Raw genomic sequence first — 72,089 nt, 5'->3', positions numbered from 1 at the left:
ATTCTCACACGTATATCAGTCCCGCGTTATTTTGAATCTCTACAAGCAGTTCTTTTCCTTCTTCAATCTCGTGTCAAATCTCAACCCTTTTATCATCATCATCATCATGTCAGTCTCTTTTCCTCTAACATCCAAAAGGAGAAGATTAACCCAGCTTTATTCCAGGGTATTATATGTTTCTTTCATGGTTTTTTTTTTTATGTTTATTTGATTTTATTTGTGAATCAATCAACATCAATGTGTTAAACTTAAAGGGTGATTGTTGAAGAATCCAACCTTTTTGTTGATGTGATTGAACATTGGTTTTGAAGAATTATTCCCTTTCAAGTTTCAGCACTTGATTTTCTTTGATAAATTAATTCTTTAGGTTCCTTTTTTCTGATATCTTAAAATTCTTTCACAAGAAATATGTATACCATAGATTATTCATTGTGTTTCTTGCCCTATAACCTTTACTGCATTTAACGTTTTCTTTTCACTATCGTGCTTCACGGCAACAGGCAACAATTGCAGAGATGAATGCAAGATTTGGACGAGAGATTCGTGTTTTTGAAACATCATCACTTTCTCCATCACCAAATGCTACAGCAAACAAAGGTAATAGCCATTTTGCTTTGACGATTTTTAAGTCCTGCGATAAACGGGCATTTAAAATTTCAATCTTGTAGATATAATCTTTCTAATGTATCTTTCCTGATTAACTTTATATGTGTTGTTGGTATTTATTTCGAAAGAAGACCAGACCGATGAGTTCTATGACTTGACTGATAATGATTATTACAAACTCTTGGCTACTAAAAAGGAAGGTAAAATTGATCCTCATCCTTGTATTTGATGAATAAATAACTCAATAGTTGTCAAGGGTTGTGTCCTTTAAATATCCCCTTCATGACATTGTTATTTAAATGCATTATAGTATAGATAAATTTTTGAAGACTCGAAATCTTAGAGATGCAGAAGTGGCAGCTTGCAGGCCAAGGATGACCAAGGTAATTAGATTTTTCTGACCATTATATATATTGACAATTTTTAAAAATAAACAAAATCAACAAGGGGTAATCTTATCTTATCATTTGGTTTGATCTTGTTTTTTAGGCTGTAATTAGAGTTCGTTTTCCTGATAATCACACGTTGGAAGCTACATTTAATCCATCAGAAACTATCCAAAGTTTAGTTGATCTACTCAATAAAGTGATTGTACAACCAGAGAAGCCATTTGATTTATGTAAGCATGTTATATCCTGTAATTTGAACTTATCTCACAAGTGTTGAAAGTTGATTTTATTTCGCGCTGAAATTAAACAAATCACATGTGGTTTTTATTACGCAGATACTACTACGCCCAAGAAGAAGCTGATCAAAGATGTTTCCCAGGATTTCTATACTGCTGGATTTTGTCCAGGTGCCATTGTGTACTTCTCATATGATGTTTCAAAAGGTGAGTTCCTTGTGTGAGAAGGATTATTTTCCAAAACACGTCTCGCTTTGTGATTTTACAGTTTGATTTATGATACACGTTCAGTTGTTCATGTCTATCTAGTGGGAAAATACTTTATTATTGATGTTCATTCCTTTGTCAATACTTCTGTTAGAACTATTGTTCTGTACAATGATATGAAGTAAAAACACTTCTATTAAGTACATAGAATTTGACTAGAATGCGACTGTTCGAAGCAAAGTAGCTTAAATAGGATTTCAGAATTCTATTAAGCACTTCTGACAAAACATTTAACTCAGGATCTCTGTACTTCCTTGATAATGCATCTGCCACCATTCGAAGCCCGACCTTATAGATGATATCAAACTCATGCCCTAGCAATTTAACTAACCAATTATTCTCTGTTCTAGCAAGTATCTTAAACTCTTCTTGTTAATGTACACTTGAAATTCCTTTCAAGTAGATAATGCCTCTATATCTATTGTTGTTAATTTAACTTTAGGCCTATATATTTTGAGTCAGTCCTGATTTCTGTGTACATTCCAAGAAATTTCTGCATGTTACTATACAACAATCAAGTTAAAACTGAATCCCATTATTCTATTTCAGCTTTGTAACTTCCATATTTTATTATATTATCGGCAAATGTTAATATATTAGTTATGTTAGTATTTTCTCTTACACAATGTTTGAACTCTAATTCTTTAAGCTCTATGATATATTAACTTGGTATTAATGGGATATACTTAGGTGATAGCAGCCATGATGGCCCTTACCTATTAGAAGGGGTGATGTCCTTGAAGGGTTGCTAATGATCAAGGTGGTGCCTCTTGAGCCTGCAACACAACAATCACTTGCTTCCGAAGAACGAAAACCTGCCAAGAAAAAGCTGGTTAAACCAATGTGGTTAAAAATGTGATATCACTTTGGCTCAATTGTAGTTCAGAGGTTGGTTGATGTAGGCATATATCCCTTGTTCTGTGCTTTCAAGGGTGACTTTTTCTTGTGGCTAATTTTAACTGACATATGGTTCTTAATTTAGTGACTTAATCATGCTAATTAAATTTAGTGACATATGGTTCTTAATTTTAATTGCACAATACTTTAGTTCCATTCTCTTCTAATGTTTCTTAAATATACTTCTCTTTTCTTCTTCTTCAAATAAAACAGAAAAAAATGGTGAATTTGATGAAGCCACCAACTAACTAACATGGAGGTTGTTCATCATAAAATTGCACTCTTTTACTACAACTCTCTTCTTTATCTTAAAAAAGTGAACTAAAACAGTTAAGGTGAATGAAACATTACCTTTGCCAACAGTTTTCATTTCATTCAGACAAAAGGTAAAACAACTTTCATTTTCAAGAGGGAAAGTGTAAAGGACAATTTGATAGTGACTCTATCTTGAAAAATCATGCCACGTTAAGTTAAGCATCTGTCAAAATAAGAGGCTAGTTGATTTAGAAATCACAAAATACAAACAATTTGATACAATGAACTTATTCGACATAGGATAACAAAATGTTTAGTACAATATCTGTTATTGATGAATCCAATGTTTAGTACAATATCTGTTATTGATGAATCCAACTATGTTAATAATAGTTTGTTAAGAATGAAGTCCTTACATCGAGTTTTGAACTTATGTCCTTGTACCAACTGAACGCCCTTGTGATGTATTTATCAACTTCTTACAAACTGAACCAACACGTGTTGGCAGATGTTATTTAACATCAAGGATATCATGGTTCAAATTTGTCTGAGTGTTTACTTGTGGTCACAATGTTTTGGATGTGTACATTTAGATTCTAACCGGATGAAGAAACTAAATTAGCCCCCCAAATTGACACAGAGAGAATCGAACTGGGATCTTGAAGAGGAGTACACTCCGAGATTCCAAGCCCAATACCACTAGATTCAAAACCCATGTGGGCTACATTCAGTATATTAGAATTTTCTGCCAACATTCAATATATCCGTTGTAGCTACAACTTTCTTCTTTTAATTAGTAGAGTGAATAATGAATTAAGAATAAAAAAGTTGCAGCTACAAAGGATATTAAGAAATAATTAAAAGAATAAAGGGGAGGGTGCCGTGAGAATAGAAGTAAAACTTTTTAGTTATAAGTTTTTCCTCTTTTTAAAGGTCGTTGTAGCTACAATTACTATTTGATTACTGCTCTCCCCCAGCACAAAACACTCACGCCCTGCAGCTTTGCCCAAGAAGCCTCTGCGCTACGTAAGTAACGCCGCGCTACTTAACTCACGCCGCGTGAGTTAAGTCACGCAGGTTTTATTTTTGCATAGTCACGCAGCTATAGCTTCTTCCCTTGATTTTCCCTGTATTTCATAAACCATCTTTCAATATTCATTTTTTGTTGAATCAAATTCACATACACTGCATGCTGCATATTGTTGTTTCATCCTTAGAAACAAAGTCTTCAATAATATTATTACAACTATTTTGATAATCACTTGATTTTCTCTTCTTCCTCTTATCCTTGCTTGCAATCATCTTCAATCACAGATTCTTGTTTAGGACTATCACTATCAAGTGCCCTTTCTCTCTCTTGCTCTTCCTCATCAACATCATCTTCATCTCCCACCCCATTATTTTCCCTCCTCACAACACCACCATTTTTTGCATTCCTCTCTGCTCTCACCTTCAATATCTCCAACAATTCATCCACAGCTTTCTCTTTCTTCCTCCGATTCTTAATCAAAATGATAAAATGAAGAAGAAGAAGAAGGACAAGAAAAAGAAGAGGTGAAACAATTGATGATGAATGAGTTGGTTCAGATGGACAATATTGATGAATTGTATTGACTTGAATAAAATGAAGTGAAGTGGAGTGGAATGAATAGTATTTTGCTGTTAGCTAATAATAACAAATTCAATTAAAGGCAATAAAACATAAGTGAAGTGGGTTGTTGTTCATGCTTCATATTTCAAGTTTTCTCAAGTTTGCAACTGGCGTGAGTTAACTCACGCGGGCCAAATAGCCTGCGTGAGTTAACTCAAGCGGCGTGAGTTAAGTCAAGCGGCGTGAGTTAACTCACGCCGGATATAACACTTGCGTGAGTTACTTAACTTGCGCAAGGGTACTCTGGGCAATCTTTGCAGGCGCGAGCGAAAAGTGCGGAGGGAGAGCGGTAATCTTACTATTTTATTGTGAGGATTGTTCATGAGACTACGAGACCTCTAATGTAGAAGGGCGTTGTTCTTCAAATAAGAGTTACATTAGAGAAGTTTTATTTATTTATGTATTCTTTTAGTGTAAGCATTAGAATATATTTGATTAAATTCTAATGTCGGCGTCTAATTATGTATTCTTTTAGTACTAATTGTATTAAAATGTTCGAATTTCATTGTTTATTCTTTATTATGCTTGGGTGTAATACTAATCTATTGGTGTGACTGCTATAAATCAATGTGATGATCCATCGGCTGTTTTAGGACTCATTCGTTATCCTATGGTAATACATGCCGATCATTTGATTAGAGGCGACCGATATCTTGTATTGAAATATTTTTTTTTAATAATGGTGGTCGGACGATATGTCTCGTTGATGTGTGTTGCCAATGGTAGTACAAGTGTATACATACCAAATAAACTCTCACTTGATGTGGAGTATAAGTGAGATGGACGGCTCGTACACTTAATGTATTCGGTTTTGAGCAATATGTGATGTTTGATATCTTGGTATAATTGATCTTAGCCTAATATAATGATTCAACGGCGTTTTAGAACTCCCTTATGACCCAACAATTTATAAGATACATTATTTATTATAAGCAAAAACTACATTTTAGATTCATTCATTGAATGATGTATGTGGTTCATAATAAAGCACCACATACATCATTTAATGAATGAATCTAAAATGTAGTTTTTTGCTTATAATAGTGACCGGGAGGGTGTACGTGTTTTCTTTTGGTAGATATCTATACCATAAACTTAACGTTGTGATTTATGAAGGATAATACTATCACTTAAATTTGTTTTAGTAATTTGACTTCGCTATGTCGTTACATCACAATATTAATTAATATACCATGCTTTCAAAGTTCAGTTTTTGGCAATGTTAAGTCAAGAGTCAAGAGTAATAGAGTAACAACAATAATTGGTCCTTATTTAAAGTTTTGGGATTCGTTAAATCTTTGAGATTTACTATATCTTGTCTTGAATTGAAAGAAAAATCACAATTCACGCGGTTTGTGGGGATTAAAAAAGCACCACCACCAAACCTGCATAAACTTCTTTTTCACTATAGGAACTTTATTATTAAATTTAAAAAAAAAAACATCAACCAAGAAATTTAAAAAGTATACAAGTTTTTGTATACTCTTCATTATCTCCTTATGTTATTCTAATATCTAGTTCCTTGCTCCCTTCCTCGTCCTCTTCCTCTTCTTCCTTATCCTTCATCTCTTGTTTGCAATATTAATATTTTTGGCCAAACCATGGTTCTTGCTACACTTTTGCTAGTGGTTCTTTTCATTGCAGGCCTCATAAATATAATCTTTTACATACCTACCAACAAAATTCGTGCTTTTCTTCAAATCATTTTTCCCACTAACAATAGTAATATTTGTAAAACCAACGTGGCTACAACGACCAAGTTGGAAAGGGATGCTAATTATGGAAAGGAAGAACTCAAGAAAGTGTTTTCGACTTTCGACAAGAATGGTGATGGATTCATAACAAAGCAAGAGTTGAAGGAATCATTAAGGAACATAAGGATCTTCATGGACGAGAAAGAGATTGATGATATTGTTGGCAAGTTTGATTCTAATGGAGATGAGTTGATTGACTTTGATGAGTTTTGTTTGTTGACTAATGAGTTTATGGGAGGGGGTGAAGGTGAGAAAGTAGGTGGTGTTGGTAGTAAGGAAGATGAATTGGAAGAATTAGAGGCTAATTTAAAGGAGGCTTTTGATGTGTTTGACAAAGATAATGATGGGTTAATTTCAGTGGAGGAGCTAGCTTTGGTTCTTTGTTCGTTGGGATTAAGTGAAGGGAATAAGATTGAAGAGTGTAAAGAGATGATTAGGAAAGTTGATATGGATGGAGATGGTAATGTAAATTTTAATGAGTTCAAGAGAATGATGAAGAATGGGGGAGCAAAACTCTTTGCCACATAATCCATTTCAGCCTCTACCATTCTTACCTCACTATCTATGATAACAACTTATCCGACCCTAGCACGATATAACATGTATTTACACTCAATCAATTATTTTCGTAAATTATTAGTGATATCTAGTCTCATTATAAGTCTACGTTCAGTGTGTGTAACCGTGCTTCATAGATGACAACAAAAACATCATTCATGTATATATTGCATAACACATGAAATAGTCCTTTGATGCAGTATTTGTAAATTGTTGATTAGTTTCCAAGTTTTTCGATTTGTAACCTTTGACTCACTGTTCTTCTATCTTGGCTGATGCCTTTAGTGTTCAACACCTAAGAGTCTAGTTTTTCTTTTATTGTTTGTTCATTCTTTTTCCATTGATAAAAATACACACACCACTAGCTTTTTTTTTTTTTTGAATGGCAAAATATATATATATATATATATGAGACGGGATCCGTTGACAGCAGGGTGTCGACGGATTCGTTGACACCAAATTTTAACCATTGATTTCTTTTGATCCGAAGGCTTATATTTGTTCATTAAGAATATTATGTGAACCACTTAAGAGTATCGTGTAGCGTATCTTTTTACGATTTTCATTTCCTAATTTGATCCGAAGGCCTATAATTGCAATTTACATTCCATTAAAAGCTTTGTTCTCTGTGTGCGGCATGCAAAAGTAAAGTTTTGTCTTAAAAAAAAGGGTTAATTTCTCGGAAAACTCGATGTTCATTTTGTTCCAATCTCAAGAGCCAACCTTTTATATCTGCAGAGATAGCAACTCGTTTTCTATAAGCCTCGTTTTTTCTTCTTCTTAATCTTATGTCAACCTTTTTCCTTTAAGCCTCGTTTCTACATCTTGTTCTTAATCTTATGCTTATTTTTTTTCGTTACAATCATATGCTTTTAAAATGGCCTTCTTGTATTTCTACTATTTGAAAATTTAAAGGAAAAAAATTGAACAAAAGCAATTGAAAAATTAATTTGGCACAAATCATGGCAAGTCAATGCAAATTGAGGACATAGAATTCATAAAAACAATGTATCTACTCCCTCCGTTTCAAAATGAGTGTCGTTTTAGCCAAAAAAATTTGTTTCAAAATGAGTGTCGCTTTCTTTTCAATGCAATAATAACTTTTTCTTTTCAATTGTACCCTCCAATTAATACTCGCACACTAATTCCAAAGTATTACTTTTAAAACTAACCAATAGTTAATAAGGATAATTTGGTAAAATAACCATTCTCTTTCTTTTAATCATTGCATTCCTTAATATGTGTGTAAATACCTAAAACGACACTCATTTTGAAACGGAGGGAGTACTAATTATGAGAAGAGAGAGAATCCAAATACGGAACAAATTAAGAAATGAAATCACAATAAATATGGTACATGATACTTTTAAGTGTTCAAATATAAGCCTTCGGATCAAAAGAAATCAACGATTAAGATTTGGTGTCAACGAATTCGTTGACACACAGTGTCAACGGATCACGACTCTATATATATATATATATATATATATATATATATATATATATATATATATATATATATATATATATATATATATATAGGGTTATGATAGAAGACACCTTTTATGAAGGTGTCTTTTATCAAGTTACTCTATGAGTATTTGTTAAAAGACACCAACTACTTTTTATGAAGGTGTCTTTTATCAAAGTTATAGCTAAAAAGTGAAAATCACACCTTGAGGTGTGACTTGATAAAAGACACCACCAAAGGGTGGCTTGTAACATAACCTATATATATATATATATATATATATATATATATATATATATATATATATAACAAAAAGCAAACGGAATAGAGTAACAATACAAATACACCAAACGGTAAACCGGAGACACCCGCAAGAAAAAGAAAAACCCCAAGGGCAACTCCAAGGCCCCAAAAAGAGAGCAAGGAGAAGACCGAAAGGGCACACCGAAAAAGAAGGCTAGAAACCCGGCCCCACACCCACCAAACACCAACAAACACCAAGGAGAACAAGGGAGAACCGAAGAGGCCCGACCAGAAAGGGAGGAGACAGAGAACCCCACCCTCACCCCCGGCGACCCCGGGGAAAACCCCCACCACCCCCTACCGAAGCCAACACGGAACGGGCTGCACCTCCCACTCATGGAAGGAGCAGGAACTAGCAGGGCATTTAGCCGGGAACCATCTCCAAGCTAAGAGTTTTGCTCTATCCACCACGGGCTCCTCTCTAAGGGCGCCACCGGAGAAAATAAGGTCGTTCCGAGAAGTCCAAATGGTCCAAATAACGGCATGCCAAACTAGACGCGGACCTAACCTAATTTTCCCCCCACCCCCTAAGCCCGTAAAAGACGAGGCTGCGGGCAAGACCTAGAGGAATCACAAGCGCCCAACCCAACCACCTAGTAACCCGATACCAAACCGGGAGAATAGCGGGGCACCGGAGGAACAGGTGCACCGAAGCCTCGGATGGCGCCTCACGTAAAACACACCCCAAGCCTCCATCGGGAAGAGGGACGCCACGCCTCACAAGATTGCCCCTGGAGGGAATCCTATCGAGGATAAGCTGCCACGAGAACACTACCACTTTCACGGTGCTCGCGACTTCCACACCTTAGCCACCGCCTCGAGGATAACACCACGAAGAGCATCCGAAGACGGCAGCCGACGAAGGAGAAGGTAATAAGCCGACTTGACCGAATACCTCCCATCCGAGCTATGAGCCCGGGACCACTCATCCCTCCCCACGACCACCCCGTTCGCCTAGACACCACCCCAAATAACTCACCAAGGAGATCGGTCTCCCAAACAAACAAAGGTCTCCTCCACCTAAGGTCCCAAACCCACTCACTCCCCACCCAAGCCCCCCAGCATCCCCAACCGGACCACCTGTTGGAGCGATAAACGAAAGAGACGACCGAACCTAACTCTAAGAAGAGCCTCCCCGTGTAACACCCTATTTCTATTAAGCGGTAAAACGCGCGAATACATCGAAATATTCTAGAAATAGATGTTACGTCTCCAAATAACCACAATTCATACATGCATAAGGATCATGTTATACCACATAGCAGCGGAATAATATATAATTCATAAACAATCTCTGGATCTCCAAACTAACTACAAATGTATCATGCAAATCTCAAATAACAGAATATCTCAACAACTCCGAAATACAAAGTCAAATAAACAACATGCAAAGACTATCCTAGATCAGAGCCCTAATCTAGACACTTGCATGAAAAAGAGGAACTCCACTCCTCGGCATCAACAAGCAACAACTAAGCATCCCGCACTCCATCTACCCGTCCATACGGAAAGGTAGGTGGTAAACCACCGAGGGTTAGCATTACATCATCATAATCCACTTAAAATTAATCAAGAAACTTTAAGAATGAAAGATACATTTAAGAACGATGGATAACAAACCATACACGTATTCACAAGTATTCTTAACATTCACATCATTCAATATCAACATCTCAAATTCATACCCACAAGTGTAACATACACACATCACAAAATCAACCATCTTAATCAACAATTAACAAATTCAATCATCAACTCAAATGCATTTCAATTCACCAACAAGTATGCAATGGCTCTAGACTCATCTAGATGCATGTGGTACCAATTCTCCTCAAGGTCGTCACCCATGATGCAACAAAAACATCATTATCAACGGCTATAGTCAACGGCAATATGGATATAACATCCGACACGACATATGATGCATGAACATATGACTCAATTCACTATGCATATGTTCACAACAATTCAACGGCTATAATCAACGGCTATAAGTCAACGGCTATAATCATCATTCAACTATATCATATAGTTCATATCTCCACATAGTTCCTTACATTCCAAATAAAAGAACAATTACAACATATGATCACAAACATCATATTAATCACCTAACAACCATTCATACATCATCTCATAATCATATCAATCTAATCATAGAGGGTTCATAAGCATTTCATCGGCCAAATGCGACGAATTCACGAAGAACTCAAAGTTCGTCTCATTTTATCACTTTTCACCAAAATTTTCCATTTTCAAAGCAAAACAAGTTAGACCCAACACATCATAGTTTGAAAACCATAATTGAACTTATAGAATCCAAGTTTGAAAGTTGGAAGCAATCCATAAGGTTTGGGTTGACTTAAAAGTGGTTATGCGGAGTTTTCGTAAAATTTCTCTAAGACATCCTTAGAGTGTTTTCCTCATAACTTAAAATTCATGAATCATTTTCAAGTCAAACCAAAGTCATTGGAAAGCTAACAAAATTATCTAAAACTTTCATGTTTACACCAAATGCCAATTCAAAGCGAGAAATGGGTGAAAAAGTACAAAAAACGCGTAAAACCGAAGTTCGTCAACACGCACGGCCCGTGCCATGCACGGGCACGGCCGTGCCAAAAGGTACTGAAAGTTAGCACGGACCGTGCCATGCACGGCACGGCCGTGCTCGATTGACAGCACAGCTTTTCTTCGTTTTTCCGTTTTCACCATTTCGCTCATAAAATTCAAACCGTTAATCGGATTTCGATGTCGTTTTCGCCTACATGCTCCCGACACTTAGCTCTATCATAATCTACAGAAAAATTCAAGTTTCAACCATCCCAAAATCATTTCTCCCAAACCTCGCATAATCAACTTATTTGCAAAAACACTTAAACACGGCATCTCACACGAAAAACCCGTTTTCTCCCAAACGACTCGACTAACACAACCACAACATGAAAACAGAAATTATACCAAGTCAAATTCATCCAACAACATCAAAAACTCAGTCAACAACTTCATATTTCAAAAGTTCATTTTGGTCCTTCACATGAACATCTTGGCACAACTTCACCAATTCAAACAACAACTTCACAAAATGGAATACCCATGGTATAAATTAACAACAACAACATATCTAATTCATCAACAACCTCATTCAAACATGAATCCATCACTAATCAACCACAACAACACTAATTTATATCATTTTGAGCAAAATCAACAAAGTATACATATAAACATATATTGAGCATGTAATTTCATCAACAACAACTTGATTATCAACAAATCATGTCCTCAAACATAACAACAACAATCATGCACGAATTTACACCAATTAAAATCAATTCATCAATTTCACAAAATGGGTAGAAATGAAAAGTTAGGGATTATGGTTGAAATCTAACCCTCTTACCTCTAGCACCAAGATTCTCTAACCCAAGCTTCAATTTAGCTCCTAGATGATGAATCCCTCTTGCCTCTAACCCTTGCACTTGTTCTTCTCTCTAGCCTCTATCTCTTATCTTCTCAAATGAAAAATGAAATGAAAATGTTGTAACCCTATCTCTTCTCACTAACATTAGTTTATAAAGGCTCACTTAATGGGCTTATCTCACAAACCTTAATGGGCCTAACCCATTTCTAATTCAACCTCAAAAATGTTACTACTCACTTACGGTAAAATATAACACTAACGGTCACTTAACGGTAATTAAAATAATTACTACACCCTCTCTAGTAACTTGGTAAAATAATAACTTCCACTAAACACTAAAAAAAATAACTTTCTGCAAAATTACAAAATTGCCACTTCCCTCAAAATGACCAAAATGCCCCTAAGTCCAAAATGACTAAAATACCCTTCTAACACCGAATTCTACGATTCCCAACCAAAAATACACACAGAGGCAAATAATCACATAAGAGCACATATAACACACATAAATAAATAATAAAATAAAACTAGCGAAAATCGGCCGTTATACCCCGCACCAAGGATCATGCCGTAACCGGGTCGAAAGGCCGTCACCAACCACCCTAGACACCCCGGCCAGAGAACCGGTCCCCGAAGCCTCCCTCGCGTCCCCCGGAGAGAAACGTTGGACCACCAGGGGGACACACCATGCGGACCGGACGGCCTACCACCAAGATGGGGGGAAGGAGAGCAATCCCCATAACGGGCACGAATAATATCTTTCCAAATACCCCCGTCACCAACTAGATACCTCCACCTCCACTTGGCTAGCAGAGCAAGGTTGACTGGCGGAGATCCCTAACACCCAAACCCATTTCACGCTTCGGCTTGCAAACAACCGACCACGCCACCCACGGAATGCTCCTACTCCGCTTAGCTCCACCCCACAGAACTCCTACTGCGGGCGAACAATACGCTTCCACACCTTCACGGGCATTTTCATGACCGACAAATAGAAAATAGGGATCGCATTGAGGACCGAATTGAGGAGAACCACCCTACCACCTATGCTAACATACCTATTACCCCGGGAACCCAACCTACTTTCCATAAGTGAAGGAGAGGTTGCCAAGTTTTCTCCGGCGAGGATTTGCACCCACCGAGAGGCCAAGATAAGTGAACGGAACACTACCCACCCCGCAATAGAGGAAGCGCTCCGCCATGCCGAGAAACTCGCCACTCACATTCACCCCCATCACATAGATTTTAGCAAAGTTAACCTTAAGCCCCGAAGCCGGCTCAAAACAACGCAAGATGATTTTTAAAGACCACAAGTTTGCCATAGTAGCTTCCCCCATGAATAAGGTATCATCCGCATATTGAAGGTGGGTGATCGAAAGATTAGAGTTCCCCACCTTGAAACCATGAAACAATCCCTTGGCTTCGGCGGAACGAACCAAGCCACTCGGACCCTCCACAACAAGCGGGAAAAGGAACGGAGCTAACGGGTCCCCTTGCTTAAGCCCTCTACGAATATTGACCTCTTCGGTGGGACAACCATTCACCGGCACAGAGAGACTACCACAACGGACACAGTACGTATCCACCTACACCACCTATCACAATCCTAACCCGTGCATCATGTACTCAAGGAAGCTCCGGCTCACCGAATCATACGCCTTCTCAAAATCGACCTTAAAGATGAGGCACTCCTTCTTGACCTTCCTCGCCACATCAATCACTTCGTTCACGGCAATTACACCGTCTACCGGTTGGCGGCCTTTGATAAAGGCGAGGCGGTTGGAGGAGATCGGCGATCCATGACCGGGGCAAGTCTACCCGCCAACACCTTTGCCACCGGCTTGTAAAGGGAACCAAGGAGAGAGATAGGACGGAAGTCGCTAATACGAGTAGGGGAAGGCACCTTAGTGGATCAACCACTAGCTTGATTAGGGGAATGTGATTCGGTTCTTAAATTTCAGTTTATTATTATAAAATTGTTACCCTTACGTGATATCGTTATGTGTTTTTCTTTTTTGTAAATGATTAAACTTTGATGGGCAAATGTCATGCTCGTGAAGAAAGGAAAGATAGATAAATGAAATTATGTTCAATTTATTTAATTAAGAGTTGTTACTTTTCACTAACCCCAAATTGCAATCTTTTAAAATCGAACATAATCAATCAGTTGAACCATGAACTGTTATATCTACGGTTCGGTTATTTGAACATTACGATTGTAGTTTCATTTAGATTTGAGCGAGTTTAAAGTAATATAACCATGATTTGTTGATCTTATCAGATTTGTTGATCTTATCGGTTTAAAGTTAGATTCGATTTTTAAAACAATGCAAAATAGGGTCTAATTAAGAAAATAAAACATGTTTAAAGCCCATAAGATCAGTATCTTACCTATAGAAGATGAGTAAAAATTTGACGCGTGGGCTTAATTATCTTTATTCCTTGAGTGATAGTGTTGCATGTATCTTTCTCCAGTTCCTCAAAGTGCATCATCTAGAAAAGCAAAAGTGCATATAATGTGTAACACAATTTTTTGGTTTGGTACGGTTTTTTGAAGAGAAAAAAAGTTGAACCACTGAAAAGGTAATTGTTTTTGTTTTAATTCAGTTTTTTTAATTTCTTTTTTCACGAAATTTGAAACGAACGAATGAAAACATGTTTAAAAAATTTAATTTAAAAAATCTTAAAAAAAAATCAACTTTTTTCATTAGATTTCTTATACGATTAAAACAAGCAATCAAATTCCACTGAAAAAAATTATATATAATCATAGTTTTTTTAAGGAATTATATATAATCATTAAAAAACACATTAACACAACGTATTTATTTTCAGATAACATTACTAACATAGTTTCCTTAAAAAAAAATTGCTAACATAGTATGAAATAAAATAAATAATAATAATTAATTAATTGTTAGGTTTGGGTCTCAGATGATCGATTTTGAGTGACATGAAACTAGTATTCAAGCAACATAGATTGAGTTTGATAGGTTTATTTTGGTTTGAACTCGATCATTGACAAAAATTTAACCAATTTTATTGGTTTGAATTGGTTTTTCGGATTCTTACACTGACATCAAATCAAGACAACCACATGTTAATTTATTTGATTTAATAGGCTTTGGTTGCTTATTAAACAACTTTCAAGTAGACTTATTTATTTTATGGGACTTCTACACTAATACTCCGTCAGTTCGAATATCTTACCCATTTACTAAAAAAAGTATCCCAAAATAATCTGATCCATTTCAATTTTCAATAATTCATCATTCCAAATACAATATAACTCTAATTAATACTACTTTCATCATTCCCAATACAATATATTCCACTTTCCCCTTTATTTATACATTTTTCTTAATCATGTGAAAAACCCAAATCGAGATATTCTCGGGGACGGAGGGAGTATTAAAATTATGTATGAAACCTTGACGCATGAGTGTGTTTTAAAGTGGATCCTTTAACAATGGGTTATTCGTAGACATTTGACTTTATGTAATGCTAAGGCTTTGGTTGTATTTGGATGATTCTATTATTCATATGTCAAAGTTGTTGTAGTGCTTCGATTCTCTAATATATATTTTTTAAAACAGTTTTTGTGTGTTTTTGTTTTAGAGCTTCAGATGAGTAAAATAACATTTATTTGGGATATAATTGATTTGCACTCACTAAATTAACATATCATGTCTTGACCTGTGAACAAAAAACAAGGTAAGTTACTGTGTTTTAAAATGGGTGCTTTTTTTATTAAAAAAATCGGATGCTCTAACAAAGGATTAATTGAAGACTCTAACCACCGCTAAGCCTAGATGTATATTTTACTGTTTTTTTTTTTTTTTAATTTCGACTACAAATTATCAGAAAATATTGGATCTTTTTACATTCGTTACTTATAGGCTTTAACCACTGCTAATTCCTAGATGTATATTTTACTGATTAGAAATTATCAGAAAAACAACATCAACATTCAAACGAAACCCATGTTGTGTGCAAGTGTGAGTAATTATATCACAAATCGGATAGAAAAGTGAAAGTTGAACACTTTATAAGTGAGATGATGACCCATAAGCACATTACCTTAAAGTTTTGGGTCGAGTGTGGTTGCTCTCTCACTTGTTTGAATGCTTTGTGACCCAACAACCCCTTGTGACCCAACAACCCAAACTCATTTAATAATATTCAAGGTTGAGATAGTAAGTTTGCAAAGAAAATTTTCCTTATAAAAAAATTAAAAAAACACATTTTATGTCATAAAATTCACAAATTCATGAAAGTTCTTTTTCTTCGAATGACAAATGGTAATATATTAAATGATAGTATGTTAACTCATTTCAGTTAAAATCATTTGAACTACAACCCCAAACAAAAAACGCACACATAAATTTGTGAAGTTACTTTCTTAAATCTTGATCTATCTAAAAGTTTACTTATCAAACAACTTGAAACATGGATTGAGATGTATGAATTTAAAATTCAACATTAATCTTTGTTATGATACATATATGACACCTTCTAGGGTAAGGATGCCACCCACAATATTTTAGAGAATTTTTAGGCTTATGAGTTGGTTTTTCAGTTTGATTACATATTGTCATAACTTCCCCCCTTGAATTATTATACTTCATCTATGTATCCTTGGCTGTTGAATTTGACGAGGTGGGGGTGGAATCTAATAGTACTAGGACTTTTGGGCACTGGATAATTCCCCCAAAAGTTGTAGAGTTAGCACTCGATTCAACTCAAAAGGTGAGGAAAATTTATTATGCGCAACATCATATGTGTTGTCTAACATGTACATGTAATATGATTTTGCATCATGCATAAGTGTTTTTTTACCATTAAATCAACAAATCATATCATATCTCACATAATTATAAAGTATGATTTATTGATCCAACGGTAAAAACTAATTTATACACGAGCAATACTTATTTAACTTGTGCACCAAAAAATTGGGTAGCACTTGGGTGACATAGAGTTAGGTGACATTGGCCAATCACAATGTTGCAATGTTTGTGAAAGAGAGAGAAACACAAGCATTGTGACATTGTGATTGACCAATGTCACCAATGTCACCCAACTCTATGTCACCCAAGTGCTATCCCAAAAAATTGGCTTGCTAGTTGCGAACTTTATCGAATTTTTTTTCTTCTCGCCCTCGTCACTAAAAAAATTGATATGTCTGCCCTTAGTTGAAAATTATTGATACAATTGCCCCTGTTCTTCTTTTTAGTTGGCGAACATGACCTTTTTTCAATAATTCTCCGCCAACTTGCGAGTTCTATCTGAATTAAATTGGCTAGCGAGGTTTTTTTTTTTTATGTTTTTCTTCTGTTCCTTATTTGAATTGGCGAGCAATCCATTTTTTACTTTTTTTTGTTTGTGTTCTATTTACAAAATGGCGAGCATGACCTTATATATTTTTTGAAACATGCCATTTCTAATTTAAAATGGCGAACATGCCATGTTTGATGTTTCCAATTTTTTTTTCAATTTTTTTTTTTGGTCTAACTTTTGTTTTTTTTTTTTACAATTTATTAAAAAAACCACTTTTCTTGAATTTAAAAAAACAACCTAAAATATTTTTTTTTATTAAGCATTTAAGAAAAATACATTAAAATGAAATATTGTTAATGTTATGGACCACTCACACCGCTACATGTGTACAATATTACGCCGCCTCAAGGCTTCGCATTCAAAGGAGCACGCCAACTCGCACAACGTCGTGCCACACCGGAGCACGACCGCCCGCATGCACCTTTCGTTCCACCGCAAAAGACGCTTTGTCGCCGCACCGGAAGCCGTTACCAATCATCGAAGCATTCTCCACAATTGTTGCGACTCAACCGTTATATCATTCGTGTTTACAAATGAGAGTGTATACGCAATCTACAACACGACAAGAGTTATTGGCCCTCGCATGAAGGTCCAAGATCCAACCATGCGAAGATTAAAGAAAGGTCGTCCAAACGGTACTCGCATCTTATTTGAAATGGATGTTGTGGAAAATGTAACGCCCGTCGTAAATTATTTAATTATTTAGAAATATATTTATATATATTTATATGATTTATGAATTTAAGTGATTTATGAGGTTTACGTGATTTTATGAGAGATATATGATTTATCCGAAAATTATGTGATATATGCGATGTTATGATTTTTAGAGATGTTATGAGGTATTGAGACTTATTTTATTATTTAATAAAATAAGATATGAAAATAAAAAAATATTAAAAATGGGGCTGTTTGGTGAGAAGAGTAAGTTTAGAGGTGAGTAGAGTAATAAGGAGAAATAAATATAACAACATAAGTTAGAAAACGTTTTTACGTAACGCTTTTGGAGAGAAGGGAGAAAAGTCGAAAGAGGAGAACAAGGGAGAGAGAGGTTTGTCGATTTTACGCAATAACGTATTTTATTTTCCATTTACCTTAATATAATTATTATTATTATCATTTCAGTTGTCAATTTATTAATAATTTTATTTTTTAATTAAAAATATTTACGGTAGGATAAACGATGAGATTGCAATTTCATTAAAAAATAATAATACAACGTTTACATTTAAACCTAAAAACATAGAAACAAAAAAAGTAAAAAAAATAAAAACCTAAAATTGTAGAACAATGGCATGCTCGTCATCGTAAACATAGAACACAAAAAAAATATAAACAAAAATAAAAAATAAAATGGCTTGCTCGCCATTTCAAACCATGAACGGGATAAAAAAATTAAAAGAAATTTGCTTGCCATTCCATATCGACAAAGCCTGCAAGTATGCAAAGATTGTTGAAAAAATGGGTTATGCTCGCCAACTTAAATGTAAAACGGGGGCATTTGTATTATTAATTTTGAACTAGGGGCAGACATATCAATTTTTTTGATGATAGGGGAGAAAAATAAATTCTCAACTTTATCCCTCCAACAATAGGAAGGAATTCTTGTCAGCCCATATGATGTCTTTGAGTGTCTTACACTGCTCACTTCCAAAACCTCCCTCCTTTCCTCATTTTGTGGGTGCGTTTATTCTTTGAGTTAGTGTTGGGGGGTCATTGATTAGGACCCACAAACTTAGTGGGGGCAATTGGTATCATTCCTTTCCAACAAAGTTTGTCAAGTTGCTACGACAATGTAGAACAAAAATTTTAATTTTTAGCACTCCAAAATTTGTTGAATAGCATTGATATTAATTTAAAAATTTAAATTCACTTCAGAATAAATAATATAAAAAATAACAAAACAATAAATAATTATATGTTAAGTAATATACTCATCAAAATTGTAGCGTATTGAAATGTTAAAACAAATAATAGCACCATCTCAAATTAGCATTATAGAATACAATTTTGTTTATAATTGGTTGATGAAATGACCTCTCACCAAGTACCCTCCCCACTCACTCTTTCCTTTCTCCCCTTAAAATACCATTTGAAGAGAAACCCACATGTTACAGGTCCATTTGGTAACCCATATAGGAATCTATATCTCACCTCAATGCCTAGAGAGAGAACGAGTGATGGGATTGCAAATGTAATCAAATATGTTCTTGACCATCTTTCTACTAGTTTTGACCGAACAATGATATATGATATGACCCTAAACCTAAATTGTCTAATTAGTGTAACTTAATTGACGCTTAATTACAAGCATCTTCGAGATAGCTTACATATTGCAAATTCACCTTTGTGGATATCTTGTGCAAATGTGTCATTTGCAACTAACATGTGAAGAAGAGGAAAGTGAAAGCAATGTATGGAAATCCCTTATGTTTATTCAGTACCCAATAAGGATTTGTATTTTTTTTTTTGGAGGGATTTGTATGTTGTATTGCACGCCTTATAGTAAAATTCTTATCTTTTCTCCTTTATGAAATCACGATTTTATTGAGCTTTAATTGATCATTGAACTTTTGACATCGATAGCGTATTTAAGATAAATTATTTATTTGACACGGTTTAGAAAATCGTGGCACGGTTTAGAAAATCGTTGCACAATTTTGAATCAACATTTTGGAGGTTCGTCACAACAAAAATCGTGGCTTGATTTTGGATAACGTTTAGTATTGTCTTGTGTATTAACGTGAAATTGTGACACTATTTGACAGGATGCGAAATACTATTTATTTGTGTAAGCAAATGAGTGTAACACGTGAGGAATCTCATGGAAACCAAATGAGCAAACTTTTAGTGTACTTGGATACTAAAGGTTGAGGGTCTTTGAGTGAGGTTCAAAACTTGAAGATGTGAATCTTGGAGAACCAAAAGAGGGTCTCTTGGAAAAGGGTTGGTGCCTTTTGGGGAGAGGTTCATGGGGTTGGGAAACACATGAGTGGATAGTCATTTGAAAGTAACATGGGTGAGTCTTGGGGGACCAAAAGAGAAGATCCTTACGAAATTGAAGGCTAAGGGTTGGTTCTATTTTGGGTTAGATTCTAGAGTTGGGAAACACATTGGGTGAGGGAAATCATCGGGTCTCTTGTTCTTGGGAAGAGATTGAGAAATAGGTATAAATTAGGTTTGTTCTTGGATAGCTTGTTGAAGCTAATTTCTTGTAATACATTTGTATCTCTTTGTAAAGAACTCATTGACAGTGGATTGGAGAAATCAATCTCTCCCCATAGTAGGTCATTGTTGGGCCAAACTGGGTAACCAACTATGCTATGTTGTTCTCATTTTTTCTCTACTCTTTTGATCAATTGTGATTTTGCTATACACTTGGTTTTTAGATTATACCTAGATTGTTGTTGTTGCTTGTGGTTATTTTGGTTATCATTGATACTTTTCCCACGAATATAAATTTCATTGATGTAAGTTTTGGAGTTACCGAATTCACAACATTATTGGATTTTAAAATATGTGTTGTTTATAAATTAACATTGCCCGATTATGTGCCATCAATGTGATTGGGACTTTCAAGAATGCTCTTAACGACCATGTCATCAACTACGAGAGAAATTACTACAAAATATAAATTTGGAAGGTTGTAATGTTTAAATAACATTAAGGTCAATATATTATGAAATGAAGAAGATAGAAAAGCTGAATTGTTATTATTGATTAATGATGAGATATAATGTCTATTTATATACAAAATGAAGGAGCACTATAAGCTACGTAGAATTTGAATAGCACCAAACTAAACTAATGCTAAGTGACTTGAGTAGCAAGTAATTGAGTTCTCTTTGTATCTTTGGATTCATTCTCTTTATCTTGTAATAGCCCCCACAAGATGGAGGTTGATAGATGTCTATCAAACCCATCTTGGACAAAAGAATGGAGAAAGGGCGAGGCAAGAGGGGTTTGGTGAAAAAATCGGCCAGGCGATCCCGAGAAGATATGGGAAGAAGCTTCGTAACGCTGCTTGAACCTTTTCTCTCACAATGTGGCGATCAATTTCTAAATGTTTGGTCCGTTCATGAAAAACGGGGTTAGCGGCTATGTGAAGAGCGCTTTGATTGTCACAATAGAGGACGGGAAGCTTGGAACAAGTAATGTGAAGATCATGAAGGAGATATAAAATCCATTGAAGCTCACAAGTTGCCGAAGCCAATGCCCTATACTCGCTTCAGAGGATGATGCGGAAACAGTTACTCGCTTCTTAGTTCTCCATGAAATAAGATAATGTCCTAGGAAGAAACATTGACCGGTGATGGATCTTCTTGTATCTAAGCATCCTGCCCGGTCGGCATCGAAGAAAAGCCCCGAAGAGTAAGAGATGAAGTTCGGGAAAGAACAATCCTTTGCCGGGACAACCCTTCAAGTATTTGAGAGTTCTTAAAGGCTGATTGATGATGAGTGACAGTAGGATGAGAAAGAAATTGACTCAATTGTTGTGTAATAAAGGTTATATTTGGTCTAGTGGTATTAAGATATAACAATCTACCAACTAAACGCCTATAAGCAGGAACATCATTAAAGGGTTATTTGGAATCATGATGTAACTTGGAAGAAGAATCGAAGGAGTGGAGACGAGGTTTAGAACCATCATGACCTGAATCGATAAGAGATCAAGGCAATACTTCCTTTGACATAGAGAGATGCCAAGCTTGGAGTGTGCAACTTCAATACCAAGGAAATATTTAAGCAACCCTAAGTCTTTAATTTTGAATGCGAGTATCCAAAATTGACTTGATATGTTGAAATTCATGAAGAGAGTCACCGGCCAAAATGATGTCATCAACATACACCAAGTAGGACGGTGAAAGAAGAAGCCGATCTTCTTGATAAACAAAGAGTGATCGAGAAGATGCTTGAGTGTAGTGATGTTGAATGAGAACAGATGTGAGCTTCTCATACCATTTTCCGCCGGCTGCTTTAAACCATAAAGAGATTTCTTCAATTTACAAACCTGATTGGTTTTAGCAGTTTTAATGCCTGGAGGAATTAACATATACACATCTTCTTGTAATTCCCCATGGAGAAAAGCATTATTTACATCAAGTGATGTAAATACCGCTTATTGATTGAGGCTAAGGCAATCACCAATCTTACGGTAGTAAGTTTTGCAATAGGTGAGAATGTGTCAAAATAATCAAGCCCCTCAATCTGTGTATCCCTTGGCAACCAAGCGTGCTTTATACCTCTCTATAGAACCATCTGCATTATGTTTAACCTTGTAAATCCATCTCTGCGGCCAATGGGTTTAACATGTGGTGGTAGATCCACAATATCCCATGTACCGCCTTCTCAAGAGCTAATAACTCAACTTGCATGGCTTGATTCCAACAAGCATGTTTACTTGCCTCGGCATAGGTGGTAGGTTCGGTTTGTGTATGCAATGCAACAATAAAGGAAAAATGAGAAGATGAAATATTATTATATGAAAGATAATGATGTAAAGTGGTAGGTGGATGCGAAATATTACTACAAACAAAGTCTTTAAGGTGTGTAGGAAGGTTTCGACTACTGGTGGAATGTCTAGGAGCAGATATGATGGGTGAAGAAGAATCGGAAAGTGATGAATCATTGGTGGGAATGTCATCAAAAGTGATGGGTTGACGATTATTGGTGGGAGGAGTAGAAGGTTGGGAATGCGAGGAAACCGGAATGGGGAAAAGTATTCCCAACTCAAAGTGGTGGAAGTAGAATCAATATGATAAGGGAGGATGTTTTCATGAAAAGAAACATGTCTAGAGACAAAAATATCTCTAGAGACCAAATCAAGAAGGACAAAACCCTTGTATCCTGGCCTATACCCTAAAAAGAGAGATTTGCGAGCTCTAGGGTTTAGTTTCGTTCTGTGATTGGTGAGAGTAGAGGCATAACATAAACGGCCAAAAACCTTGAACAAATGAACATCAGGAAGTTGATTATGAAGGATAAAGTAGGGGGATTGATTGTGAAGTAATGGGGTGGTAACTCTATTGATAAGAAAAAGCTGCATGTAAAATAGCATAGGACCAATAGGAAGGAGGCAATTTTGATTTGGAAAAGCAAGGCTCTACCAACATTAAGAATATGCTGGTGTTTACGTTCAACTCTCCCATTTTGTTGGGGAGTTTCAACACAAGATCTTTGATGAATGATGCCATGAGAGGCATAAAAATCGGTGAGCAAAAATTCGGGCCATTATCGGTTCGACATATTTGGGAGTGATGTGAAATTGGTTTTGAATCAAGGCAATGAAATTTTTAACATGAGTAGATACTTCGATTTAGATTTTAAAAGAATGATCCATAGAAATCTGCTATGATCATCCACAATGGTAAGGAAGTATCTATGACCATGAACAGACAAAGTTGATAAAGGACCCCAAATATCAAAATGGAGAAGTTCAAAGTTGCTAGAAGCATGAGAAACACTATGAGTAAAAGGCGAGATGCTTATGTTTAGCATAATAACAAAGATCACAAACATCATTTTTATTAGCTTTGATAGAAGGATACAATGAAATCATATGAGATAATCTTGAATGAGACAAATGACCTAGTCCGAAATGCCACAAGGCATCGGAACTAATAATATTGCTAGAAATACAAAGAACTTGAACAGCACTATTACAAGTTTTATTCATAGAACTAGAGAAAACGAGGAGATGACTCGAATTGGGTGGAAGGTACTTGTACAATCCATCCATTTGTTTAGCAAAACCAATCATCCTCGAAGTATTTGTTGTCTGTATAAGACATTTATCAAGTGAAAAATGGAAACTACATGATAATGAATCACATACTTTAGCAACGAAATAAGGTTCAAAAGGAAATTTGGACAATATAGAACTCTAGTGAGGTAAAATTGAGAAGTAAAAGAAACAGTACCAGCTTGAGAAATGACGGTAAATTGACCATTAGGTAAAGAAACTCTAACTGGGGAAATAATATATAGAGAAGTAAAACAAGATAAATGGCAACATATATGTTCATTGGCTCTGAGTCAATGAGCCAATGTGTAAGATGAGAAGTGTTAGAAGTTATACCATTGGTGGAGGTTTGGGTGGAGGCAATTGAAGAAGAGATCAAAGGTGAAGGCGTGATATGATTGGAAGTAGGGTTAGAGGAGGATGATCTTGAGGTAACCAAATTTGCTTGTTGAAGCAAGGTAACAAGTTGAGAGTATTGCTCTGAAGAGAGACCAGTTGATGAACTGAAGTAGCAACACTTGGTTCGAAGTAACAACTTCGAATCGGTATGAGAAACGGCATTAGAACGTGCTTGTTGTTGCTTGATAACATTGGGATACCCATGCTTTTGATAGCAGAAATCCACCGTATGATTCGTTCTATTGCGAAGGTGCAAAACCTTGGAGGTTTGTTTGAATTAGAGGAAAACCGACCTTTACCACGAGACTGAAACTTTCTAGCATCGGTGGCATTCAATTGCACGAAGGATCCTCGGAACACTAACAGTATCAAAGAAGAGGTATTGCTCTCTTCTTGTACAACAAGAGAGTAAACTTTATTGAGAGTAGGAAGAGGATCAAGTAAGAGAATTTGAGTTTTAACAACGAAAAATTCTCATTTAAACCGATTAAGAACTGCATGATCCGGTCTTCATTTCTATGAGTTTTAGCAACACGTGATGCTTCACAACGACAAGGATGAACACATATGCAACTAGGTATAGGTACGTGTGAAGATAATTCTTCCCGAGAGAGACTTCAATTCGGTAAAGTATTCAAGAACGGACTTTGCACCTTGTTTGAGATTGTGAATAGAAGCACGCAAATTAGAGATACGAATACGATCAACCTTGGAAAATCTTTCCTGAGATCAATCCAAACCTCAAAAGCGGTATCACAAAATACAATAGTTTGAGCAATCGAATCGAAAACGAGTTAATAAGCCGGGAATCGAACGAGATGATTGCATCGCTCCCAAGCGGCACGATTCAAATCATCCGGATCCGGTATAGGTATGGAACCATTGATAAACACCAATTTGTTCTTCGTTCCCAATGCGCGTTCAACAAAGGCTGCTGACACCAAGAAATGTAATTGGAACCATTGAGTTTGGGAGTAATGGATAAAGAAGTAGGACTTTCACTCGGATGAACATAGTAAACCGATTCGGTATCGGGTGAAGAAGAACGTGGAGCCATGATCAAGATGAAAAAGTTGCGGAAAAACAGAGTAATGATGCAACAAAGAAGATGAAGCAAGAAGAACGATTGAATCGAAAAATCAACCGAACAAAAGATGAAAATTGAATCAACAAACAAGAATCACGGTGCGAAAGAAGAATCAAGCACCAAAAAACGAAGAAAATCGATCAAAGAATGAAGATCGATTGCAGAGACGCAACGGAAGAGAAGAAGAAAAACGGTTACAAACCGTTTTGGATCGTAACAACCTTTCCCGCGAGGGAGAAGGCGCGTGATACCATATTATGAAATGAAGAAGATAGAAAACCGAATTGTTATTATTGATTAATGATGAGATATAATGTCTATTTATATACAAAATGAAGGAGCACTATAAGCTCTGTAGCTAAGTGACTTGAGTAGCAAGTAATTGAGTTCTCTTTGTATCTTTGGATTCATTCTCTTTATCTTGTAATACAATATGTTGACATATTGTGTCACTTGGATGCACACACAAGTTCAACGGATACGGACTATGTGCGGTCATTGTAGCATGTAGTTTCATCTCAAAACCATTTGATCAAGATCATATGATTTAGATCGCTCATTGACTAGTGATTGCATGTACTCATTGACTAGTGATTGTACATAAACTTGATCCAAGTTCAACACCCTTAACTTGATCCAAGTTCAACACCCTTATCTTGCATGCAATTTGATTTATATGTCTATCTAATTTAAATGGAATTTAAAATATATGTCTATCTAATTTATAATTTAAATGGAATTTAAAATAAAAGGTTGTGTTTATGGGACTCGAATCGGGTGCATGGCATTGAAATGGCGCAATGCTTAACCACCAAACAAAGCAATACAACCATTTTGTCGATATTTAAACGTTGATGTTATATATTGTTTTCGAGTGACCTATGTTATTAACATGTGATATGAGTTTCTCTATAAACAGAAAATTTTCAAGTTGAAAGAGAATACAAAAATTATAATTTCATGAATCAAAATTCTATCAAAAAAAAATTATAATTTCATTCTATCAAAATTCTATCACATAAACTACGACAACATTAGCTCATATTCATAGAAGAATTATATTGTATATTGTTTTACCCAATTTGAAATTAAGCATGTGTTTGATTTTAATTCTAGAAGGTCAAAAGTGATTTTAAAGGTTATAGAATTGATTTTATGATGTTCAGATGATTTAAAGTAGAATTGATTTTTCTTGTAGAATTGATTCTAATTTGTAACTTTTGACTTCTACAATGGATTATAGCCTTAAATTTATTGTTAAATCCACTTTTATATAAAAACATCCAAACATAAATCACTTTACATTGTAACAAAAAAAAATCACTTTACATTAAACTCAAATTTATCTAAAATCAATTTTACAGAATCAATTTACTCAAAATCAATTATTGTAAAAGTTGAACCCAACACACTTTTAAATATTCTCAAAAATGATTATAGAGAGCACCTAAAGATATTTCGGTGGTTAACTCTTTCAAAATGTGTGATAGGAATGAATAATTGTGGTGAAAGACATGAGTGGCATCTAGTAACAAATGCAAAAACTTTATTAGACAAACATGAGCTTTATTATCATGTTTTTTTGGTAAATTGGAGCAAACAAAGAGGTTAGAAAAAAGAGAGAGAAAGTGTTGAATTCCCATCCCCACAGCACAAAAAGGTGGTAGCAAAAAAGTTCTTTTTGTACACACTGCGATGATGGTGATCATGATGCCTCCTCCCTGCTGCAATCTCATTCTCATACACCATCACCACTCTCTCTTCTCCCTTTTCACTCACGCTTACTCTCTCTTCTGCAAATCCAACAACAACATGACAACAAACTTCTGAAACATCTCAACAAACCAACCAAAACCCAACAACAACATGGAGATGGATAACAATAAGTGTGGATGTTGGTCTGTCCTTAAACGTGGTGTTTGTAAACCCTCTGCTTCTAGACACTCTCCTAATACCATCCCTCGTACTAGTGTCGTTCATGATGCAGGTTTTTTTCTTTCTTCCATGCTGTTTTTGTTCTTGTTGAATATAATATTATGGATGAGTATAATGTCAAAAATGTTTTACTTGTCTCTTTACATTTACTCCTCGGATTAGGCGTGTTCGGTGTTGGATACCGATCGTGGCTGATACCGACACATATGATTACATTCAATTATGTCATTTTATCAAATTATTATTGACGTGACTCTTCTGGTGTCCGTATCTGAGTCTATGCTTGATAACTCTTTATCTGTTTCATGCATCAGATTTTGATTCTGGGTTTGCTTAAATTCATAGAATTTTTAGGGGAAGGAAGCTTTCTTTTATGTATTGTATATGTGTGTGGCAAGCATGTTTTTTTGGAGTTCAATTATGATGTGGGTTGTCAAAAAGATGATATTTTTATGCTTTCTAGTCATGCTTTCCCAGAACCTTTTTTCACATGCTCACCAAAAGCATACCTAACTGCATAATCCTTTTGAAGGAACATAGGTCATACAGAGTAAAAATATTCCCTCTCATAAAATTTAGAAGGATTTTAATTTAACATTCTAACAGGGACTAGGGAGTGATAAAAAATCTGGTTTTTTTTTTTTTTTTTTTTAAATTTGAGGGATTTTTCAAGATTTCCGTGATTATCATCTTTCTTTTACTTGAAGTTATTGAAATTGTTCTTTCAAAAAGTTATCTTAAAGTTATTGAAATTGTGTTTTTTTTTCTTTTAAAAAGTTATCAGATCTAAAACTAAAGCTAAACATTAGATATGTAGTTGGTTAAGAGTTTGTTAATCTGATTTCTATTACAGAGTTAATTAGATTAGTTATCCTTGTTATCTTCTTCATTTTCGTATGGACTCGTGTATAAATAGAGTCTCATGTACCACCAGGGTTTAGTGCAACAGTGTGTGGGAGTTGTTAACTCTAGGGTACTAAGTTCGATTCCTACTCGATAAAAAAATAGTTTTTTGTATTCATTATTGATCAAGTTATCAATAACTGAGATGTTTCAGCAATACTAAATGCAAATATAATATGTTTGTATTTTGTTGTACAAAAAGTTGAACATTTTAAGATGGAAGCATTCACAATCTTAACATTTATTGATGCAGCAACGGAGACACGATACCTGAATGCTAGCAATCGAGAACTGTGTCCTCCAAATGAAGCTAGAATCTCTTCTGATAATCCCGATCCTCCACCTCAGGAAAATAAGGCTCCATGTCAGCTTCTTCAATTCACATTTCAAGAGCTAAAATCTGCAACTGGAAATTTCAGACCTGATAGCATTCTTGGGGAGGGTGGCTTTGGATACGTTTTCAAAGGATGGATTGAGGAAGGTGGAACTGCTCCGGCAAAACCTGGTTCAGGAGTTACAGTAGCTGTCAAAAGCTTGAAGCCAGATGGTCTTCAGGGCCATAGAGAATGGGTGGTTAGTAAAATATATGGCTTTGGGTTAGTAGATTGATGTCATATAGAAATTGTGTAGGACATGGTGGAGATTTGCATGTAACGTTGCACTTTGTTTATTGCAGGCTGAAGTCGATTTTCTTGGACAGCTTCACCATCCTAACCTTGTGAAACTTATTGGTTACTGCATTGAAGATGATCAGCGGCTTCTTGTTTACGAGTTTATGACTCGTGGAAGTCTAGAAAATCATCTTTTCAGAAGTGAGTTTTCTCTTTAACTTGTGATATAAGAATTATATGGAATGTCTGTCTTATGTTATAAAGATTTCTAAGATTCTAGCACAAATCATTTCCTTTTTTGCTCAAAGAATAAACCAAAACCACTGAATTGTTATAAAGTGGTCTGGTTTGTTTAGCCTATAACTTTATGGAACAAGCTTTGTGTAATTCTTTCTTGATGAAAATATGTTCTAAATACCCTTTTCCACTTATTATTGGAACTATTCGTTGGAGCAATTAACGATGGTTTGTTGATAACAGACATGAAATGATTGCAACTTGCTGTTCTGTTTTGCTTTCTTTCCTCTTTGTCTCACAATAAGAATGCTGATGCTGCCTAATTTTTGAAGGAACTGTACCTCTTCCATGGTCCAACAGGGTGAAGATTGCACTTGGTGCTGCTAAAGGATTGGCTTTCCTCCATAATGGTCCAGAACCAGTCATCTATAGAGATTTCAAAACATCAAACATTTTGCTTGATACGGTATGTGCTATAATAAGCGATATCAGGTGTTTTAGGAAGAAAGCTTTCTCTATCTTTTTTTTTTTTTTTGGTTAGTTTCTAATGCATAGTGTTTTATAGGAGTATACCGCAAAGCTTTCAGATTTCGGCCTAGCAAAAGCAGGACCTCAAGGAGACAAGACGCATGTTTCAACCAGAGTTGTTGGAACTTATGGTTATGCTGCTCCAGAATATGTCATGACAGGTAAAAATGTAGCAGAGTAAACAACTTGAAAAACAAGAAAAAAGTAAATGAACATTTTAGTCCTTAAAATTGGAAGAGTTATGAATTTAGTCCTTCAGATTTCTGAAATATAAATTTAGTCTCTTAAATTGAACAATGTAACATACTGAATTTGATTTTATACATTAATCTATCCAGGCACCATAAAATGAGTAGAAACCTTTGCAAGACCTACGAGGACTAACCGGTTATGTAATTTTCTGTTTGTATTTTCACCAGGACACTTAACTTCTAAGAGTGATGTTTATAGCTTCGGAGTTGTGTTACTCGAGATTTTAACAGGAAGAAGATCGATGGACAAGAAGCGTCCTAGCGGGGAACAAAATCTTGTTTCATGGGCTAGACCGTATTTAGCTGACAAGCGAAAACTGTACCAACTTGTTGATCCTCGCTTGGAACTAAATTATTCTTTAAAAGCGGTGCAGAAAATTGCTCAGTTAGCTTATAGTTGCCTTAGTAGAGACCCTAAAAGCCGTCCTAACATGGACGAAGTTGTGAAGGCTCTGACACCATTGCAGGATCTTAACGACTTTGCTATCTTGTCTTATCACTCTCGGTTATCTCAACAAGGGAGGAGAAAGAAGAAACCAGATGGAACTCCGCATATCACTTATACACATTCCAAAAGCATGAGGGCTTCACCTTTGAACACCGGCAGGCACATACGATGATTTTGTAGTGGTCCTCTTCTATGGTTGAAATGCCTCCTTTGTTGTTTGCTGTTGTTGTGTATGGAGATGGAAATTTCAAAAGCTTGCATTAAGTTTTTTTGGTGTTTAAAAACTGGTAAGGCCAGGAGAATGATGGAAGAGTAATGTAATGATGTATTGATTATTTCTTTGGGCTCTTTTTATTAAAGAGCTAACAATTAATCATTATGGATAGAAACTTGACATTTGCTGAAATGATGTAATTTGAGAAGCATTGTATGTATATTGAAAGGACTCACATTACCTGAGTCGATTTCATTTGGCAGTGGAAACAACACGTTTCTACTTAGTGGTCAGATTTATGTACTATACTAAGTTTTAGTATTTAGTTCTATTGATTCAAATCATGCTTTTAGCACACACAATATTTGGTTATCACCTTCAAGTATTGTGCATTAACAGCTATATGCATTCAATATATAGACCTTAAAAAAATAACTGGACATAAAGTTACGGCTACTACTGAGCAAGATGTAGTACATGTTTGGATGCAAGGTGGGGATGTCAAAAGTGATTTTCTCTAGCAAACATGATTTTGGCAAAACATAAAATTAATTCTTCTTTAACTAAAATCAATTTTACAAATTTAATTCTTTTAAAACCAATTTTTATCAACTCAAAACCAAACACTAGCTGATAAAGTTGTTACATAATGCATGAGAGCATATTCTTTGTAGGCCAGTTTATTAGGCCTTAAATAGCATGATCTGTCAATGTTCAGAAAAAGCCACCAGAATCAGCATATATGCTTGATACCAACAAGAGAGCAGCATATATGCATGTCTTTACGCAGAGCATAGTATCTTACTATCTGTGGTCTGCCTCTGTTAAAATCTGGCTTCAATGACAATTTGAATGACAAAAAAAGAACCCGAATTTGCTTTAACTTATTCCTTTTCATTTTCATATAAATGGTATTGGTAGCTGCAAAGTTTGTTGTTCATATTAAAGCATCAATTGTTTATAGAATCTGCTTACCATCTGTAATGGAAACTTTATGCCACTTCTAGTACACCAATCATGCAATAGTCTTTCATAAGGTCACACCGTTCATTTTTTTATTCAATTCCGTAGCATGAGACTGACAAGAGATATTTGGCTTTTTAATTATTTATTATTATTAATTTTTTTTCTCTAAAGAAGAGAAGAAAAAAAATGTAACAATTAATTACTAATATTGACCATTTAAGAAAAGTGTGCATGTGGACATTAACGTGTTCATCAACAGAAATGACTACACTTTTTATGGTGCAGTATGATAGTTCTTTTGAACTTTGATTGTCGGTGGCGACAATGGAAGCATATGTATCATTTTCACCTAAGGTGAGATTGTTGGTGTTGGTTGAAAATATACATGTTGAAAAAGTCGCTCATTACTTAGATTTGTAAAGGAGGAGGGAGAATATATATATATATATATATATATATATATATATATATATATATATATATATATATATGGGGAATCTACAACACACCCATTCATTTTTATGAAGGTGTGTATTAGCAAGATACACCCTTTAGAGTTGGACCAAAAACCCATTACTTTTAAATTAAAAATAAATTAAATTGAGGGTAGGAATGTAACTTTTGTTTCTTTTTTATCCTCTCACCTCTCTCACCTCAACACGCACTAGTCAAATGAGGGAGGCTCAGTGGGTTAACGCCGCCGCCGCCACACATCTCGCCGTTGGAAAGCTACTTCTCTTCTCGGATGTCTGATGTCGTCTATCCTGGAGAAGAAGCACGCTAACTCAGACATGTAATAGATGTCCGGTTCTCTTCTCCGTAATCCACATCGATTTTCGATTCGGCATCAACAATGGCGTTACAGGATACACGAATGTCGATTGCATCGGAGAAGTAAAACACAACCAACTCGGATTCAGATTTTTGTTATAAAAGATGGATTCAAATTTGTTTAATTAGTTCTGTTAGGTACAAAATAGTCATGAATTGGTTGTTATCTCTCCATTAGTTTCTGGTTTTAAATTCATAACATCAGCTGGGGATCTTGATCTTTTTTTGCTCGTGAGAAATGCACCTGATCTATTACAAAACAAGCTGACACAAGTATTGGGGAAGAAGACGGTAGTGTATTGGGAAAGGAAAAAACTTCTGTGACATACTAGTTGTGTGACATTGTGACATAAGACCAATAAAATTTTGACACATATCAAAATCTTTCAAAACCAGTTCTTATAAAAACCGGCTTTAAAAGTCTAAACAAAATAAAATAATTTGGATAATATCTAAAATTAAATATTTTATGGAAGGTCTTATAAACCCATTTGGGAAAGTAATACCCCAACCATTTATATTAGAACCCAATTATAATAATATAATTAGAATGAGAAACCAAATTGATTGGTTAAGAGAAACAAAGATATTGGTTCCTAATATTTGAAGACAATTACACTACATCTTGGGAGTATGAAAATTTTGCAAATCTTTTAAGCCTCAAAATACAAAAGTTTATACATGGCTAATAAAGGTGTAAGTGAAAATATACAAGATATTTTTGAAAACCTAACAGATTACTTCATAAACAAGTTAGATAAAATAGTAGAAGTTCTACTAGAAAAAGAGTTTGAAGAAAAACTCAATGAAAAATTATCTAACTTAGAAGAAAATCAAAAATTGTTAGATGAAAAACTTTGCGTTAAAATAGATGATTTAATCGATCTATTAAAACTCTTGCCTATAAGGGATAAATGTCTAACCCTAGAAGAATTTCAAACTTTTGTCAAAAGAAGGGGAGATATGGTAGAAATTCCGAAAAAATTGAAAAATCGGGAAAAGAAATTAACTTCTTTGCGCCATTACCCTAAAAATGGACGAAACGAGAAGAAGAAATAGCTAATCGGCTAAATGAATTACAAACATTAATGGCTTAACTTTAGACATTAATAGAAAAAACCAAATAACCGAAGAATCGATAACGGATACAAATTTGTCTACGACTTTGATTCGAATAGTTCTTTTAGTATGGAAGAAGAACCTCAAGTAGGACTTGTAAAACCGATGAGCAACCGGAATCATCGAAATGGGACGTAAAAGAGGACGTCAAGAGGATAGTGAAAAATTTATTGATCAACAAATCATTCAAAATAAAATGGATGAAAGAAAATTTAAACAAGTACCATCTAAATATATACCTACAATAAATCGTCACAAAGAAGATAATGTTTTAAACATTGATTGTAGTGAAGATACTAAAAAGGAACTTAGAAGTTGGTATCATGATCACATGGTAACAATCCAATTAGATCCTACATTAGGAAAACTAAGTCCAAAAAGTATTTTCAATTATTTAAAAACAAAAACCATAGGAAATGCTTGGAGTTTTATGTACGAACAATCGGACTCAGAACTTCCATCAACAACCGAAGAGGTAATAAATCATGTTTATTCAATTCGAAAAAAGAATTCGTAGGTTTTGATGCGCCGAAGCGAAGCAGACTTAATGAATACAAACATTCATAGAATCTTTAATCTAAGAATCGTGATATGTGCTATGTTGAACCATTTATTTGTGAATTTAGCAAATATTATTATGCAATATCTCCACAAAAGAGACTACAATATAATCTTTTAGGATTATTCTACAATAAACTTCCATCATCTGTAGGAACAATAATGGAAAAAATAATCCAAGAACATTTAGAAGTGATGGTAGGATTAGACGATACCCTAGGAACAAGAATAACCGCATTGAGGAAGTGGATATCCGAAAAATGCATGGAAAAAACTGCTAAAAGAGAAGCAAAAATAAATGTTTGCTGTGATAGAATTCAAAACAAAGTAGGAAACTATGGTTGTAGTAAACCTAGAAGAAAGAAAAAGAAAAAAGTTTTTAGAAAAATAGACCACTACTGAATATAAAAGGAAAAGAAAACTTCCTAAGAAATTTAATAAACAAAAATACTTTAGGAGAAATAAAAAATATCCTAAAAAGAATTCATGTCCTAAAGGGAAGAAAACATGCACATGTTGGTTGTGTAATGAAGAAGGACATTATGCAAATGAATGTCCTAAAAAGAAAGATTCTAAAAAAGAAACCTTGAAATTAATTTGGGAAGTAGGTTTCGAACCAATAGAATCGAGATATAGATTACGACGAAAGTAGTATTTTTGAATATACTACTTTTGAAGAAGAAATTGAAGAATGAGTAGGAAAATTTTAAAGAATGGAAATCCTAATGCAACATTTATCCAGGTAACACCGAATAAAAAGAAAATTATGGGTTACATTGATACGTGTGCTACTTTATGTTTTGGTAGAAAATCCATAATTAAGGAAGGATGGATTAGACTACAAAAACCAAAAGAAATTATCTTTCTTGATAAGAAAAAACACCAAATCTGGTTTGTTCTAAAACATGTTTTTATAAAAATTGAACATAGATACTTCTATGTGAAATCAATCTATGAACATGATTCGGAATAGATTTGATAATAGGGAATAACTTTTTAAAGTTATATAATCCTTTTATTCAAAAAGCTGATACTATAACATTAAATTGGTTTGATATAAATAACCCAAAAGAAAGTGAATTTGTTACAACAAATATTATAACAAAAAATGAAATTTTAAAAGCAATTTCAGAAAATCTCAATATACTTAGATGTATGTGGGATAAGAGAAAGTTTTATTTAACAAACTGAACAAAATTTAGAACATCATCTAGATCAAGTTTGTTACGAAAATCCATTGGATACTATAGTAAACAAAATCCAAGATTTAATTGTTGTAAAACTTAAAGACCCTAAAAAGGAAGTCAAAGCTCTTTACAAAATCCCTTATTCAGGAGAAGATAAGGATGAATTTAAAAAAGAAATAAACGGGAACTATTAGAGAAAGGATTAATAAGTCCTTCTATTAGTCCACATTCGGCGCCGACTTTTTATGTCGAGAAAACATAATGAGATAAAAAGAGGAAAAGCTCGAATGGTAATCAATTATAAAAAACTTAATGAGGCAACTATAAGTGACTCATATAAGTTACCAAGAAAAGATTACGTTTTTGAAAAAATTAGAGGATGTAATTGGTTCTCATCTTTAGATGCAAAATGCGGATCCGGCAGTTAAGGTTATCGAAGAAACTAAACCTTTAACGGCTTTCGGTTGTCCGAAGGACATTTTGAATGGAATGTTTTACCATTTGGTTTAAAACAAGCACCATCAATATATCAAAGATTTATGGACAATACTCTTAAGGGTCTTGATCATATTTGTTTTGTATATATCGATGACATATTAATTTTTACTAAAGGAAGTAAGGAACAACATATTAAAGATGTTACTACTGTTTTAAACGAATAAAAGATAGAGGAATTGTTCTATCTAGAAAAAAGTCAATACTTTTAAAAACAAGAAATCGAATTCCTTGGTCTTATTATAAGAGAAGGAGGAAAACTCGATTTATCACCGCATGTTCAAGAAAAAATTTTACTTTTTCCCGATCAATTAGCGAGATAGAAAACAAATCCAAAGATTTTTGGGATGTTTAAATTATATTGCTAATGAAGGATTTCTCCAAGATTTAGCAAATGATAGAAAAGTTTTACGAAGAAGATATCTGAAAAAGTACCATGGTCATGGACACAAAAAGATGCCGAGGCTGTAAAATCTTTAAAAGAAAAATTAAAAGTTTTACCACAACTATACAACCCAACCGAAAATGATTTTTTGGTTGTAAATGTTGATGCAAATCGGTTTACATGGGCTGGAGTTATGAGAGCTCTACCTAATGGTAAACAAAAATTGGGATTAAATCTCGGTGGATATGTTGAGGATGAAACCCCACAACAATCCTATACCATTGTGGGCGCAACCCCACAGGTTAAAATCGAGATATCCCTAACGGGCGATCGGATAAATCATCGATTTCAACCGATTCAAAACTTGATTATTCAAGCAATAACATCCGAATTAAGGATAAAGATCTTGTTTTATGCAAGTATGTTTCAGGTTCTTTTAAAGATCTTTGAAACAAGATATCATATCAATGAGAAAGAAACTCTTTCTTGTTTAAATGTTTTAGAAAAATGGAGAATGGATTTAATTCCATCAAGATTTTTATTACGAATCGATTCAACTTATGCTAGCGGATTTTGGCGCTACAATTTAAAAGTTGATCATAAACAAGGAAGACTTGTTAGATGGCAAATGCGCATCCAACAATTCTATCCTTATATTCAACTAATAAAATCGAGAAAACAATTGTTTTGCGAGATACATTGACAAGAGAATGGAGCAAGCTCTAAAAGTTCTTTACAACGGCTTGAAGCAAAAAGATGAACAGATTGAAATCCATAGCCAAAAATTTGAAACACTCTCTTCGAGAGGGGAGATGGTTAAAATGATCGAAAGTCTAACCAAGATCATAAATGTTGAAGCTCCAACAACAACGGAAGAACCAACAAAAAGACTTTGAATGAACAACAAAGTTTTTCATCAACATCTTCACGGAGTTCTATGCCGAAGAAGATACAAAAAAATCATGGGGCGACAAAGTCGAACAAGAAGATAAAGAGTCAAAAAATGGTCCGGACCAACCAAGCGATCTTGTCGATCCACAACCGGCAAAGAAGGTGTATGTCATCTTTGATGGTCCAATGAAAGGCATCTACAACAATTGGGCAATTGCAAGCCTCCACATTAATGGCAAAAATGTCGACACAAATCTTATCCAACAATGGAAGAAGCAAAAGAAGCTTATAAAGCCTCCTACAAGGAAATAGCCATAGCAAAAGATATTGGTCAACCATCAAAAATGGAATCTAAAAAGAAGGTTTCAGTAGGATCAATTATAAACCTTCAAAAGAAAAAAACAAGATAAAAACCATTGATGATTTCATGGGAAAGTGGAGATGGCTAGCCAACTTCAAGGAAGAACTAGCAATTGAATGTTTTTATCCAGTTAATACTAAACATGGGGTAAAAGCTAATACGAGTTCTAGGAATATCCAAGGAATTACTTAAAGAATTCTATGACTATGGAATGCTCAAGACTGTATATCTTGAGGAAAAAGAAGGTTATAGATTTCAAGAACTTGCTGATCTTCCAAAAGAGATCGGTGATACGGCAAAAAAAGATTTAATGACTTCCTTGCCAAAGGAAGAGAAATATTTCTCCAATTCGAACAAACATATCCATGGTTCGAAGAAGAAAATAATCAGATGGTACGTAAGGCCAAGAACGACTATAAAGATAGGTATTTCAAACAAAACCTATCTAGAACCAAATGCAACAAGTGTTGGATGGACATTAATCTCATTTGTTCAACAAATGAAGCGTTTTTATGATTATCTAATCAAGTATGGGTCATCCATTACCAATTATAAAGTCTTATATGTCTCGGATTATTGTCTCATGGTCTGCGACTCGAAGAAAAAGGTCTCTACAGAGCACCTCAAACAAACGCTTCAATTTGAAGAACTATTCTCGGGATTCGAAAATGGCCTCCATAGAATTCCGGACGAAGTACAACGGGAATGCCGCCAATATTTCTCAACCTACAAAGGGCATATCTCGTAAATGGTGTGCAAAAGACAAAGTGTCGGCGAAGAAGCCAAAATACCGACAACTTTAGCAACAAAAGATAAGGCAAAAGAAAAAGCCTAGACACGCGTCATGTAAATGACCGTAGGAAAAAAAAGATGTAATAATGGAACCTTATCATCCGAGTCGGATGGGGTCCATTTAGTTGAAAATCTTATCACCTTATGTGATAATGCTTTTACTTTTTCCTTTGCGTGTTTTGATTGTTTTTCTTTTGAGATGGAAGGAAAGTGACATGTGACCTACTCTGTAAGTCCTTTCCTCCTATAAATAAGAGCCTCGATGCTCACTTGTAAATTACAACTTAAATCAATGAAGTAAGTACCTTAGTTTATGAAAAACATTGTGGGAAAGGACTTCGCAGGATTTGAGATTGTCATAACCAAATCAAAAGATTTTAATTCTCAATATCAATAATCGAAAGATTATTTCAAATCCAAAGATCGAAAAATCGAATCATCAAGAATCCAAGGCAAAGTCGAGTATGATTTCAAATATTTTAAATACTTTATAATTTTTACGGTTCATAATGGAATATAGTATGATAAAAGAAAATTCATCTGGTTTTATGGCAGTATGTATTGATAGATCATATAGAAAAGGTAGATTTTACTTTAAAACCGAAGAAAACTTCAAACGAGAAAAGTATTTTTTCATTAATAAAAGAAAAATTATCTAGAGAAAATATTTTAAAATATGGAATAATGGTAGGAGAAGTTGCCATACCAATGGAATCAACAGATGGATCTGTCGTAATATCCATAATTGATAAAGAACAAATTAATAATAGATTAAAACATCTATCGTTAGAAAAAGACGAGAAGATAGGATATATTCATATATCAACTATCCAAATAATCATAAAAAGTACTTTTATGAAAGGAATAGATGCAGAACTAGAACTTCTTATCGAAGATGCTAGGATGAATGAAAAACATTCACTAATAACCCAAGGTGAGGGAAATTTAAAGTGTGGAAAATTAAAATTTGACATAAATCTACAGATAGGTTTAAGTCTAAATGATATAGATCTAGATAGATCTTTAGTAATTCATTATAAACTAAAGGACCAAACTCTTATGAGACCAGGAAATCATCCTTTTAGTATAAGTTATAAAATGAATTATGCATTAAGTAATTCTCATTACGGTATAGAGTTTAGTGGAAAAGAAAAAATACAAATAGATGAACTATTTGTCCCACTAATAAAATTAGAATCACCAATTCTAAAACCACTAAAAAGGTCAAAATCAATTATGACTATAGAAAGAACACCTCTTCTAAAAGAAGAAGAAAATACTAGTGAACCAAAGTTTCTACCGGCTAGAACTTCATTAGATAGTTATGAAAAAAGAAAGCTTAACAAAGCTTTATCGAAATAAAAACCGAACTTTCGGTATTAACGAGAAAATTATAATGCCAGGAATAACAATAAAAAATGAACTAAAAATATTCGAATAAAACTAGATACCCTAGTTAACAAAATAGAAGAAAATTTCTTTAAAATAGAAATGAAAAACACAATTTGGGGAATCCATGATTTAATGATCTTACAAATCTCATATATAGATGAAATGATAAAGGAATTAGAAGAAACGAGAAAATATTTACGTTTACACAAAAGAGAGAGCCACAACCCTGTTATGGCCATCTCAAAAATTAATTGAATTTGAACAATCCTTAGAGAAAATTTTAGAAAGTTCCTCAAGCATATAATGCCTGGGTTAACAATTAAAAAAGAATTAGAAGTCTTGAAAGAAAGACTAAAAACCATAGTTAGTGATATTGAATGGTATTATGATTTAATAGTATTCAAACAAATTTGTTATAAGGCTCAAACTATAACAATGGTTCACATAGATTTAATTGAAAATCTATTAGAAGAAATTCAAGAAAATAATCTCACCGAGATTCAAAAACAAGAGCGAAACTTCTTTTAGAACCTTTCCAGGCTCTAACACAAATCGAACTACTCTTAAAAGAAGCTAAAGAATTGGAAAACTCCGTGTCCAATTAATAATGCCCGGATTAAGTCTTAGAACAGAAGTAGAACTCTTTAAAAAAAGATTAGAAAAAATAATTTTTGATATAAACTTTTATAATGAAAGAATTGTGTTAAAACAAATTCTTTTTTGCGCTCAAGATTTAGTAAATTATCATATAGAATATATTGATGATTTCTTAAAAGAAACGAAGGCTCGGAAAATCTTACAATTATACAAAGAGAACGAGCTAAAACACTCTTAAAACCATTTCAAGGTTTAAATAAAATCGAACAAATGTTAAATCAAGTTCGAGAAAGTTCAGTGGCGATTGCCACAAACACGGTATCGAGCGGTAATACAATCCCGAGGGATAAATGGTGAAAACAAAAATAAAAAAGAAAATAAAAATATCTTTTTTCCAAAAACAAAAGCTTTTTAAAATCGCTTTTTCAAATAACCGATTTAAAAGGCTATATGGACAAAATCCACGTGGCACACACCGATTGACTATGTCATGTGACATAGCCCGCCATAATGTTACGCAAGTCTGGTCCATTGGGAAAGAGGAGAAGTGAGAGGATATAAAAGAAATAAAATTACATTTCTATCCTCAATTTTATTTATTATTAATTTAAAAGTTATGGTTTTTTGGTCCAACTCAAAAGGGTGTATCTTGCTAATGCACACCTTCATAAAAATGAATGGGTGTGTTGTAGCATTCCCTCGTATGTATATATGTATGTATGTATATGTATACATACATACATATATGTATATATATGTACATATATATATGTATATGAGCTTCCTCTTTACAAACACTTTAAATTTATATTTGACTCCTTTTTTTCTTATAATCTTGTTTTAGAGTTGTGGGGGGTAGGTTAGATATTTGCTTTGAAGAGTGTGGGTGTGTTTCGGTCGTGGGGTAGTCTATGTTTTGGAACAATTTTTACATAGCTTTATTCTTTGGTTGAGGGTAGTCTCCGAATTTGGAGTTTCCGCATCATATATTATGTTCTTAATGACTACCTGATTAATTGGTTTGTCATTTTATAGCAATTCTAATATATGATGATGATTAGAAAAGAATTTATAAATTGCTAGAATTGATATGACAATGAAATAAAGATATATATGCAGAATTATAAGAACAAAAAATAAAGGATATAATACTAAGATGAAAATTAAAAATGGATAAGACATAAATGGAGGGGGATGTCGCCACACTCAAGCTTCTAGAAAGAAGATGAGTGATAAATCTTGGAGGAATGATCGTCACAAAAAAACTTAGAGCCTGTTTGGAACACTTTTTGTTTTTAGTTTTCAAAATATGTTTTAAAAACTAATTTTAGAAAAGGGATTTCAAGAAGAGAAAAAGAAAAAACTTGTTTGGTAATGTGACTTTTCAAAACTGTTTTAGAAATGAAAAAATCAGAAAATCTATTTGGTGATATAATTTTCAAAAACAGTTTTAAAAAATAGAAAATTAGAAAACTTGTTTGGTAATCAAATTTTTTAAAATCTTTTTTTAAAATTTTCTTTAACCTATTATATTACCTTTTATATAATTGTATTTTTCTTACAATTTTATCCTTAGTTACCAATCAAATTAAATTTCAAATACTATAGTTAAATGTAGAATTTAGTCACAAAATAAATATTTTTTTTAGATACGAAGTCATAATTTGTTCAAGCGATACAAAATTGAAAAATGTGAAACACATAAAAATATTATAGCATATTAATGTCGATAACATAAACATCAAATTATCAAACAAAAACAATCATCCGCAAAATAACTAACAAAACTCCATACTCCATATATAAGAAAATCTAAAAAAAGCGTAATTAGTTCGATTAATTATGACGATGTACCCACATCCTATCTCTAAGATGATTCCTATCCATTGCCATCTCAGCTGCACCTTCATCAGATAACCTTGTTAAGTTTTCAACATACGAGCTCATCCCTTCAAGGTTAGGAACCTCGTTCACCGCCTCAAGTTTTCAATATCAGTTATAGTTATAACCTGTCATACTAAGTAACAATAAAACTTAAAAACACGATACTCGATAAGAGGAAAATAAAAGGTTTTATCAATATCAATTCTCAGCAACATCATGTAAATAAACACACAAGCAATTGTTCATCAAATAGAGAAGTAAACAATCATAAGGAACCTATACAAATACTAGATAAGTAGGTCTGATCACTAAAGATGATAAGTATGTCTCATCACTAGAACCTAAACAAATACTCCCTCCGTTTCAAAATGAGTGTCGTTTTAGGTATTTACACACATATTAAGAAATGCAATGATTAAGAGAAAGAAAATGGTTATTTTACCAAATTATCCTTATTAACTATTGGTTTAGTTTTAAAAGTAATACTTTGGAAGTTAGGCCACAGCAGAGTATTAATTGGAGGGTACAATTGAAAAGAAAAAGTTATTATTGCATTGGAAAATGAAAACGACACTCATTTTGAAACAAATTTTTTTTAAAAGCGGCACATTTCATTTTCAAACGGAGGGAGTACAGGTTTTGTATCCGGTATCCGTGTGAATATTGAAAGATACAAGTTGATAGAAGTCGTAATTAAATAATGTTTAACATTTTCATGAGTTGATTTCAACTTATATATTTCAAATTATATTCATAATTTCTTAGTTCTTTAATATAGCTTATAAAAACAGCTTATAGCAATTAGAAAAATAATTTAACGTTAATTTCTATTTTGCTATAAAAATAGCTTATGCAAGCTTATAAATTAAATAAGTGCTTATTATAATAAGCACTTATGCTATAAGCTGCAAATAAGTTTTTTTTATCTAAACAGGAACTTAATCCAGACCTATAAGCTGCAAATATCAATCACATAAGCTGCAAATAAGTTTTTTTTTTATCAAAATGAATCAGAGTTTATCAAACACAACAACGTATAAAAAGCATTACAAATTTCGAATTCTACCGCAATCTTAAATTTACATAGATCTAAAAAACACAAAATCATAGAACGGAAAATCATAGATCTAAAAACACAAAATCAAGTAAAAAAATCGCTATATTAGGTGCAAAATTATGAATCAAAGAACAGAAATTAATTTAAAAATGAAAAACAATTATGTATGAGATGTAACCTGAAAAAACCGCAGAGAAGAAGAAGCACGGTAGAGAAGAAACGCGGTGGAGAAGAAGAAGCAAGGTGTAGATGGAAGAAAAATCACGGCGGAGATCGGAGAAGAATCGCCGTCGAAATCGCCATTTTCGCTTCTCAGTGTTCTCACGTTAGTTTTTCTGCAGAATGGGGATAATTTTTGATCCAAATTTTTTTGATAAAAAAATGATAATACCCCTGGACTTCAAACATAATTACAACTATGCCATTGAGAAAAGTGACACTTTTCTCCGTGTTTTCACTTTTCTTATTTTTTACTCTATTTTAAAAACAAAAAACTAAAAACAGAAAAGCAAAACCCATTTTAGCTCTTTCACTTTTTTAGTTTCCAAAACTAAAAAACCCAAAACACTTTTCAAAAATTATATTTTAAAAATAGGTAATCAAACAAGTTTTTAACTTTTTAATTTTTAAAAACTTAAAAAGTGTTTTTAAAAAGTGTTTCAAACAGGCCCTTAGTTTCTTGACAAAATCAAAAGGAATGGTCCAATCCAAAACCCAATAGACATAATCTCACAAATACAGAAAATATAACTTTGCCAAAATATTCATTATATTGCCCTTCATTTGCTTTAGGCATTGCCTACTTATAGCAAAGGAATAAGCCTTGTTGGCTTACAAGAGAAGAAAAAGATAATCCATTTCTTGCATATATAAGAAGTATTATTTCTCATCAAGCTTTTGTCATCTTTGCTCATCAAGCTTTGTAGTCCTTCCTTATTAAGCTTTCTTGAGCATCATCCTTAAACATGATTCAGACTTTTGTTTCAACAAAAAACACACTAAAGAAAGGGAACTTGGGTTTGGACACTCTTAAAAAATAAAATAAACATAATTGTTGGGCCTAATTAAATCAAAGTTTTGCTCGCACATTTTATTAAAACCTAATTAAAGCTCTTAGGCTCTCTTCAATTCTTATTGTGTTCTTTCATGTTCTGTATATATGTCTGATTTTCCCAACAATAATGTGATATGTGTTAAATGGAGATTGAAAAATATAGCATGTATAACAAAATAAAAAAACTTTGGATTAAATATTTTCCTTCCTAAAACCAATGCAATCCAATCCAATCCAAATATACTGAGTAGTAGTATAATAATTTAGAATGGCAAGCCAATCACTGTTGTGGGGCCTGTCCAAAGTATGTGATGTCTTTATTATTATACTCCAATGCATTTCCTGCAAAAAAGCAACCCGAGTATAAACCAACACATCGTGGCAGGAAGGAAGAAGAGAAAAGTTAAAGGCAGAAAACCAGCAATAATGGTAACCTCAGTGGTCACTTTGGTGGCAACCAAAACATTTTCTCTACCCTTATTATATCAACATGTGCAAGTGCAATCCAAGGTAGTGGCAAAGAAGATTCAGTGGACAAACTTTTAACAGGTGGAAGTGGAACTCATCAAATCAGAAGTGGATTAGATAGACGACTATGGTTTTAAGATCAAAACACGACCTGATATCCATATCTCAACATGCATATAATTTTTTTTTTAAAAAAATATCAGGTACGAAAGTGAAATTATTTTATTAATAAAAGTGGTACCGACGACTATTTTTCAATTGTTAATATTAATTCACATAATAATAGATTAATAATTAATCTTACATAATATTTTCTTGGCCTACAAAGTGGAAGTAAGCAGAAACCAAAATGTTTGGCAAGTTACCATCAATAGAGAACATAGAATGCAAAGACCTAACACAGCAATCAAAAGCACGATGGAGAAAGTGGAACATAATAATGATATGGAAAATGCTAGATATCAAGAATGGATTTTCTTGATGATTCAAGAATGACATGGCGAGAATAATCACCCTTAAATTTCGATGCTTATTTATTAACGTTTCATAAAAAGAAAATACATAACACCCACCATCCCATTCCGGCCAGACATATTTTATTATATTTAAAATTAATTTCGGGACAATTTCTTGATAAAAATCTTTCTTGATATATAACATTGCTCTAATGATATTTGATTCCCGCCAGCTTATGTGAAACAATTTGCCATCAAGAACTTGCATAATATATTGATCAAACATTATGGATCATGCATCTTCAGAAAATATTGATCTCGCAGTTGAAACACACTCACTCTTCATGAAAATCAATACAAATTTACGACTATGATTTCCTAGAGATATACATATCATTAGGTACCCAACCCCTCACTTAACCATTTGGTCTACCGTTCAATCCTTTGACCGGCAAGCTTATGAAGAAATATTTGTTGAGAGATGTCAACCCCTTAAATAGATCTCAATTACCTTCAAAATATTTTTTTTTCCTTTGTCCGATTTGAATTTAGTACCTTCAACTTCTTATCTTTTAACTCAAACTTAAGATATCAAGAGGATAACTCTGAAATATTACACGCAGATGATGCATTTGAGTTACCAAAATGTATACCCTGTATTAGTGTATGAGGTGGCATGTTGCGACTAGACATGATAGCTAGCTAAGATGGAATACGTGAATTGCGTGAAGACTGGTTTTTCCACATTATCACTACTGAAAAACATCATTTTCTTCTTTAGGAGATCTGTAAAGTGAGAGTGGAAATAAAAGGCTTTTGATATGCTATTATTGGCAATAAAACGGGAACGATGTGGAAGTTGTACAGCTAGATGAACAAAATATTCGTGATGTATATATAGCTTACTATATATCTCTATAATTAAAAGGAGCACGTACATTGATGTAATGGACTGCATCTCCCACATGCATGATGATGAGAAGATTTGCTTCATAGGCCCCCTTTATTTAGTAAAAATACATATTGAAACATAGATTCCAATAGGTTCCATAACAAACAAACAAAATATTGAACAATATATTTCGATAGGTTGAGCAACTAAGGAGGTTGTTAAAAAAAATCATAAAAGATCCACCACCCCCTTTCAAAAAAAAAAAATGATCCACCACCCTTTATGTGGTTATTTTAAAAAAGCAGAAGTGCTATATAGCATGAGACAGAAGCCAACGACCGTAAATATCGGAAATCATGTGTAGGACTGCGAAACATGGGGAAAGATAAATCAATTAGTTAAAGGAAAGATAAAAATCCAAGGGTAGCAATTCATTCGTCACATGTCGTGCATGGTTTGCGCTCGTACCATAAAGCAGTTTTCTTAAAAAATTCAACTTTTTTAAGGAAAAAATATCACTTTTAATTTCACATGTTTTTAGAAATGTATTTTTTTTTACCAAATAAACTATTTAAAAGACTTGTAACAAAAAAAAAAAAAAACTATTTGAAAGACTACATTCAAAAGTCACTCAATTAGTGTTTTTACTTTTCTTTTTTTCAGAATCGTCAGTATCTTATAGTAGTTTGGTTAATAACTGATATCCTATAAGTAAAACTAATTCAAAATTGAATTTATTTTGAAATAATTAAACATAAAAGAAACACATAACACTAAAATAATTAGATGATGTATACGCACTCAACTCAACTAGGTTTGAGAGCATAAAGTGTTCAATTTTTTTTCTTTAAACATATTTCTCTGCATTCCTTAAGCACCTCAGCTTGCTGCTCAAAATCTGTTTATTTTTTTGAATAACCATTGACCAACATTTTTAATTTTTTAAACTACATGGTATTAAAATTGTTTGCCTATCATTTTCTCACCAAAACAAAATTATTTGGTAATTCTGGGGCATGATATATATATGTGTTATATTAATTTGGAATGGAAATGTTTTTAAAACTAGAAGTAATATTATTTATAATATATAGGGATAATTCATACAAATTGTTGTGTAAAGAGTTTTTACACGGTCAATCGATCAATCATAAATTCATAATTGATCATTAAAAACATTTGACATTTATCATAATCAGTTTTAAAGTAACACAAATCACATTCACATATGATTGGTTGTGATGTCATGACGGTGTAAAAATGTTTACACATACGGCGAATATAAACTAAGAAAATGTTAAAGATTCACCTTATGGTATTTGTTAAGGAAACAATTTGAAAATTTTATCTTAAAAAGTGTTGAACTAAACTTAAGTCAACTTTTTATAAGTCCAAAATTTATTATTTCCAATACAAAATTCCTAATTTTGTTTTCTTATATAATGTTCTTAGGACACTTGTTAACATATACATAAAAATTAAACTCAAGAAATATAAATGAAAAAAAAATGCATTGTCATTCTTTATAACTTTTTATTTATTTTAATTTTTTCATCAATTTGTCTCTAACTCGCACCTCGTTGTCACAAAGGTCACCGACTCAAGATTAAATACAAAGTAGTCCCCGAATATGCACTTCGTTATCACTTTAGTCTATGGCGTTAAATAATTATGTTAAATGTGGCAAATGTTATCACAATGTTCTACTTTCCCTTTAATTTTTGTGACACCTCATCATGAGTTAACAGAATTATTTAACGTCGAGACTAAAATGATAATAGAAGTGACATTTAGGGACTACTTTGTATATAATCCCGAGTCATAGACCTTTGTGATAGCGACGTGCGAGTCATGGACCAAAGTGACCATTTACTCTAAAACTAAAGAAAATGTTAACAAGTGTCCCTTTACATTATTTAATGACTTTAATTAGTAAATTTTTATAAAAATATGTGTATTCAATACATTGAAATTTGAAGTGTTAAAAAATTTTAATGAACAATTTCAAAATTTAAGATCCTTAAACAATGCTCCGAAACACAGTGACACTCGTTAACAAGACCATAAAACTAATAATAACATTGACGATGGCAAATATATCCATGAGAATCAAACCTGAAAACTTTTTCTACCCCTTGTAGGATCAAACATTTACCGATTAGGCTAAAGTTAAGTTTGGTATGTCTAAGAGGAGCTTTGCAGTGCACACGTGACACATTATTTCTATGATGATTTGCATCCCACAAAATCAACAAATTCTTTTCTTTCTCAAATAGAATTTTCTGAATGAGCTCTAATAAAACCGATACTTTGTTCATTTGAGTTAAACACTTTAAAGTTGATCAAACAACAAACAGCAATATAGGGTTCCTTTCTTTAACAGTAACTTTATATAGGTGGAAGAATATTCATGTATACTTCCTTCACAATGTGACAGTAATGTCTGAGTCTAGGTAATTAAAAAGTTAGTGAAGAAATTAAAATCTCGTTAGATATACATATATAAATTCTCATCGAAGATGAGATTCATGAAGAAATAAAAATGTATTTGTCAACCTTTCCCTATATTCCAACTACCATACTTTTCGATATTGGACCAAATTAAAATATCCATCAACCAAACTAATTAATATTTTTGAGATCATATTATTAGAGGTGTCCTAACTCCTAATACTGGAAGAAGAAAAGAATTTTCATAATAAAATTGAAAGGTATAAGATAATTAGTTTGATAAAAAAAAAAAAAAAAACTAAATTTCAGCCAACATAATACTAATTATACTAACAAATGTCAGCCAACATTACACTAATTAAATAATTAGAATAAAGAAGGTAAAATGATACATATATGGTATATGCATGCCTAGCAACAAAACTGATATCATATATCATCAATAAATTTTGCTTAAAAAAAACTTTTAGTATCACTTATCTCATTCAACTTTTGTCCCATACCTTGAAGTTAGTGTAACCTAGAAGAAATCACAAGGCCGAATACACATATGTAATATTGGTTCAGCAATTCATATCCAAAATCAAACGAGAAAAACCAGAGAAAAGATTAGATAAAAACATACGCATATATATAAGATACTAACCTGTACATGTACCATCAGAAAGAAAGTGACATGAATATAATCATTTATTGCAATTGCACTTTGCTTCCATTGGTTTGCTTGTAGCAGAAACTAGTTGGATCTCAAGATTGGACCAAAAAAGAAATAATGTTAGTCATGATAAGACCTATCAACATATTGAGAATATTTTCACAAGAGAATCTTATGAGTTGTGATGAGTTGGAAAGAGGATCAATAATAAAAGTGATATTGGCGCGGCTCAATACGAGATCGTATTTTACATCTTCTATACATGTAAATCCGTCTTCGGATTGAACCTCACCAACATCGCTTTTTTCGGCTTCCCAAACACCATCATCAATAATATTCTCTTACATGTGATCAAAAAAGCTTAACTGCAAATTTGCAAGCAAGCAAAGAACAAAAGTTGATATATGATACAAATATCAATATGCACTTATTCAACCATATGGATAATATATATATGAGTTGATCAAGATGGAATCATATTGTTCAACTACTTAGAAAATTTCAAGTGGTTTTCATTGCTAGCTAGCTCTCTAATTGACTATCTACCAAAAAGGGAAGAAAAAGGCATTTCAACATTAAACAATTATTTTCCATTGTATGGTCCCATTATGTACCTAATCACAATTATTAACACCATGGTGGAGCTGAAGAAGAGGGTGAAATGATCGATCTAACTAAGCTATAAGTTGGTGATAATTAGGAACATCACTATATGCTAGCTAACCACACATTAATTCAATTTAATTAAAATTCTCTATATAATTAATCGATGGGAGTCACTATCATTTATAATGCATTCATCAGGTGGAACTATATATGTGGTAGCAGCATGCCTAAATGGAAATTAGTAAAGTGGAAAAAGCAAAAACCGATAAATAAATAGATTTATATTCCTAGCAAAATTAAGTGGATTCTCCACATACTAATTCACGGGGATATCAAATTCTGGGAAATAGACAAAAAGACAGAAACATGAGTTGTTTTGCCTTTGTAAATTTTGTCGTATAACATTATTGTAGTTGCAATCACACTAACACAATTCTCAACTTTATTTTCAAAAACATGAGTGCAACTAATAAACTAGAAGCTAGCTAGGTTCAAAACCAAAAAGGGTCTTAATAATAGACCACATAAATATAATGTAAGATATATTAATAATGGCATGAAAAATAAGGAGGAATATATGGTTAATTGTTGATGATATATATGAATATAACATATGTGTGACAAAATAAAATGATAGAAAGGAAGTGAAGGTTAGAAGAAGATGTGATTGAGGATAGGAATTGTGGAGAAGCATAGAATGCATGTATATAGTAGGAGGTTTTACCTCGGGATGAGAATTAAGATGAAGAAGGTGTGAGTGGAATGATGTCAAAGGGGAGCAAACACTTACTTTAGGGTTTGTCATGCTTAATTTGTACTCAATAAAAATCAACCCCTTGTGTCTTTGCGCATGCACCTGAAATATTCTTCACACACACACACACACAAATATGAAATGAAACATATCCCAAACAAACTCCTTTAATTGTGTACTACTACCTTTTCTTTCTAGCTAGCATTAATTATTGTTTTTAACTAGGACCCTTTTTAGATCATGCTTATGTACTCCATTTGATCATGCTTTTGGTAATTAAGAGAGAATACGTTAGTTGGCTTATATGTGTGCATGCCTTGGCTTTAAGAACAAAATCATGGTTTCCTCAAAATTCCTATTGGAGGGTTTGTAAATATTTAGACACTTGGCCCCCCTTATCTCTCTCTTTTTAAGGAGGAAAAGGTGACATAGAAAAGCAATACAATTACTTATCTTTATATAATTGTGTGACTAATCTCACATTTTTTATTTTCTATGTGTATTTACATATGTTAATGAATAAATTAGACTAAGTTGTGTTTGCATGGCACATTCCTTTGAACCTTTTGGTATAATAAAAGTAGTTACATTACATATATGCATGTGTGTTAACTAAGTAAGAAGTATTAATATGAAGAAAATAAAAGTGATTTGGTCAAAGTGTGTGTATGTTGGAGATATAGAGATTGGGAACATGGTGCAGAATGTCAGTGAAGGATATATTTAGTGTTGGAAGAAGTTTCTAAACGTATAGAGTTGGTTATCTATTAGTATTTTCTTTCACTCAAAGAAAGACACAAACACACATAACAAAGACACAAAAAATAGGCAAAATAACTAACAATCAAAAGCCCGCGGGGACACCGGCGCCAAAGAGGGCCCTGCCTTGAATGTGCAATGGGAGACACTCTCCTTGGGTTTTGCTAATTACTACTACTCCACTAGTTTTCATTCTTTCTTTGCTTTCTAGGAGTAATATTCTTCTTCTTTGAAGGTTTTTGGGAAGTGGAAAAGACTCTTTTTGTATCTCTCTTTCATGATTTGTGGCGATAAGTTCGCATGCCACTACCCAAACATATTCCCCCACGCCTTAAACCATTCTCATTCATTTCACATTTCTTTCATCGCCAGATCCTAGGACTTTCCCATTCCACCACTTCTTCTCTTTTACACTTTGGATCAGGAATGGTCAAAAGCATGTTTATCAGTATCTAGTACTACTTATGATGCATGCGAGTTGCATCTCCCTTCTATATGAATCTTCTTGTGTGTGTGTGTATTTTGAACATGAATTAATCTCATCTTGATTTGTGATACATTCTAATGAATTATTGTCTAAACTTAGCGTAATCAGCCACTTTTTTGGTTCACTTTGTATATATAGCCCAACGCTATTCTTTTTTAATGTTTCCTATTAAAAATGTTTAGGCGAGTTAAAGAAATTCACCAAAGTTAGGGTTAGACGGACTTAGAGAACATTGACAAATTACTTACATATATTATCTATACCAATGAGATCCTCACAAGAACATTAGAATTCAAACTTCAAACATTGTAAAATCGAGTTGAATTTTTACCAATTAGACCAATCTACTTTGACAAATACAAACATTTTTCTTTTGTCACTTGATTTATGACACGATTATTGAATTATTCGAGGTTAGTAGATAAAATCACGATATACTTTCTCCTATCACATTTATATGCAAAATATTATTTGTTAGGTTCAATAAATACCTAATGTATTCGGTATATATTATAAACCAAATATATTAGGTATTCAATGAACAAGTAGTTTTTTCTTATAAATATGACCGGAAGAGGAAACATTTGCTTATAATTTTGCTATGTAACATTTTTTTTATTTAAAAGTATCATATTTATATCGGTCAAAAGCTACGCGAACTCTTTAGTCTTAGGTTAAGGGCTTTCATTCTTAACACGCTTGATTAAAACTCATACTCGTATTCTGGCTAGGCTCGTGCATGATTGAATTAGTGTAGCAAAAGTGCAGGGGAAAAACATAAATTCTCATGGTCAGAGGGGTCAGTGAATATGATGTGGTCTTTAAAGTATGTCTGATCAAATTAATCAAAAGGGTCCTGAAGGTAGATACTGGACAAGGACACCTATTTTTCTTAATTTAACTAAGGCATATAAAAGTTTTGTGGGGTCTTGTTGGCCCTCTTCCAATCAAGAAAGTTAACATGCTTTCCTAAGTAATTCCTGTTCAACAGAATATTTCAATGACTATGTTTTTTAATTTCTTTCTTTTTGTATACTTTTTTTTGAATATTTCATAATGTTTTTTTTTTTGTTATAATGTGGTTGTATTCAAACTTGATTAATTTTGTGACTTATTATTATTATTGTTTTTTTAATGAGTAAAAATTATCTAGTCTAGAAAAATGACTACATTAATCCCACTAAAAAGAACATATAATAAGTAATAAAAAAACAAATGAGCGAGAAACGAGAGTCACCACCCATCAAAGCCGATGAAAATGTGATCGCATAGGCGTAACGAGACCCATATGAGATCAAGAGAGCAATCATATGCATCAACAATTATGATTAAATATGCCCTAGTGCACCGACGGCAACACGACACTTATACTTCTAATTATATCGAATTATGCCATTTTTTAAATAATTGATAAATGTCAACGTAACTGTGTCGTATTCGTGTTTGTGTACGTGTTTCATAGGTTTCTACTATCTACTTGTAAAAAGAACGCAAGGATCTCAATGTTTTACCAAAAGAAATTATTTTAAGAGGACAATTGATATCCACCACTTCTCAACATAGAGATTCTTAGTAGAGAAAATAGTGTCGTTTCATTATCATATAGACCACATGACAACATATCAAGTCAGAGCAAAGGAGCAAAAATTGGAAATAATACAAATAGATTAGACGGCATAGCCAAGTTCCACCCTAGCCACCTGAAATAACAATACCAATTAACTTAGATGATTAGTCTGTGCAGTTCTAACTATGAATAGTTCGTATACGCAAAAAAATAAAGTGCATCTATCTTCAAATTAATTTTTAGAATTTGAAAACCATGATCCACTTTTAATTGAATAAATTATGAACAAAGCATGTGTACGTACGAGGAAAAGAAATAGCAAAATCTTGAAGGTTCCACTTCCATGAAATAAGGGAAGAGAATATTCAAGAGAAACAAAAAAGTAAAAAAGGAGTAATAAAGAAGTTACTGTGTTGGAATGTGACAGGGTATATGTTTCAGTTATGCATGGCAATCAAGTCAACTGAGGTTGTCTGTTTCCGAAGACAATAAAGACACAAACTCCGTTTGCTTCCTCTTCTCTGTCTCTCTTTCTATTTTTGTCTTCATGCATTAATAAACTGTGCATGGATCGATGGCGAAACCAGAAATTTTATCGGGCAGGCAAAATTTTGACCTCAAATTCAAATGTGACATATTTCCTTCGGTCACTATTATAAGTAAAATTCCATTTTTTGAATACATTGAATAATTAATGTATCTAGCCTTTATTATAGATTAGATACATTAATTATTCGATGTATCTAAAACGTGGAATTTTGCTTATAATAATGACCGGAGGGAGCAATATATAAATAGTCATAAATCGAAATAAAATAGGCTCGTCATTTTGTCGATAAAAGTACAGTTTGAAACAAGAGAGATGAAACATAACCTGTCAATAGTGTGCTAAATAAAATTAGGAGGTAAATGTCTTTTCCGAAACCTCTTTGCGGTGAATGTTCGAAGAATATCAACATGTGACTTGAATATCTCCCGTTCGGTGTAACATATCATCAAGTCATTGAACCACACGTCGTTGATCTTGTTGAAAACAATTATTTCTCACGGGCTTATAAGATTATTTTGCTAGCTCATTGACATGGCTTGATAACCGGTGGACTTCCAACTTTTGCCATAAATTTTGTTACCATAAATTAAATGAACAATGGAGTATATATAGATTTTAATTTATGTGAGTATTAAGAATTTTTGTGAGTATCGAGTATTGGCTTGGGTGAATGGTATAATAGTTCATAGTTAAGGAGAATTATTTTAGTTAAGTCACTTCAATAATTTATTCTAAAAATTGATTATAGTAATCAATTTCAAATTCCAATGATATTGATTATAATATTTTATTATATTGATTAAACTAATTTTAATGGTAATTTTATGAATTATTCATTTTTAGAATTTATAGTAGAATAGAAAATATAATAAAAATAAATAAAACAATGATAAGTTTTAGTGACAGCCGAAACCGTAGGTAAAAGTCCATAATGTTTTTAAAATGGTCTCCTTAGAATTAACTATGTTTTGTCCGTAGGTAAAAGTGGAAAACATGCAATGACAACCATTTGACACTGACAGATAGATTTAGCTACGGAAATTTGCCTTATAGTGACGGATTTTGGCTGTCACTATAAGTCAAATTTCTTGTAAATTTCTTTTAACGATATAAAGAAGGTATGGGTTGAGCCCGGGGGTGTGCCCGGGCTAGCCGGGTGGTAAAAACGCCCATGGCATGGACTCTCTTCACATCTCACATAAAATTAAGGACCAAACTCCTTAATTATCGGTATCACCATATGTATATTACTATTCAAGGATTATGACTTCTTGTGAGTATCATATAACATCTTCTATAAACAAAGGTAGCATAGCTCCCAAAACAAATTAAACTAATTGTATGTTTGCATCCGGCTAGAAGTGGAATAATTAAAAATAGCATAGAATCAAAATGTTCATGGGAAATTAAACCAGGAAAATTGCTTTTTTGACATAGAATACTTCCTATTGACACAAGTAAATGACGCTTTTACCCCCAACTAGCTTAACAACCGTTAGCTCAAGCTCCGGTAGTTAACAACCGTTGACTATCGATGGTAGTTAACTACGGCTGAAAATTGCTTTTTGCATATGCCCACTTATTCTCGCTACACTTCCATTTTTTAATACCCTTTCTTCTTCTTCCTTTTCCTAAATTTTTTTATTCTCGCTCAAGAGTGTTTTTCTCGTGTGTTGTTTTGGATTTATCAATTCATGTTGGGTTTTCATAATTATGAATAGACAAACATCTAACTTTTCTTCATTCATCTTCTTCTTCTTCATACCAAATAAATAATCCAAATTTAACATAAACCCATAGAAAAAAAGGGTTAATATGTGTTTACCCCCATGTAATTTGGGCGAGTTTTGGTTTTCCCCCCTTGTAATAAATTTTGTTAAAATTCCGACCCCGTAATTTGAAGATTCCGTCGAAAACACCCCTGCTCGAATGCGGCACACGTCGAGTGCCGATGTGGCGCGCCACGTTACCTTTTTATGATGACGTGGCACGCCGACCGTATAATTATTTTATTTTTTATTTGTTTATATTGTACACGTGGCATTTTTTATTTTTTTATTAAAAAAATGTTTTTTTAATTACTAAATTTTTATTTTTAATTAAAAAATATTTTTTTAATTAAAAAATATTTTATTTTTAATTTTTTAAATTTTTTTAAAAAAAAACGGAAAAAATTCTTAACAAATAAAAAATGAAAAAAATACTGAAAAAATAAAAAATACCGAAAAAATTAATAAAAATGAAAACAAAAATCTGGAAAATTTTAAAAATAAAAAATAAAATCTGGAAAAATTAAAAAATGAAAACATTCTGGAAAAAATTAATAAATTTTGAAAAATTCATATTTCCAGATTTTTTTCAATACCGGAAAAATGAAAAAAATTCATTTTTTCTCGAAAGTACTTTTCAAAAATGTCCTCAATTTTCAATACAAATAATTTCCAGATTGTTTTTATCCTCAATTTTTAAATATTAGAAAATATTCTCAAATTTGTAACACATCGTTAAAAAAAAAATTGAAAAAAAAATCTGAATTTTCCTAAATTTTTAAATAAATTTGTACACAGATTTTTAACAATAAAAATATTTTCAAGATTTTTTTTTGTTTGAGAAAATTTGAAAAACTTCTTTTTCGAAAAATAAAAACAATCTGGAATTTTTTTCAATATTTACGATGTGTTACATGTTTTATTTGTATTGAAAATTGAGGACATTTTTGAAAAGAAACAACCAGTCCCAAAGAGCCGATTAATCTTTTTTCAATAATTTCAAGATTGATCATTTTCAAAATTTTCAAGATTAATCATATTTATAAAAATCATGTCCGAATAACAGGGATACAATGTATATTGATTGACACCGGTATATAAATCATGTTATACGGTTGAAAGACAAGTACTTTCCGAAGAAAAAGATTTTTTTTCATTTTTCCGGTATTGAAAAAAATCTGGAAATATGAATTTTTCAAAATTTATTAATTTTTTCCCGAATGTTTTCATTTTTTTTAATTTTTCCAGATTTTATTTTTTATTTTTAAAATTTTCCAGATTTTTGTTTTCATTTTTATTAATTTTTTCAGTATTTTTTTATTTTTTCATCATTTTTTTTATTTGTTAAGAATTTTTTTCGTTTTTTAAAAAAAAAATATTATTTAAAAATAATATTTTTTAATTAAAAAAATAAAAAATGCCACGTGTACAATATAAAAAAATAAAATAATTATACAATCGGCGTGCCACGTCATCATAAAAAGGTGACGTGGCGCACCACATCGGACCGGGCGTGTGCCGGATTCGACCAGGGGTGTTTTCGACGGAATCTTCAAATTACGGGGTCGGAATCTTAACAAAATTTTTTACGGGGGGAAAATCGAAACTCGCCCAAATTACGGGGGTAAAGACATATTAACCCTAGAAAAAATTTAGTTCAACAACAAGTCCAACAATCAAGAGTATTCATAAATTGCAAAAACTCACCATAAATTGCAACAAGTCCAACAACAAGTCCAACAATCAATGAAATTAGGAATTATATAAAGTTTGACACAAGAAATTAGGAATCTGCATTTGTCTTCTTCAATTTTGCGGTTCCAATTTTTATTAAAAAATTGATGTTGTGAAAACGTGAGAAGGAGTTATATTAATTTTGCTGAGATGTTGAATTCTCGTTCCTTGTTTCCATGATTGAGATTGAAGAAGAAAAAAAAAGAGGAGGAGTTGCTTCATTCACATATCTGTTTTAATGGTTTTCCAATTGAATCAAAAATAATATAGCTCATATTCTTTTTCAGAAATTGTATCTTCATTGTACAAAGAGGAGTTGTTGATTACTGAGTTTGTTGATGAGAAAAGAAAGAAGAAAGGAAGAAGAAAAGAAGAATGAGAAAAGGAATGGTACATCAAACGTAGTTAGGCTGTGTAGAAATGAATTCAGCGGTAGTTAACAACCGCCGGAAGCCGCCGGCAAGCACGCCGTCGCATGTCCCAAATGTTGTTAACTGCCGCTGGGGGTAAAAGCGTCATTTACTTGTGTTAATAGGAAGTATTTTATGTCAAAAAAGCAATTTTCTTAAACCAGCTTGAGTCCATGGATCAATCAGCCCAAAACCCTGCTTCAACAGTTTCTTTTTATTACAACAAAGTATATTTTTCTTTTTCAAATCACAGGAAGGGATACATCGCAACCCAAATGTTTTTGCTGGGTTAAGATATATCAAATAAAATATTTGTTTTACATCTTAGGGGGAGGGATTTGAATGCTATGTTCGTTTTACAATTTGTATGATAATAGAAATCCTCTTATAGTCTTATTATTTTTGTTTTGTGTCGTATTTTTTTTCTTTTTGGATATACCGTGCACTGAACAGCGACATAGTAACTGATAAGGCAGGCAACTCTTCACAGGTGATTGGATGAAGTGTTGTTGCCGGTTGTAACATTGGAGTACCAACTGTTTAGAAGAAAAATTGGAAAAACAAAAAGACATGACAATGAGAGTCAGTGAAGATAATCTCATTGTAGAAGCAACAAAAAAAGGAAAAGAAAAAAAAGACTGTGATTCTCAAGTTTGTGAGATTGTTGAATGAGTGATGTTTTCATATTTTTAACTAAAAGGTCTTTACCAAAACCAAGTAGACAAAACATAACATCTACTCCCTCCGTCCCTCAATAGATGACCTAGTTGACAATATACATTATTGACTTAACATATTTTGACTATATTTTTCTACTAATTCACAAAGATAAATAATATTATGTAAGATGTTGTTGGATTCGTCTCGATGAATATTTTTAAAATATTAAATTTTCATAATTTTTTTTAGTAGAGAATTGAAGATATCAAAGATAAAACATATGCATTGATACGTGTGTCGGAGTCAACTAGGTCATCTATTGATACGTGAGACTGAGGGAGTATAAAAATCTATATATTTTTAAATACAAAAAACATTTTATAAGTTGTGAGAAATGTCAATTGAATACCAACAAATTATTTTGTTGTACTAAACACAAGATTTATATATATTTTTTGTAGAAGTATATATTGAATACTACAAGATTTTTTTTACAATAAAACAATAATATTATAGAGCCAATTGAGACAGTCCGGATTTTAAAATCTTACCATTTAATCCTTAAAAAAAATTCTTACCTTTTATTGATGCACACGATTTTTAAAATATATTGAATACTTTAAGTAAAAAAGTGTGTGTGTGTGTGTGTGTGTGTGTGTGTGTGTGTGTGTCTATATATTACGCATGTTTTAATATTTTCATATATCATAGGTATGTATACCGTAGAGTTTCAAAAGAGGGGGCTACCACATGCACACATTCTTTTATGGTTAGAAGGTGTCAACAACCGCATACAACTAAGGAAATAGATAGGGTTATATCACGAGAGATTCCTCATCCACATCTATATCCAAAGTTGCACTCGGCCGTTTCAACATACATGATGCATGGACCATGCGGAGGTGCGAACTTGAATTCACCTTGCATGAAGGGAAAAAGATGCTCAAAATACTTTCCAAAGAAGTTTTTAGAGGCCAGCTATTGATGAAGATGGTTTTCCGGTATATAAAAGAAAAGATAATGGTGTTAGTGTGATCAAGAATGGAACTCCTTTGGACAATAGGTATGTTGTTCCTTACAATCCAACACTCCCGATGAGATATCAAGCACATGTTAATACCGAATATTGCAACAAGTCAAATGCAATCAAGTATCTATTCAAATATGTGAACAAAGGTCCCGATAGAGCAAACCTCCATATTAAAAAACAAGCATGAGACAAAGATGAAGAAGGGCCGATTGATGAAATTAAGCGTTACTATGATTGTCGCTATGTGTCACCATGTGAAGCATGTTGGAGAATTTTCATGTTTGATATCCATGAGAAATGGCCATCTCTGTTATGAGATTAGCTTTACACCTAGAGGGTCGGCAATGTGTTAGGTTCAAGGAAAATCAAAAGCTTCAAAATGTTGTGAAGTATCATCAATCAGTTCCAACTATGTTTCTTGCTTGGTTTGTTGCAAACCAAGAATACGATGAGGGTAGACATCTTACATGTAACGCCCGTCTTAATTATACGAGTATTTAAAAAAATATTTATATATATGATTTAAATGATTTTCATGATTGATATGTGTGAATTTTATGATTCATGAAGTTGAGTGGTTTATATGATTTATAAATGAATTATGTGGGGTATTTTGTTGTGGTGAAGTTGTTATGTTGGTGTGACTTATTTTATTAGTAAATAAAATAAGATATGAGAAATAAAATAAAAATATTAAAAGTGGGGTTGTGTTGGGAGATGAGTAAATTAGCAGTGAGAAAAGTAATTAGGAGAGATAAATAGACAACAAAAGTCGAGAAAACGAGAATGCGTACGTTTTTGGAGAAAAAGGGAGAAAAGTCGAAAGAGAGAAGAACAAAGGGAGGCTATCGATTTCTGCTATTATCGTGTAAGGGTGAGGCTAATTTTCAATATTATTAAGGGTACAATTCTATAGGATGAATTTAGCATGATTAGGTTAAGTTTTGGTGAGAATTGAGAATTAGGTTTAAGATCAATTTTGACGATTGAATCATGAACAGATGTTAGATTGATGCAAAATTGGTGTACAGACCTTAGATATTACTTAAGATGATAATTAGATGCTATTTGGATGAAGGAATCATGAATATAGGTGAAAAGTTGTGATTTTTAGGTTTCTGGCCGTATCGACATTCATCGCTCGCATCCGTGATCAAGAACACTCGCAACCGCGAGCTAGAACCCAGAGCTCGCAACTGCGAGCAATGCAACTCGCAACCGCAAGTGACCGCAAGCTCGCCCTTGCGAGCGAATAACTCGCCCTTGCGAGTAAGGACTTAGGAACCCGGAATGCACGCTTTGCTCGCCATTGCGAGCAAAGTTACTCGCCACCGCGAGTTAGGCATTAGGCGCCCAAAATTGTCCCGATGCGATCCTTTCGCACGTGTAGTCTTGAGTTGACCTTAGAAGTAAGTAAGAGAGCTATTTAGGATACTTTCATAAGCTCCGGAAGTCTGTTAGGTGACCGAGATTAGTAGTGTTGTTGCATGAATGATATTATGATGCTTTATGATACTTATGTTGATGTAATTCATTCTTTAGATGATGTTAACGCATTCAAGTGTTATTAAATGCCGTATATTCTTTGTTTCCTGTTGTTATTTGTTAGTGTCTTGAAGTTGCATGAGTCGGTCTATGTTGTTGGAATTTAAGAAGTTGTCCATGATTATGAGTCGTATGAGTTGTTCACGTTGTTGTCTAAGTTGTTGGAAGTTTGAGTTCATTGCATACTCATTAAAGTTGGGGGCTTTAGGCCCGGCAGCCTTTGTGCTCATTAAAGTTGGGGGCTTTAGGCCCGGCGGCCTTCTGCTCATTAAAGTTGGGGGCTTTAGGCCCAGCAGGCCTTTGTGCTCACACGTTGAAGAGCCTATTATGCTCATTTTGTTGTTGAATGGTACCACATGCATTTGCATATCAAGAAGTTTCATGTTGTTTAAGTTGTCAAGTTGTTGTTGAGTTGATAGAGTTGCATGGTCAAAGATGAGGCTGTGTTGTCAAGTTGTTGTTGAGTTGATAGAGTTGCATGGTCAAAGATGAGTTGTGTCGTCAAGTTGAGTGTTAAGTTGATTATGATTTGCGATGAAAATTAGTAATGGTATTTGATGATTGTGTTTGTTATGAAATGAAAAATATGCTAATTGTTAATTGTTGATATGTTATTAATGTTTAAGTTGTTAAATGCATTTTATTGGATTATATGCTTAATGTATTGATTATGAAATCTCACCCCTTCTCCGCGTATATGTTGCCTCGACCGTGGGTAGTGTGCAGGTAATAAAGATTTGAGGCGTTCATGAGTGGACTCTTCACTTGGTGTCTAGGTGCTCGATACATAACGGGATGGGGGCTTGCTTTTACTTCTATTCCTTACGTGTCTCTTTTATGAACTAATTTATGAGATTTTCCAATAAGGTCTGCGTGCCAAGACTTTTAAATGTTGAACTATTTTCCGCCGCAACAGCTTTTAAGATTTTCATGATGTTGAATTTGAAGGATAATTATTATTATCTGTTTTGAGATGTTAAAGTAGTGTGTGACATTCCGTTATGAATTAAATACTCGATTTTAAATGAAATTTTTTATGTTGGGAAAACGGGGTGTTACAATTGGTATCGAGAGCGAGGTCGGTCCGTCCGGCCAAGTAGTGAGTCGAGTTGTGTCTTTAGCGGTTGGAATACCACTATTATGATATTCTAAATGTTGGGTGATGTGCAGAGAAGAGACTGGAGGCTGCGAATCTTATTTGCTATAAGAGGACTAGAATGGCCGGAAGAAATGATGCCGCGATTCGTCGCTTTGGAAGCCGTAGCCCAAGCCGTGGGACAACATCCAAATGTTGGTGCTCGTGTGAATGCCGATGTGAGAATGTTGGAGACCTTTACGAGAAATCATCCTCCTACTTTCAAAGGAAGGTACGACACGATGGAGCACGGACGTGGCTCAAGGAGGTTGAAAGAATTTTCGCAGTTATGCAATGTACCGATGACCGAAGGTGCGTTTTGGAACGCATATGCCGGCCGAGGAAGCCGATGATCGGTGGGTGAGCCTCCAACCTACCCTAGAGTAGGATGATGCCGTTATTACTTGGGCCGTGTTTAAGAGAGAGTTCCTAAACGAGATATTTTCCCGAGGATGTTCGCGGAAGAAAAGAGATCGAGTTCCTTGAGCCGAAGCAAGGAAACATGTCGGTGACGAGTATGCGGCAAGGTTTGTGGAGATGGCTCGGTTCTATCCACACTACACCTGGGGACAATGCTGAGTTCTCTAAGTGTATCAAGTTTGAGAATGGTTTGCGTGCCGATATTAAGCGAGCCATTGGTTACCAACAGATCCGTGACTTTTCTCGCTTTGGTGAGTAGATGCGTAATCTATGAAGATGACAAAGAAAGCTCTTTATAAGATTATGAGTGAGAAGAGGGGTAAGGGCCAACAAAGTCGCCCAAAGCATTAAAGGTGCTCTGTTGACAAAGGAAAAGGGAGAGCTAATGATGAGAGGAGGTCAAACAAGAAGGATGCTGGTGCTTTGAGATTGTTTGTTACACTTGTGGCGAGAAAGGCCATAAGAGTAATGCTTGTACTAAGGATATTAAACGGTGCTTTCGTTGTGGCAAAGGACATACACTTGCAGAGTGTAAGCATGGGGACATTGTGTGTTTTAACCGCAAGGAAGAGGGTCATATTGGGTCTCGGTGTACGAATCCGAAGAAGACTCGGACTAGAGGGAAAGTGTTTGCTTTGTGGTACTCGGATCGAAAATGAGGATCGTTTGATCGAGAGATACTTGTTATATTAACAATACTCCTTTAGTTGCTATTATTGATACCGGTGTTACACATTGTTTTGTTGCTTTTGATTGTGCTTCTAAGTTGGGTCTTGCCGTGTCGATATGAGTGGAGAAATGGTTGTCGAAACTCCGGCTAAGGGTTCGGTGACTACTTCTCTTGTTTGTTTACGATGTCCTTTGTCTATGTTTGATCGTGATTTTGAGATTGATTTAGTTTGTACGCATACGAGTGGAATGGATGTAATTCTTGGTATGAACCGGTTAGAGTACAACCATGTTCTCATTAATTGTTTTAGTAAGTCGGTGCGTTTCTCTTCTGCCGAAGAGGAAAGTGGAGCAGAATTTTTGTCTACTAAGCGGTGAAGCAATTAGAACGCGATGGGATCTTGATGTTTTCCTTGATGGCATCCTTATCTTTGGAGAACCAAGCGGTGATTGATAGGTTGCAAGTGGTGTGTGATTTTCCTGAAGTTTTCCACGATGAAATTCACGATGTACCACCGGAGAGAGAAGTTGAATTTTCTATTGATCTTGTTCCGGAACGAAGCCTCGTGTCTATGACACCTTACCGTATGTCGGCTTCGAGTTGGCCGAGTTGAAGAAACAGTTGGAAGATTTGCTAGATAAGAAGTTCATTAGACCGAGTGTTTCACCCCGGGGAGCGTCGGTATTGTTGGTTAAGAAGAAAGATGGAAGTACGAGGTTGTGCATTGATTATCGACAACCGAATAAAGTAACTATAAAGAATAGATATCCACTTTCTAGAATTGATGATTTGATGGACCAAATTTGGTGGGTGCACGTGTGTTCGGCAAGATTGATTTAAGGTCGGGTTACCATCGGATTAAAGTAAAAGATGAAGATATGCGAAGACGGCCTTTAGGACGCGATATGGTCATTATGAATATAAGGTGATGCCTTTTGGTGTAAGTAATGCGCCCGCCGTGTTTATGGAGTATATGAATCGCATTTTCCATGCATTTTTGGATCGCTTTGTGGTTGTGTTCATCGATGATATTTTGATTTACTCTAAGACGAGAAGAATAACATGCAGAACATTTGAAAATCGTTTTGCAAGTCTTTGAAAGAGAAGAAGTTGTATGCTAAATTGTCTAAGTGTGAATTACGGTTGAATGAGGTAAGTTTTCCGGGCCATGTTATTTACGGTAGTGGTATTGTAGTCGATCCATCTAAAGTTGAAGCGGTATCACAATGGGAGACTCCTAAGTCGATTCTGAGAGAGATTAGAAGCTTTTTGGGTTTGGCGGGGATACTACCGAAGATTTATAGAAGGATTTTCTAAGTTAGCACTTCCGTTAACACGGTTGACGTGTAAAGGTAGAACCTTTGTGTGGGATGTTCATTGTGAGAACAGTTTTAATGAATTGAAGAAGTGTTTGACGATGGCTCCGCTTTTGATTTTGCCAAAACTCGATGAACCTTTTGCGGTGTATTGTGATGCGTCCAAATTGGGCTTAGGCGGTGTGCTTATGCAAGATGGTAAAGTGGTTGCTTATGCCTCAAGACGGTTGAGAACTCATGAACGAAATTATCCTACTCATGATCCGGAGTTAGCTGCGGTTGTATTTGTGCTTAAGATTTGGAGACATTACTTGTATGGTTCGAGATTTGAGGTGTTTAGTGATCACAAGAGCTTGAAGTATTTGTTTGATCAGAAAGAATTGAATATGCGACGAGCGACGGTGGCTCGAATTGTTGAAGGATTATGACTTTAGTTTGAATTACCATCCGGGTAAAGCTAATGTTGTTGCGGATGCCTTAAGTAGGAAGAGTTTACACATGTACGCTATGATGGTGAAGGAATTTGAATTGCTTGAACAATTTAGAGATATGAGCTTGGTTTGTGAAATGTCGTCTCGGAGCGTTAAGTTAGGAATGCCGAAAATTGATAATGATTTCTTAAAAGATATTAAAGATGCGCAAAGCCGATGTTAAGTTTGTGGACTTGTTGGTTTCTAGTGATCAAACTCGAAGATAGTGACTTCAAGGTAGATGATCAAGGTGTGCCGAGATTTCGAGGTAGGATTTGCATTCCGGACAATGATGAGATAAAGAAGATGATTCTTGAGGAGAGTCATAGGAGTAGCTTAAGTATTCATCCGGGAGCTACAAAGATGTATCATGACTTGAAGAAGTTGTTTTGGTGGTACGGATTGAAACGCGATGTAGCGCAATTTGTGTACTCTTGTACGATTTGTCGGAAGTCGAAGGTAGAGCATCGAAACCCGCCGGATTGATGACACCGTTAGATGTACCAGAATGAAAATGGGATAGTATATCCATGGATTTTGTGACGAGTTTGCCAAATACTCCTAAAGGGAATGACGCGATCCGGGTGATTGTTGACAGATTGACGAAGTCGGCACACTTCCTTCCGATTAATATTAGTTTTCCCTGTGGCTCGGTTGGCGAGATATTTATATTCGAGACATTGTGAAGCCGCATGGTGTTCCTTCGAGCATTGTGTCAGATAGAGACCCACGATTTACTTCTAGATTTTGGAAGAGTTTGCAAGAGGCTTTAGGCTCTAAGTTGAGATTGAGTTCGGCTTATCATCCTCGGACGGATGGTCGGTCGGAAAGAACGATTCAGTCACTTGAGGACTTGTTGAGAGTTTGTGTACTTGAGCAAGGTGGGACTTGGGATAGTCATCTCCCGTTAATAGAGTTCACATATAATAACAGCTATCATTCAAGTATTGGGATGGCACCTTTCGAGGCTTTGTATGGTCGGAAGTGTAGGACTCCGTTGTGTTGGTTTGAAACGGTGAAAGTGTAGTTTTAGGACCGAAATTGTTCGGCGGACTACCGAGAAAGTGAAAATGATTCAAGAAAAGATGAAAGCGTCGCGAGTCGACAAAAGAGTTACCATGATAAGCGTAGGAAATACCTTGAGTTTCAAGAAGGGGACCACGTGTTCTTGAGAGTTACTCCGATGACCGGTGTTGGTCGTGCATTGAAGTCTAAGAAGTTGACTCCGAAGTTTATTGGTCCTTATCGGATATCCGAAAGAATTGGCACGGTGGCTTATAGAGTTGGCTTACCACCGCATTTATCAAATTTGCATGATGTGTTTCATGTGTCGCGGTTGAGGAAGTATGTCCCGTACCCGTCCCATGTGATTCAGAGTGATGATGTGCAAGTTAGAGACAACCTTACGGTGGAGACCTTACCCTTGAGGATTTATGATCGCAAGATGAAGTCGTTGAGAGGCAAGGAGATACCTCTAGTGAGAGTCGTTTGGAGTGGAACGACCGGTGAAAGCTTCACATGGGAGCTAGAGAGTAAGATGATGGAGTCTTACCCCGAGTTGTTTGCTTGAGGTAAATTTTCGAGGACAAAAATTCTATAATTTGGGGAGAGTTGTAACGCCCGTCTTAATTATTTGAGTATTTAAAAATATATTTATATATATGATTTAAATGATTTTCATGATTGATATGTGTGAATTTTATGATTCATAAAGTTGAGTGGTTTATATGATTTATAAATGAATTATGTGGGGTATTTTGTTGTGGTGAAGTTGCTATGTTGGTGTGACTTATTTTATTAGTAAATAAAATAAGATATGAGAAATAAAATAAAAATATTAAAAGTGGGGTTGTGTTGGGAGATGAGTAAATTAGCAGTGAGAAAAGTAATTAGGAGAGATAAATAGACAACAAAAGTCGGAAAACGAGAATACGTACGTTTTTGGAGAAAAAGGGAGAAAAGTCGAAAGAGAGAAGAACAAAGGGAGGCTATCGATTTCTCGCTATTATCGAGTAAGGGTGAGACTAATTTTCAATATTATTAAGGGTACAATTCTATAGGATGAATTTAGCATGATTAGGTTAAGTTTTGGTGAGAATTGAGAATTAGGTTTAAGATCAATTTTGACGATTGAATCATGAACAGATGTTAGATTGATGCAAAATTGGTGTACAGACCTTAGATATTACTTAAGATGATAATTAGATGCTATTTGGATGAAGGAATCATGAATATAGGTGAAAAGTTGTGATTTTTAGGTTTACGGTCGTACCGACATTCATCGCTCGCATTCGCGAGCAAGAACACTCGCAACCGCGAGCTAGAACCCAGAGCTCGCAACTGCGAGCAATGCAACTCGCAAGTGCGAGTGACCAGTAAGCTCGCCATTGCGAGCGAATAACTCGCCACCGCGAGTAAGAACTTAGGAACCCGGAATGCACGCTTTGCTCGCCATTGCGAGCAAAGTTACTCGCCACCGCGAGTTAGGCCGTTAGGCGCCCAAAATTGTCCCGATGCGATCCTTTCGCACGTGTAGTCTTGAGCTGACCTTAGAAGTAAGTAAGAGAGCCGTTTAGGATACTTTCATAAGCTCCGAAGTCCGTTAGGTGACCGAGATTAGTAGTGTTGTTGCATGAATGATATTATGATGCTTTATGATACTTATGTTGATGTAATTCATTCCTTAGATGATGTTAACGCATTCAAGTGTTATTAAATGTTGTATCTTGTCGTTGTTTCCTGTTGTTGATTGTTAGTGTCTTGAAGTTGCATGAGTCGGTCTATGTTGTTGGAATTTAAGAAGTTGTCCATGATTATGAGTCGTATGAGTTGTTCACGTTGTTGTCTAAGTTGTTGGAAGTTTAAGTTCATTGCATACTCGTTAAAGTTGGGGGCTTTAGTCCCGGCAGCCTTTGTGCTCATTAAAGTTGGGGGCTTTAGGCCCGACAGCCTTTGTGCTCATTAAAGTTGGGGGCTTTAGGGCAGGCAGCCTTTGTGCTCACACGTTGAAGAGCCTATTATGCTCATTTTGTTGTTGAATGGTACCACATGCATTTGCATATCAAGAAGTTTCATGTTGTTTAAGTTGTCAAGTTGTTGTTGAGTTGATAGAGTTGCATGGTCAAAGATGAGTTGTGTTGTCAAGTTGTTGTTGAGTTGATAGAGTTGCATGGTCAAAAATGAGTTGTGTCGTCAAGTTGAGTGTTAAGTAGATTTTGATCTGCGATGAAAATTAGTAATGGTATTTGATGATTGTGTTTGTTATGAAATGAAAAATATGCTAATTGTTAATTGTTGATATGTTATTAATGTTTAAGTTGTTAAATGCATTTTATTGGATTATATGCTTAATGTATTGATTATGAAATCTCACCCCTTCGCGTATATGTTGCCTCGACCGTGGGTAATGTGCAGGTAATAAAGATTTGAGGCGTTCATGAGTGGACTCTTCACTTGGTGTCTAGGTGCTCGATACGTAACGGGATGGGGGCTTGCTTTTACTTCTATTCCTTACGTGTCTCTTTTATGAACTAATTTATGAGATTTTCCAATAAGGCCTGCGTGCCAAGACTTTTAAATGTTGAACTATTTTCCGCCGCAACAGTTTTAAGATTTTCATGATGTTGAATTTGAAGGATAATTATTATTATCTGTTTTGAGATGTTAAAGTAGTGTGTGACATTCCGTTATGAATTAAATACTACGATTTTAAATGAAATTTTTTATGTTGGGAAAACGGGGTGTTACATTACATATGCCGAATTTCCGTTAAAATTTACTTATCTTCACGACAAGAGGATATGGCTTCCAAGGAAAAAGGGTTTTCGTATTGGGAGGCTTTCTTACATTCCCGTAGGCTCGGTGAACTTTACTACATGCGGATTTTGTTGACCTTTCAAAAGGGTTGTAAGGGGTTCAATTGTATTAAGGCTGTTAATGGCAAGCTCTACGACACTTTTCAAGATGCATGCTATGCGCTTGGGTTATTGTACGATGACAAAGAGTTCATAGATGGAATTATTGAATCTTCTAGATCACAGAGTGGTCGGATGCTCCGTGTTTTGTTTGTTAGACTTTTAATCATGAATACAATGCACAAGCTCGATAATGTATGGAAAGCTACTTGGAAGTTATTAGCTGATGGAATTCTCTATACAAGACGAAGGATGCTCAATATTCCAGGTTTGTAATCTTTATTTTAACCTTACTCAACACTTTGTACTTAACGAATATTACATTAAAATGGAATTATACTTTACATATGGTTAACTTGATTTTTTTTATATTAAATTTGCTTATATTTGTATTAGACAAGAACACCTACATGTCGTTATGAACACTACAAAAAAATTAGCAAAGTTATTCATAACATGTCCGACACGGCATCATTATATATGTTATAATATTGGACCATAATTATTGTTTGATGTAAAATAAATTATGCGGATTTGCGCATTCCCGATAGTGATTTGCAAAATCTTTGCCTTATTGAGATTGAGAAGTTGTTGATGTGTAATGGGAAGTCATTGAAAGATCACAAAACTTTGCCTTACCCGGTGTTCGATGAGTTACTTGCCCAAGCAAATAAATTCATTGTCGATGAATTGAACTATGACAAAGATAAGCAAGGTCGGCTACATAAATCCCTTCTTGAAAAACTCAGCGATGAGCAAGTATGGTGTTTATTCCACAATCATGAAATCTGTTGAGGCACATGATGGGCGGTTCTACTTTTTGTATGGATACGGTGGAACCGGAAAGACCTTTATGTGGAAGACACTATCCAGCCATCGGATCACAAGGTAAGATTGTCATTAATGTTGCATCGAGCGGAATTGCATCTTTGTTGTTGCCTGGAGGCAAGGCTGCGCATTCTACTTTTTGTATACCATTGAAAATCAATGAAAAATCGACTTGCAATATGAAACAACAAGATCCTAGAGCCAAGTTGCTTAGAGAGGCAAGTCTTATAATATGGGATGAGGCCCTATGATGCACAAATTTCGTTTTGAAGCATTTGATCGTACTATGCGTGATATAATGAGGGTTGTAGATGAGGATAATTTGAAAAAACCTTTTGGAGGGAAAGTTGTTATTCTTGGTGGTGATTTCGAGGCAAATATTACCTGTCATTAGGAAAGCACGTAAACGTGATATAATGAAGTCCTCTCGTTAATTCTTCTAATATTTGGCATAGTTGTAAGGTCTTAAAGCTCACAAAAAACATGAGGTTAGCGGTGATGACACAAGTGATAATGCAAATGAGATCGAGAGATTTTGCAAAATGGATTTTGAAAATTGGAAATGGTGATATGGTTGCAGATGAAGATGGAGAGAGCATCATTGATATTCCGGAGGATTTGTGCATTCCTCCGTGCAACAATCCTCTACAAGCATTGGTTGATTTTGTTTATCCAGGTATTGTTCATAGCATTGACAATCGAAGGATCTTTGAAGAGAAAGCGATACTTGCTCCTACTCTTGATGCGTTGAACAAGTCAATGAGTATGTTTTGTCACTAATTGAAGGGGAAGCAACAGAGTACTTAAGTTCGGATACAACTTGCAAATCGATGAAGACTATGATATTCAAGGGGATTGGTGCACTACGAATTTTTGAATGACATAAAGTGTTCTGGAATACCAAACCACGAAAGTTGATTCTAAAGACCGGAGTTCCCATCATGCTGCTAAGAAACATTGATCAAGCCGGTGGCTTATGTAATGGAACACGACTACAAGTCAATCACCTTGGGAAAAATATCATTCTTGCGGCCGTCATTCTTGGCAAGGGTATTGGACAAAAGGTATTAATCCCAAGGATGGATTTGGTTCCTACGATTCAGGATTTCCATTTAAATTTTCAAGAAGACAATTTCCGATCTCATTGTGTTTTGCTATGACAATAAACAAGAGCCGGGGACAATCATTGTCGAAGGTTGAATTGTATCTACCTCGACTGTTTTTACACATGGGCAATTGTATGTAGCTGTTTCTAGGGTAACCACGAAGAAGGGGCTGAAAATGTTGATTTTGGATGAAGATGGCAATCCATGCACCTCAACTCTAAATGTTGTTTATCCGGAGGTCTTTTCTAATTTGTAGAAATTATCTTATGAGGTATGAATCTGTCTATATTTAAGCTTGATTGTCAATTTTTTTTATCGAAAGTACATTGCTAACATGCAAAAACCTTTGTTTATTTTTGTAGATAACTTTGGAGCTAAGTATAGTTGATGCATCTATCTACAATAAGGGTTATGTTTTTTGGATTAATTGCGCTTTAAAGTATGGCCTACTATTTTGTGTTACATATAACAAGTAGGCTTCATTGTTATTTGTTAATGATATGTATTTGATTCTAACTTAATTGAACTAATTTTTGATAGATGACATCTTTGATTTTATTTAGATCAATATAGCCCAATTTTGTCTAACCACTGCATTATAAATTTGTATTTTGGTAGTATGTTCGTAAATATAATTGTTAACTCCACAAAAAATTGTCGGCCCGGTGCGTTGCACGGGTGGAAATACTAGTGTGTATGTATGTATGTATGTATGTATATATATATATATATATAGGGCATATCACATGAGAAAATAACTTATGTGAGAATGATAAGAATAATTGTCAACCCTTAGATTGGTTTTAGATGGTGGAGATTAAAAACTTTAACATGTACATCTCCTTATTGTATTATTTCTCTTTAACCCATCATCTATCCTAATTGCCGTCTTCTCTCACTTTGCCTCACCATCTCAAATGAGAGGAGTGTATCAAATGAGAGGAGTTTTATTGTGAGAGATGACAATCTCAACCCTTGAATCAATCTTAAGCGTGATGTCTAATTTTATAACCGCACGGGAATATTGAAGGTGAGAAAAAACACAAGAAGGGGGTTGAATTGTGTTTTGAAAAATTCTTCGTTTCTCCTAAAACCGAACACACCGATCGAAGCTAAGTGAGACGGCTTACGAAGTGATAATCGAGAATCTAAATGCGGCGGAATAAAACGAGAGAGAGAGAGGAAGAACGACACAAAGTAATTATCTTGGTTCCTTCCACAATCCGGAAGTAGTCCAGTCCCCTTGCACTTCCAAGGAGATTTCACTATGAGTAATATACGATTACAAATGCTCGAAGCACACAAGCAAGAGACTTCCAATGCTCGAAGCACACAAGCAAGAGACTTCCTTTGCTCAAGAACACAA

The 72,089-nt window shown here is 34.3% G+C and overlaps 2 protein-coding genes, 3 long non-coding RNA genes and 3 pseudogenes across 9 annotated transcripts in view; 4 read left to right on the top strand and 4 right to left on the bottom strand.

The window, feature by feature from the left end:
• The window catches only part of LOC146902287 (plant UBX domain-containing protein 1-like), a 2,749-nt gene extending 219 nt beyond the window's left edge, over positions 1 to 2,530 (top strand). The window contains 9 exon segments of the mRNA XM_085736074.1: positions 1 to 166; positions 501 to 597; positions 735 to 806; positions 922 to 989; positions 1,096 to 1,225; positions 1,331 to 1,438; positions 2,189 to 2,243; positions 2,245 to 2,259; positions 2,261 to 2,530. The exon segment at positions 1 to 166 is cut by the window's left edge and continues 219 nt beyond it. Coding sequence (XP_085592200.1) covers positions 107 to 166; positions 501 to 597; positions 735 to 806; positions 922 to 989; positions 1,096 to 1,225; positions 1,331 to 1,438; positions 2,189 to 2,243; positions 2,245 to 2,259; positions 2,261 to 2,357 — 702 coding nt within the window. The 5' untranslated portion in view covers positions 1 to 106 and the 3' untranslated portion in view covers positions 2,358 to 2,530.
• Positions 1,552 to 4,431, bottom strand: LOC146902286 (uncharacterized). Of its 2 annotated transcripts, XR_015023030.1 has the most exons (3): positions 2,747 to 4,431; positions 2,215 to 2,313; positions 1,552 to 1,812 (listed from the first exon to the last, which is right to left on the bottom strand). It is a non-coding gene; the product is annotated as an uncharacterized LOC146902286 (long non-coding RNA). The 2 variants fall into 2 exon arrangements; XR_015023029.1 differs by having other exon boundaries at positions 1,552 to 2,313.
• A 1,175-nt stretch (positions 4,432 to 5,606) lies between these two features.
• Positions 5,607 to 6,857, top strand: LOC146902285 (calmodulin-like protein 3 pseudogene; annotated as a pseudogene). Its single transcript, XR_015022412.1, has one exon. The product of XR_015022412.1 is annotated as a calmodulin-like protein 3 pseudogene (transcript).
• A 5,495-nt stretch (positions 6,858 to 12,352) lies between these two features.
• LOC146902284 (uncharacterized) lies at positions 12,353 to 25,346 on the bottom strand (annotated as a pseudogene).
• Positions 25,347 to 27,059: 1,713 nt separating this feature from the next.
• LOC146902283 (serine/threonine-protein kinase PBL34-like) lies at positions 27,060 to 30,844 on the top strand. The gene is made up of 6 exons (XM_085739007.1): positions 27,060 to 27,363; positions 28,468 to 28,787; positions 28,891 to 29,026; positions 29,395 to 29,528; positions 29,628 to 29,751; positions 30,010 to 30,844. The coding sequence occupies exons 1-6, from the start codon at positions 27,243 to 27,245 to the stop codon at positions 30,459 to 30,461; spliced, it is 1,287 nt and encodes a 428-aa protein (XP_085595133.1). The 5' UTR covers positions 27,060 to 27,242; the 3' UTR covers positions 30,462 to 30,844.
• A 10,916-nt stretch (positions 30,845 to 41,760) lies between these two features.
• LOC146902282 (uncharacterized) lies at positions 41,761 to 43,360 on the bottom strand. The gene is made up of 2 exons (XR_015022262.1): positions 43,197 to 43,360; positions 41,761 to 42,094 (listed from the first exon to the last, which is right to left on the bottom strand). It is a non-coding gene; the product is annotated as an uncharacterized LOC146902282 (long non-coding RNA).
• Positions 43,361 to 43,744: 384 nt separating this feature from the next.
• Positions 43,745 to 50,893, bottom strand: LOC146902281 (uncharacterized). 3 transcript variants are annotated; one of them, XR_015022264.1, is made up of 3 exons: positions 50,390 to 50,893; positions 48,985 to 49,084; positions 43,745 to 48,858 (listed from the first exon to the last, which is right to left on the bottom strand). It is a non-coding gene; the product is annotated as an uncharacterized LOC146902281 (long non-coding RNA). The 3 variants fall into 3 exon arrangements; XR_015022265.1 differs by having other exon boundaries at positions 48,985 to 49,074; XR_015022263.1 differs by lacking the exon at positions 50,390 to 50,893 and having other exon boundaries at positions 48,985 to 50,377.
• Positions 50,894 to 59,002: 8,109 nt separating this feature from the next.
• Positions 59,003 to 70,979, top strand: LOC146902280 (uncharacterized; annotated as a pseudogene).
• The last annotated feature ends 1,110 nt before the right edge of the window (positions 70,980 to 72,089 follow it).

The sequence above is a fragment of the Medicago sativa genome, chromosome 8, assembly GCF_051527215.1.
Source record: "Medicago sativa cultivar Bolivia chromosome 8, Bolivia_mono, whole genome shotgun sequence".
In the NCBI taxonomy this organism is placed as follows: Eukaryota; Viridiplantae; Streptophyta; class Magnoliopsida; order Fabales; family Fabaceae; genus Medicago; species Medicago sativa.
This window is presented reverse-complemented; position numbering and strand designations above follow the sequence as displayed.

Coding starts and splice junctions, on each gene's coding strand:
- LOC146902283 (XM_085739007.1), top strand. CDS start 27,243: ATGGAGATGGATAACAATAAGTGTGGATGTTGGTCTGTCCTTAAACGT. Junction 29,529..29,627: donor CAAACATTTTGCTTGATACG/GTATGTGCTATA, acceptor AGTGTTTTATAG/GAGTATACCGCAAAGCTTTC. Junction 29,752..30,009: donor TCCAGAATATGTCATGACAG/GTAAAAATGTAG, acceptor TATTTTCACCAG/GACACTTAACTTCTAAGAGT.